At 37.5% G+C, this 63,324-nt stretch overlaps 1 protein-coding gene across 1 annotated transcript; it reads left to right on the forward strand.

Annotated features, from left to right (window-relative positions):
* The first annotated feature begins 2,532 nt into the window (after positions 1-2,532).
* Positions 2,533-46,601, forward strand: LOC132142370 (Krueppel-like factor 7). Its single transcript, XM_059552179.1, has 4 exons — positions 2,533-2,890; positions 33,848-34,454; positions 37,951-38,074; positions 43,434-46,601. The coding sequence occupies exons 1-4, from the start codon at positions 2,702-2,704 to the stop codon at positions 43,483-43,485; spliced, it is 972 nt and encodes a 323-aa protein (XP_059408162.1). The 5' UTR covers positions 2,533-2,701; the 3' UTR covers positions 43,486-46,601.
* The last annotated feature ends 16,723 nt before the right edge of the window (positions 46,602-63,324 follow it).

Below are 63,324 nucleotides of genomic sequence, written 5' to 3' on the forward strand. Positions count from 1 at the left end.
CAAATGGATAAATGTCATAGGGCGCTTCATCAATAGCAGGCCCTCCCCTCCCTGTTGAAATGCCATGTGTAAATCGTAGTTCCAGGGCCGACAGCCAGCCTCCCAGAGCAGAATAATGAGATTACAGCATTCGCTGCAACTGTGGACGCACAGGGGTGGGCTGGGGAGGCACACATAAACCTGGCTTACACAAAGAGAGCAAATCAGCTACATTTCACACACTCTGAAGGAAAAAGTAGGCTTTTACACGGAGACAGATTACAATTACCCCACTTTCTCACTTTCCAACTGTCTTTCACAGTCGGTCACTCTTCTAGTTACGTTATCTCTCCAGTCTCTCGCTCATATCAAACTGCCTCCAAACTACTCATTTCCACATATTTGCATAACATGCAGTTAACATGCACAGTTGATTTAGCAGACATGAATGTTTGCTCAGATAACAGGAGGGACAAATTTCTCACACTCTCTTGAAAATAATATCTCAAGGTAGAAATAAAAAATAAATTAAAAAGTCATCAAGCTCATCTTCTAAATCAAAATTTTTCAAAACACATCAAAAATGCAATTTACAGACAGTGATGAATACAACTCTTCAGTGATGATGAACGTCAGTTTCTCAGTTCATTTTAATATTTTTTTTTTATTGTGAAGACATGAAACTTTCTTGAGAAAGTAAAAAAGTATGATTAAAAAAATGAAGAAAAACATCATTAAAATGCTGAAATTCTAAAGTTACTTAGGCCAAAAATAACATTTCTGATTATTTGACATTTTTAGTGACATTTTCAGCTAGGTCAGTTTGCCAGATGTCAAAGGGTATAACCCCAAGACAACTTGATCAAATTCATGCTTAACAAATCTCCAAAGAACCATATGCTATCTTACATCCAAATGGGTCAGTCAAATCGACATAGGGAGAGTATATACTAAAACCTTAATATCGCACTTTTAATGGAACAATCCCCTTGTCCTCCAGCCTTCTGTTTTAATAGCACAGAGGAAAATCCCAGCATCTCAGACCATCTTGGATGAAAACTGTTGTAGAAGAGAGAAACACATTTGTTCTTTATCTCCTCTGTCTCCAGAGTGTTTTTTTTATTATTTTTTTTTAAGGTCAATCTTAGATTCACTGGTGAATTCATGAATTAATTCATACTTCATTCATTCCATCTGCAGTGCAGGTACCAGATGAAAGAAATAACACATGCTCACCAAGAGCCAAAGCATCATCTGGTGAAGAATATGAATAATTCAAATCAAATGAGCCATAACAACTAAAGCCTATTCCACGATTCTCCCCCCTCTTTTTTCCAGCTGAAGCAAAAGAGCGAACAGATTTGGTCAAGATTTTCCTTTCAGAGCCTCTCACAGTTTATAGGTTCCACTTATCTAATTACATGCATGACACAAGGTCAGGTGACTCGGAGTGAGATGGCTGAGAAGTACTTTTAGTTCAAAGAGGTACTCAAGCTTATGCCTCCTGATTTCCATGTAAATAACATGTAAGTTAAGTGGCACATAGCAAATCAAAAGTCAGGGTTGTGCATGATAGATAGACAGAGAACTATATAGCTATATATAGCTATATAACTAGCTAGACAGACAGACAGACAGAGAGAGAGAGAGAGAGAGAGAGAGAGAGATGGAAGGACGGATGAATGGACAGACAGACAGACAGATAGACATATAAGCCATATATCATTTACAAAAATAAATGATCATGACCTTTGCTAGTCTTTGAGGTATCTTGAAGAAACATATAATATGAATAAGTATGCATGAATATTATGTAGCATGTGGTTTTTACATTGAGGGATTTTCAAAAGCAAGTCATATTGAGCCGTTCAGCTGACTGAACTCTGCAGATGATTTTAACTTTTATCAGACATATATGTGTAGCCTACTTATGTCCGTTTTTGCGCTAAAACGGCATTTGAGATAATACATCAAATTAAACATGGATTGCAAAAACATTTGTACTATCACAGTACAGTGACAGCCGTTTTAACCGTGATATTGCGAGCACTGTTTATGTTTGTTTTAAACATTTAAAGTGTCATGTTTAAAAAAATAATAATAATAATAATATATATATATATATATATATACATATATACATATATACATATATATACATATATACATATATACATATATATATATATATATACATATATATATATATATATATATTTACCACTTAAGAGTGTTGAACAGACCTGAGGCACCACGTTGCCGCTCTCTGGAATCTCTTGCTTCGAATGAGACTCGAACGCTGATTCGTGTGTTATATAGAGGTCTAAAAATAGTTCGGCTATCAAAGGCCTGTATAATGTGAGTGACATGTCTAAGAACCAATCAGAGGTCCAAAACAGAATCTAACTCCTCCCGCTATCCGAGTTTAGCTCAGCCTTTCCGAATAGCCATCAAAGTTGCCCTCCCTTTTTTCCTTATATGGTTACGCACGAAGTTGATTGACAGATAAGCACGCCCCCTCGATTCGCGGGCATCCGCAGACGCTACGCTGACTCCACACTGGCTGACATAGTAACCTGTGAGCTACTGTGCTCCTGCTGCTCCTCTTCCAGAAACATTGTGAGGAAAGAAAACAAACCTGCATGAATGGATCCTTTATTTTTTAACATATTTTAGTGACCGTAAATGAACTGAAACGTCTCGGATTTCGCGACTGATCTGAATGTTTCAATCGCTCGCGGTGAAGCGAACACGGATTCCTCGCGCAGAGAATCAAAGTCTCTCAAACGCACCGTTTAGCTGCACAAACATGGATGTTCTGGCCAATTACAGTATTTTTCAAGAACTTCAACTTGTTCATGACACTGGCTACTTCTCTGCGATGCCGTCTCTGGAGGAAAACTGGCAGCAGGTGAATTGCTTTTATCTCTGTATTTGCAATTTGTCCAACTTTTTTTCGCGTGTCAGTGCGCTCGTGCGTGTTCACTCAACTTAGAAAGACGCGACAAACAATATTTATTGCGTTTTGCATAATTGCAACTCTGCATACTATTGCATATGTATTTTACAATACCATGTGTTTGAAATATGTTAATGTTTTCATGCTATACAGTTTACTTCTTGCGACCAAGTGCAATGTAGCTAAACATGCTGGGAAATTAAGATCTGAATAATACAAAGATAGACTCTTTGAATTATAGATCTACATCTGTCCTATCAGGTTTTTTTTCTTTCTTTCTTTCTTTTTGCAGTCCCCCCAGGATTGCACAGACTCCCGGCTCTACTGCATTATATATAAATACAGGCGCGTGATTAACTCATAATGTGTCTGGCAGTTGAACGTGCATGACATATGTACATAATGCACATCTTTACAACTGTGAAGGGTCTTACGTACATTCAACTCATTTTCATGGAGCCATCCGGCGTGTGGACAAAGCACACTGACACCTACATGGACGTTGGTTTAAGCACCGGCGTGCATTCATAACGATTTGAGATTTATGAAATCCATTTAGTGAAAAGAATGGGTTTGCACCGTCTATGCACATGTGAGTAATGACTGTGGTGTGTCGCGAGCGCATGGATGGAGGCATGCTTTGCGCAGAGTTGAGCTCTCCGCAGTGCTGAAGGCGCAATGTATGGTCCATCCATTGATGCCGGTGCATTGCCTTCTCAACGTGCATTGATTTTTAGATTGCTCAGCCAGTTTTATAAACTATGGGTTGTGATTTCACTGCCATGCATTCTTCTCTATATGAAAAGTGAATGCATGTGCATGCCATGGTGGGTGCTTTGGCACCATGGTTTATTGGTTGAATTATTTGGTCATTATGCCTCTAACCCTGAGTTTTGAGATGGTCATGCAGTATTGGTCATTTTGAAAATGGATATGCTTGTATGTAAGAGCGTATAAATTTAATATGATAATCCATATGCACATACATGTTATTAACTGAAATATATGTTCTTTTAAAAACCCACTTTTCAAGACAGTTAAGTGAACTGCAAATAATCTTAAGGCAATTACAAATTGTAGAATGGTATCCATTTACTGAAACTAAAATATGCACTCAAAAATTCCTAAAATGTTTAACCTAAAATCTTGATGTTGAAGAAGAAAAATACATAGATATCTCAACTGCAGTGTGTAGTGGTAATATGACTATAGGTGTGTGTATAAAAGCTGGAGAGGCAGTTTTTGGCTTTGCTATTGACTTTCAATGGTTTGTATGAATAAGAAATGCTTAAAGACTGACATTTGACCTCAACAGAGCTCCTATGCCCTTGGTGCTCTATATTGCTAAGTGATCCTAAAAACCAGACTACTTCTTTCAGAGCAGCAAATATTGCTCACAAACCGTGTAATCCCTAGTAAGTGGAAAGAAATTGGCCAGAACAGTTAGAGACCTTCTTCCAAGCTTTAATAGGCCTACAAGACTTCTTATTCTCTAGACGCTGCAGCTTTTCACCTGAGGTTAAGCTTCTGATTGTGTTTTTAGAATTGACTCTATGTGGATGGAGATGACATGTGAGACTGTGTGTAAAATCATCCTTTAGCTAAGCGAAATGTCAGTCAACATATTGACACGTTGCTCTCGAAGCAACCTCAGAGACCATTTCAGGTCATAAATATGATATTACAAGAAAAATCCCATTCATTTTGTTTTATGTTCGATTTGTCAAGCCAGGAGCTATTGAAAAGTGTTGAGGAGGGATTGTGTAGTCACAAGATTCAATATAGAGCAAAAGTTATTTTCCCGAAGCCACTCCATCAACCATCACATGCCCTATAGCCATGACAGAGGATATCCAAAAAAAATTTCACCTTGAAGAGAATGTCAGTGTGACTTACCTACTCCTGTGGAGAAGGGTATCTGCAATATTTGAACAGAGAATGGCGGCTGTTCCCATTGAAACCGAATGACCATTCTGGAACTCATGGGATACAGTGCCACATCAGACTATTCTGGAGTGCTTTTGTCTCGTAACATCTATTTTGGGATGTAGGGGAACTTGAAATGTCTTTTGTTCTCATCGCTTTCATTTCAACTGTCTGATATTTTGGGACTTGGTTTTAAAATGGTCTTGGTTTTGCTTGCAGCTGCAATAGCATGTTGTGGTGTGGTAAAAGAATGACTGCATACGATGTTTCCCCATTTAACCACAATAATAAGTATTAGGGGTGGATGAAATGACCAGAATCTTGTAGTACAATATTACTAATTTTATATCAATTATACTATCAGTTTTAAAGTAATATTTTCACTGTTTTAAGTCATCTTTGTTTCTCCACTGCTGATGTGCAATTTCACATGAGCAAGAATTAAATTGACCAATCATATCCTTCCTCTAGTTCAGTTTAATAATTAAGAATGTAATAATAAATAAATTTTAAACGTAATATTGAGTCTTTTTTTTTCACCGAAGGCAAATGTACAAAGCCACTGCAGAACCATTGCAACACATAGAAGTGCCGTTACTGAATGTTTCAGGGTTTCTGAACAAATAATCTGAGTGAATGATTCACTGACTCACTCAATGGATCAGTTATTTAAAGAATCATTTGAATTAATGTTTCAGTTACTCACGCATACAGTCACTTTTCACCTCATGCTGGCAAACTGGTGTAACCTGCAGAAATATTCAGAACAGAAACTGGCCATTAATGCAATTATTTATTTAATAAATTTTTATTTTATATATATATATATATATATATATATATATAAATTAGTATTTAATGAAATATTAAATTAATTAAATATTTAAGTATTTTGCAAATAGTATATTTTCTTTTATTTGAAAAGTGATGCCAATCAAAAGATAAGATTATAAATAACAAATGATAATTCTGAGATCAGTGCAAATACTTATAAAAAAATACACTTTGGCTGGCTCTGTATTTTCCTAATTGCATACTGTTAAGAAAAAAAATGTTAATGGGTGTAGATATTAAAAATAGTACTTTTCCCACAGCATGAGGTTTAAGTCATTTAATGGTGCTAGTTAATGATGCTTCCCAGCTGTTTTTACACGATATGTCTTATGGCAAGCAATGAACTTCTAATAAGCATTAGAAGTCTGACTGACAAGCAAAAAAGGAAAATTACACTTACAGCTCTCTGAAAGAACTTTACAAAGTTTAATTTATGTGGTAATACTACAATCACAATGAGGATGTTTGACCCTTTATTATAAGAGGTTCTTACATTTCCATGTCAGGATTGTAATCGATAAAAAAATGTTTTTGTACTTTTGGATCTTTTCGCACACTGATTCAACACAGATGTTTTTTTTTTCTCAGGCCAGGGCAAACTCTGTAACTAAAACTGTAATGACTCTCCAAAGAGCCTAATGCACTGTGCTATGGCAGCACATTGGGTGTTTCACAGTGTCAACTACTTACAGAAACGCTTCTCTAAAGTCATTACGTTGCTTTCTTGACTAAACACCCCAAGGAAAAGTTGGGAGAAAAGTCTAATAATAATCCATACCAGTTTAACCCATACCTCCCAATTACACTTAAAAAAATATATTTTTCAAAGTTGCAAATAATGGTTATTGTAGCATGTTTTACAAGAAAACATTTTAGTTTACTGTTACTAACAGTTTCTTAGTGAAAAATGTTTCTGCACCTAATTTTTTACTGTAGCCAAACCTGAATGCAAAGCCTCAAAGACAAACATCCAAAAACATACCATTTTCCTCGTTTCCCCTTTGAAATCTATCCTGTGTCACAGCCCCATGTCCCAAACTGCAGAATAGCTCCTGTAGCTGCATGCTTATGAGGATTGACAGGAGGCATTGAACAAAAGTGCCAAGCATGCATATTCCGTGCTGCAGTCTCTGCCACTCTGAAACCCTGGCTACCGAGAATCCAGAAAGAAAAATTGACAGAAAAGATGAAACCATACTTTCCATACTTTCCTATTCTTGGTTGCATCGGAATTTAGTTTTGCATGCCAAAAAACCATCTTCAACCCAAGGTCGGGCCAGTCCAGGCAGTGGTCACAAGCTCTCACATATCGGTCTCCTCGATTAGGCCTATGGATCCGAGCAGATTCCCATTATCATAGGCGTTGACTGCTGAAATGTGTGTAATGTAATTCTCTCAGCTCCACAGCTGCCCTCTTACAGTGTGCAAGTCAGCCTGCCGGAGAGAGCCAAATCCAGCCACATCACCGTGAAATCTTAAAGAGGTTTCCGGATCACATGGCTCTGTGGGCCACGTCTTCATGCTGGGTGACAGACCATATGGATCATTCAATAAAATACACAAATACAGAGTTCCTCCTCTTAAGAATAATTTATGGACTCGTTTAATAGATGTGGCTTGCTTTGAGAAGAAAATGATACTGGCTGTCCTCTGACTGACTTGTTTTCCATACTAAAATGTTACACAAAAGGGACTTTCAGAGTGCATCTACAGCCACCTAATGTTATTGAGACACCATTAGCCATCATAACCACTTATTCCAAACCAATATGCATCCATAAACGCGTCCATTCGCACCCTTTAGATATTCCATTCACACTTTTCGCTTGATTGCACGGCTCTGAGATTGAGTCCTCTACATTATCAGATGTGCTGGCTCCTATTAACTACATCACAGTACTCATTTATCATCGAAACCAGTGACAGATTTTTGGGATAACATGCCATGTAATGGAGCTGAAATGATCTGGTTGCTTGAGATATCATCAATGCTCTGATCCCATTGCTACTGACAAGCATCAGTAATTGAAAATGACAAAGCAACAGCACTCTCCATCGCATGAGTCAATTCTGGGAGTTATTGCAATATAGTTGTCATGCAGAGCGCATGTCTACTGCTTTAAGACAGTCGGCTCGAGTGAGAAATGGGCCTTACAAGAGGTGAAGCGTCTTTAAATATGCAGAGATATCATTAGTGCCTTAGCCGAGATGTCTCGCTGTACCTCCTGACAGGTTCACTTCTGCGGGTGGAATTCCGGTGTAAAAAACAGAGCCTGTTTCATCAGTAGTCTTGGCTCCTGCAAGCAGACATATGGTGCTTTCTCAAGATTACTTAAGAATGTGGTTTCATTCGGCTCTTGCATGATATGCTTGACAGCTTCTGATAAATCAGTAATTGTGCAGCAATCTCGTTTTAAATAATATTCGGTAGGCTGTTTTGCAAGCTTGTGACATCAATTTTGTTTTTAACCCTAGAATGCATGACCCCAAAAAACCTACAAGCATGCATAAAGGGTGTCAGCATGACCTGTATTGGATTCAGTGGTTTTCAGCACGGTAAATACATCCTGTTTTTATCTTTATTTTCAGGGTTATGAAACAATCTAAAAAATTGATTATCCACTAATGTTTTGAATGTTCAGATCCTGTGTAATTGTACAATTATTTATTAGTTAATAATTTTTTTTATAGATTTTGTATTATTATTATTTATAATTATTGAAATTTTTATTACAAACATGTAATTAACTTTTTTGTTGTTGTTTTGTTTTGTTTTGTTTTGTTTAAGTGTTAAGTATTAAGTATTACCAACATATGTGAAATATGTATTCAAAAGTTTGGGGTTGTTAACTTTTATTTATTTATTTATTATTATTTTATTTTATTTTATTTTTGCAAATTAATCTAACTTTTGTCTGTTGTAGTATATTTTACATTTGAATTAGTTACTGTGATGGTAATGCTGAATTTTCACCTTTCACATGATCCTTCAGAAATCATTCTTATATATTAATTGGATGAAGCATCAAGATACATTTCTTATCAATACTGGAAACAGTTATGCTGCTTATTTTTTTTACAATTTTACAAAATCATAAAATATTATTTTTATATTTTGTGGAAACCGTTATACATTTTATTTTTCCAGATTCTTTGATCAATCAAAAGTTCAAAAGAACAGTATTTACTTGAAATATAATTTTTTTGTAAAAATGTAGTCTTTAATGTCAGTTTTGATCAATTTAATGCATCCTTGCTGAATAACATTATTAATTTATTGAGAAAAAACAAATAAATAAAACGATCCAAAACTTTTAAAGGGTAGTATGCACATGCATGTATTTTTAATACTATTTTATTTTATTAAAATATACCAGAAACCACAACTTATCAGGTCAATTTTAGCCCCATTTATATATTCTATAGTTAATTGTTGGCTCTATCATTTAAAGGACAGGAAGTGTTGGACAATTAAATTGGGCTGGATTCAGAGTCGCATTGCATCACGACACGAGCGTTGTCCGGTAACCCAACGGCCACGGCTCCTTTACCACCAGTGACATTTGTGTCAGAGCATCTAATGTTTTTCCCCATTCTTTGTATCACAAACTCACATGCACTTACTTTGTTGTCGCATATGACACTTATCTTAACAATGACAACAGTCTTCCCACTGCCAAACTTAAGTGCAACTGTCAGGGTCACCCTGTAACAATACTCAAGCTGACCCCTAGCAATCCAATTAGACTCCTGCACTACAGCAGTGAGTAGGCAACCCACTCTAGGCACTGAGATCATTAATCTGACTGGGGCCAGATGATTGCCCATGATGGCTGCCACATTGAAGGGTGATGAAAAGGTTAGCGTTTGATGAAAGAGGAGACGGGAGATGGTGCACTCATTTGTAGAAGGCCTCTGGAGTAAGTGTCAGCACCCAGAGCTGCGAAGAGGAGTGAAGTGGAGCATCTTTATGTATGAGTCCCGAATCTAGCGCAGACCGGAGACACAGCACTGGCACTCAAGGCTTTGATTAACAGGCCGAGTAGAACTGAGCACTTTTTTCGCTCTTGCGAACAGCTTGACAGCGATTTTCACTTCATTTAAGATAGAATGTAAAACTTTTACAAGGCGGCGCAGGGCAGGGAATGATTGGACCGGCAATAAAGTGCATAAGAAATGCAAATGTCTCACCTTCATGTGAAAAGTTTCAGGACGATTGGTCTTTTCAAGTCAACGTGGAATCAAAATTCACACTAGTTACTTTAATATACACTTCTGTTCAAAAGTTTGGGGTCAGAATAGTTTCCTTCAGAAAAAAAATTATTGATCAAATGTGACCACTAAGACTTTAAAATTTTTACAATTTTCTATATGAAATTTTTATTTTATTTTGGACTTTCTATTCATCAAAGAATCTTGAAAAAAATGCATTGCTGTTTCCACAAAGGTATTAAGTGTGATGACTGGGTGAAGGAGGAGCTGGAAACAAGTGCGAGTTAAAAGGTTTAATGAATATGAAACAGACAAACAAGGGTACAACACGATGCTGAGAAGACGACAATCCAAGATGGCGGTGAGGAACCCGGATAGTGATGGTGAGAAGGCAGCAGGAGAGGATGGCACAGGAACTGCGGGGAATCGAGCCGAAGGTAAGTCGTGATGCTTTGTGGAAGTGCGGAGAGTGGATGAGGTTCCGGGGGAAGACACGGACATCCAACGCAAACAACACAGAAGCAAGAGACAGAGATCAGACATGAACAACGTTCTCACAATCACAAGACGTGAGACAAGCCAATATATAGGGAGTGTGTAATGAGTGACAGCTACTGCTGATGACAATTAACGGAGACGCCCACAAACTAATCAGTGCAGACGCGAAACACACAGACTTCACCACAAAGTGCAAAACCCAGAGATCAGTACCAACCCCCCCCCCCCCCCCCCCTCTAAGAACTCCTCTTGGAGTTCCCAGAAGGGCCTACCTGCTGATTGTAATCATCAATAAGGGAGTGATCCAATATGTCCCTAGCAGGTACCCAACTCTTCTCCTCCGGACCGTAACCTTCCCAGTCCACCAGGTACTGGAATCCTCGTCCCCTCCGTCTCGAGTCCAGAATAAGATTAACCGAATAAGTCGGTTCCCCATCTACGAGACGCGGCGGCGGGGGAACCGGAGTAGGCGGATTAATACGTGCATAAAACACGGGTTTAATTTTGGACACATGAAAGGTGGGGTGTATCTTCCTGTACGCTGGAGGTAGTTTGAGGCGGACTGTCACCGGACTAATGATCTTGGTGATAGTAAACGGGCCAATAAATTTAGGAGCTAATTTATTAGATACGGAACGCAGAAGAATGTTACTGGTAGAAAGCCACACCTTTTGACCCACGACGTAAACGGGAGGCTTTGACCGGTGGCGATCGGCCTTGGCCTTAGTGCGCTCCCTCATCCGGAGCAGAGTCTCGCGGGCTCTGGTCCAGGTGTGGTGGCACCTCTGGACAAATGCGTGAGCGGAGGGGACCGCGACTTCAGATTCCAGACTGGGGAAAACTGGTGGCTGGTAACCTAAACTGCACTGGAACGGAGAAAGGCCCGTAGCTGACACTGGTAACGAATTGTGAGCGTACTCCACCATAGAGAGTTGTTGACTCCAGGAAGAAGGATTCTTGAAGACCAAACATCGCAACGTCCTCTCTAAATCTTGGTTGGCTCGCTCAGACTGTCCGTTACTTTGGGGATGATAACCCGAAGACAAGCTAACTGACGCTCCTAGCAACTTACAAAACTCTTTCCAAAATTTGGATATAAATTGAGATCCCCTGTCAGAAACCACGTCTACCGGGAGGCCATGAAGCCGAAAGAAGTGATCTAGGACAGTGACCGCTGTTTCCTTGGCTGTCGGTAATTTGGGCAAGGGAATGAAATGTGCCGCCTTCGAGAACCGGTCGACTACGGTCAAAATGACCATCATGCCATTAGAGGGCGGGAGGGCGGTAACAAAATCTAGTGCGATGTGGGACCAGGGTCTTGAAGGGACAGACAGCGGTTGAAGGAGCCCATCAGGAGGTCGGTTAGATGACTTCCCACTGGTGCAAACTGAGCAAGCCAAAACAAAATCGCGGACGTCACGAGCCATACATGGCCACCAGAATCGTTGTTTAACCAACCCATTAGTTCGACTTATCCCTGGGTGACAAGCCAAGTTAGAGCAGTGACCCCCACTGGACGCCTTCGGACCTTAACCCCTCCGGCACAAATAAACGGTTCGGTGGACAACCGGGCGGAGGCGTTACCCCTTGTAAGGCCGTGTTGACCTTCGACTCGACCTCCCATACGAGTGCTGAGACCACTAATTTCTCAGGTAAAATACACTCGGGAGTCACCGGGCGGGCGGAGGGATCAAAAAGACGTGATAAAGAATCGGGTTTGACATTCTTTGAACCCGGGCGGTACGATAAAGTAAAATCAAAGCGACCGAAAAAAAGTGCCCACCGAGCCTGCCTGGAATGGAGTCTTTTGGCAGTTCTAATGTATTCTAAATTCTTATGATCGGTCCAAACAATGAAAGGTACCCCTGAGCCTTCCAGCCAGTGACGCCACTCCTCTAAAGCTAATTTGACTGCCAACAACTCTCTGTTACCAATGTCATAATTGCGTTCAGCAGTAGATAATTAATGGGAAAAAAACGCGCAAGGATCTACCTTATCGTCCGAGACAGCACGTTGGGACAACACTGCTCCTACCCCCACCTCTGACGCGTCGACCTCCACCACGAACTGCTGTGTGGGATCAGGGGCCACAAGGAAGGGAGCCGAAAAGAAGTGGCTTTTGAGGTTAGTGAACGCAGTCTCAGCTGCGTCCGACCACCTGAACGGAGTACTGGGAGAGGTCAAGGCTGTCAGAGGTGAGGCTAGTTGGCTGAAATTGCGAATGAAACGCTGATAGAAATTGGCGAACCCCAGAAACCGCTGTAGGGCCTTACGGGAATCTGGAGATGGCCAATCTATCACAGCCTTAACTTTGTAAGATCCATACGTATTCCCCCGGACGAGACGATATACCCTAGGAAGGGAACAGACTGTGCATGGAATACGCATTTCTCCGCCTTGACAAAAAGCCCATTCTCAAATAACCTCTGGAGCACTCGTCTGACGTGTTGAACGTGTTCCTGGAGAGATGAAGAAAAAATCAGTATGTCATCCAGGTAAACATATATAAACTGATCTACCATATCTCACAACACGTCATTAACGAGTGCTTGGAAAACCCCTGGCGAGTTGGAGAGCCCGAACGGCATCACCAAGTATTCAAAGTGCCCTCTGGGGGTATTAACCCTTTCGAGTCGATTAACGCGGATACGCGTTTTGAGTCATTTTCTCCTGATAACCCCGAAAAGACCTTAAATTACACTTTCAGTTTTAATCGTACAGATAAGAGCAATACATCAATCGAATCTGTAAAGGGTCTACTTTTTTTTGGATACAGACATAATAACAACAAAACTTTGTGCACTTATAAAATAAAGATAACAAACAAGGTGTGCTGTCTGCAGCCTTTGTCTGCGCTTATCTTCATTTACAAACAAGTCATTAAAATGAACTGTAACTCCGTGAATACTCAACGAAAATACATGGGGGAGATATCTATAGAAAGCTTGACATGTCTATATTTAAACTAAACAAGTGCCGCCGAAAACAGATATTCTGTGATAAAGTAATCCATATGAAAACAACGCGATGTCTGTTTTTCAAGTCTCCCTTCATTATATCTAATGTGACCACGCCCCCGCGCCGAACGCGCTATTCAGATTCAAACTGAAGCACGCGGCTTGAATACGCCCATACCAGAAGAAAAAGCAGTGAGACTGTTCTTCAAGTGTTTATTTTACTGTTTGCTTCGCGATGAGAGGAATAAGACATAATTCACCCCAAAAAGATGTCATGTGGTTGAGGATTTGAGAAATGGATTTCCTCAGAAAAAAAAGAATGCAGCACTTTATTCAGCAGAGATCATAAACATGAGTAAGTCTCTTTTTATTTATTTATATACTTGTACTAGTTTTCACATAACGTGTAAACATTTTACTAGTTAGACTTTTTCCAAATACTTTTTCCAAACTATAATTCCTGACTAAATGTATAGTAATCAAGTGAAACATTATGAAGTTTCAATAACAATATACAATACTATACCATTCAAAAGCTTGATGTAAATAATATAAATGTAACAAATAGATAACTGTCACAAATGTAAAAACATGCTTTTCTTTCAATTTATTCCCCCTAAAAACCCAGAAAAATATTCTCAGCTCTTTTCAACATTAATAATAATGATAATAATAACAATAAATGTTTTTTTTTGTAGAAAATAAGATTGTTAAAAGGATTCTGAAGGATTGTGTGACTGGAGTAAGGATGCCAAACAATTTGTTTGAAAGTCAGCTTTGATTGTTTCTAATAAACTGTTTAACTGCTCCCCCAAGTGGATATTAAATTATGTTGTGGGATAATGAAATATATTCTAAATAAACTACAAACATAAAATTATATAGATTTATTTTGTTCTTGCATTCTTTCTTGTAACTCCTCACTCACAGTGGCACAGATGACTGAATGGCTCATTATGCAGCTCATTATGCAGGCCTTTGTCTTCTCAGGTGTAAATCACAATGATATTCATGGTAGTTGACGCCTACTCGCATATGACTTTTACCAACAAAAAGTGTCTTAGAAAATTTAAATCAATATATTGTTCTCTGTGAGTGAGTAAACAAGATGATTTTCACATCATTTAGAAAGAAAAATTCTAGGCTACAAGCTCCAGTTCTCAAAAATCCCGGGAACCATTGTTCTCTATGTGTTTTATGGCCTTATTCAAGTGTTTTAACATTTTTAGTTTTTCACTAACCACGCATAATATTTTTTTTCTCAAAAACACAATCATGTACATACATGCATTTCTTATATTATTATAGCCCAGTTTGTGCTGATTACAGTGAGATTAGACTTTACCCATTTAGATATTTATAAGAAACTGAAAAAAGCACAAATGTCAGGGCATGACAAAACTTCTCCAGGCCCCAAAAATACCCTTAGACTCCAGAGGGTTAAAGGCAGTTTTCCATTCGTCCCCCTGATGCGGACCAAATGATAAGCATTACGTAAATCCAATTTTTTGAATACGGATGCTCCCTGTAACCTCTCGAAAGCTGAAGACATGAGTGGTGACGGATAAGTGTTCTTTATCGTAATGTTGTTCAGCTCTCGGTAATCAATACAAGGTCGCAGAGAACCATCCATCTTAACCACAAAAAAGAATCCCGCCCCCGCTGGAGAAGAGGAAGGACGGATGAACCCAGATGCTAAGGAATCAGAAATGTATTTCTCCATGGCCTCCCTCTCAAGAATAGAAAGGGAGTATAACTTCCCTTTAGGCGGAGACTTACCTGGCACTAAATCTATGGCACAGTCGTAGGGACGATGCGGAGGAAGAGAAGCAGCACGGGACTTACTGAACACCTCCTTCAGGTCCAGATACTCTGCGGGCACGTTTGGCAAAACCATGTTCTCCTTCTGAAAGACAGAAACAGGGACAACAGGACAAGCTGAAACCAGACAAGACTCATGACAACTTTCACTCCACAATGTGACTGTGTTGGAACCCCACTCCACTCGTGGATTATGTTTTATTAACCAGGGGTGACCTAACACAATGGGAGCTACAGGGGAGTCCATGAGGAAAAAGGATATGGTTTCACAATGATTGACAGAGGTGAGCAGAGTGATGGGTTCTGTGTAGTGTGTGATGTGAGGCAGTTCCTGGCCACTGAGTGCGGTGACATGAATGGGAAGAGACACAGGCAGGACAGGAATGTTCAGGTGACGTGAAAGGAGAGAGTCGATGAAATTACCTTCGGCTCCGGAGTCCAGAAGGGCGTGACAGTCGTGAGTGTGTTTCTCCCACCGCAGTTTCACCGGAAGGGGAGTTGATGATGTTGTTGAGGACTTACTAGGACTGGGCAGGTGAAGATGGTATGTCCTGAGCCTCCACAGTACAGGCATAGTCCTTGGGACCTCCGCCGTTCTCTCTTCCTCCGGGACAGCCGAGCTCTACCCACCTGCATGGGTTCGTGGTCGTCGACGGGACCGACCGCGTTCTCTCGACTTGAGCGCCCCCTGTCCGGAGAGATGGTATGGCGCTTAGGACTGGTCTGATGACCCAGGTTATTGATCCGGGCATTAACTCGTAAGGCTAAGTCAATAAGACCGTTGAGTGTGGGGGGCAGCTAGAGGAGGTAGATCTCCTTTTGAACACGGCTCGGCCAGCCCATGCAGGAATCGATCGCACTGCACCGCCTCGTTCCACTGGCTGCCAGGGTGCAGAACTGAATGGAGTAATCCGTGTCCGAAGAGGTTCCCTGATGTAAGTCTGAGAGCTGGTGAGCAGCTTCCCTGCCGGCCGCGTTCCCCCATAGGGCGGCCTTGCCCGACAGTAGAGTGAACATGAACGCCACTTTAGATTCCTCTGTGGCGAAGGTGCGGGGCTGCAAGGCAAAGTGCATGGAACATTTATTTAGAAAAGTTCTGCAGAAAGCTGGCTCACCGGAGTAGTTTTCTGGCGCCGGAAGTCGCGGCTCTGGCCGGAAGTGGTCCTGGGGGGTCTCCCGGGGGACGGGCGGTGCAGGCGGTGCAATGGGCGCAGTGGGAGAAGTGAGCTGATGGATCTGCTGGGTGAGCTCGGACACCTGTGCCACCAGCGCTTGGATAGCGTGTCCGGTGTTAGAGATGCTCTCCTGCTGCTGATCCATGCGTTTGACACTGTGGTGCATAAAGTCTGTTAGAGTGTTGGTGCTCTCTGCTTCCATGATGGTGAGAACGTTCTGTGACGACTGGGTGAAGGAGGAGCTGGAAACAAGTGCGAGTTAAACAGTTTAATGAATATGAAACAGACAAACAAGGGTACAACACGATGCTGGGAAGACGACAATCCAAGACGGCGGTGAGGCGGTGAGGAATCCGGATGGTGACGGTGAGAAGGCAGCAAGAGAGGATGGCACAGGAACTGTGGGGAATCGAGTCGTGATGCTTTGTTGAAGTGCGGAGAGTGGATGAGGTTCCGGGGGAAGACACGGACATCCAACGCAAACAACACAGAAGCAAGAGACAGAGATCAGACATGAAACAATGTTCTCACAAACACAAGATGTGAGACAAGCCAATATATAGGGAGTGACAGCTGTTGCTGATGACAATTAATGGAGACACCCACAAACTAATCAGTGCAGACGCGAAACACACAGACTTCACCCCAAAGTGCAAAACCCAGAGATCACGGTTTACCAACCGTGACATTAAGCAGCTCAACTGTTTTCACCATTGATAATAAGAAGAAATGTTTCTTGAGCTGCAATTTGGCATTTTGGAATGATCTCTAAAGGATAATGTGACACTGAAGATTGGAGTAATGCTGAAAAATCAACTTTGTCATCACGAGAATAAATTACATTCACAAATATATTGAAATAGAAAACACTAAATAGTAATAATATTTCACAATATTCCCATTTCTACTTCCCATCTACTTCCTATTCCCATTTTTTAATCAAATAAATACAGCCTTAATGAACATAAGATACTTCATTTTGAAACATGCACAATTTATCGGTGCAAGATATGCCAGTGTTTTGAACCTTAAAAATAACTAGAAACTTGGTATTTCAATTGGAAATTTGAAACATTACAGAATTAAAATGGTTGTATTATCAACAATAAAATTTTTAATCATACTGTTTGGCATTGACAGCGGGATTATTAAAGAAAAACTTTGCGAAGGAACCACATTTTGTAACAGCTAGTTTGTTTTGGTGTCGTTCTTCTCATCGGTCTCTGTATGCATGGAATCTCACAGACAGTGTCTCCTGTGATACCTCCAGAGAAAGTCTTCCAACAGACCTTGAGAAATACAATGAAGGACAATGTTTTCTCTGTAAATATCCCATCTCTTTTCTTCTAATTTTTTCATCTGAAGCCATCAATCACCACCGGCAACAATTCAACCTCAAAATGGGTCATGAAACTCAAAGCGACAAAAGGCATTGTTTATCAAGGTTTATGCAAGCTTCAGTCAGTCACTCCACTTATTGCTGCACAGAGGCAAGTTGAACACTATTCTACAAAGGAGAGAAATTCAGCTTTTTTTGTTCAACATGGACTGATTTTGGATCAGTTATGCATGAAAAACATGCATTGTGCAATTGTTACAATAACGAAACATTTGCACATTCACGTTTTGGGAAAGCATGTCTGAAAGCTCATATGCAAGCAGGATACATGCATGTGAGTGTCAGATGAGGGATTTCTCCACGAAATATCGCTGAGCTCAGCACTTCTACAGCCTCCATGTCTGTGGTTTGTGTGTGTGTGTGCATATGCGACTTACTCAGCCGTGGCATATATGCAAAGCCAGCTTTATTTCCATATACTCCAATTTACCGTTGTCTGAGTTCCACATGACCTGGCCTGGCTCCAGTATTGGCCTGTATTGTAACACCTGGATACAGCAAAACCCAGTCTCACCACCACCCCATTCCTTAAGCTGAAGCAGACAAATGCATTCTTCCTTTAGATTGCTTTCCAGTTGCTGCTTACTGGAGGAAGTGAAAGGAAGGCTGGCAAAGCACTGTCCGAGTTTGGATGTACATCAGTCAAGCTGAATTGGTTCATGTTAAGATTGCACAACATTGGCAGCATGTTGTACCTTAATTATATGCCCACAAAAAGAAACTCAAATAAGATTGAATGAGACATTGGTTATTAATATTTAAAGCTAAGCAAATCATTGATGTTTTTTAGCCTGTTTTCTGCTAGCTGGAAATTGTAAGTTTGATAACTTAGAAAAGGGATTTTCAACCTGTATGTACATAAAAAAAAAAAAAAATTCAATAGAATGAAATAATCCTGATTATCTCATGTTGACAGAATATAATGCAAAATGGCAAATAATATAAAATCTGTTAAAAGTAGTTGATCATTTTAGTAATGCTTGTCAATTTTTTGTATTTTATTTCCACTCTTCTTAAAAGAAGAAACATAGAGCTTCGGTTCTCCCAATTCTTCTTTAGAAGAGCATGCAGAAACTCACGAGTTCTTGTGGCATAAGGAGGTTTGTCTTTGTTTAGCATGGGAGAGCTATTTGGGTCGGAAGTTATTTTGGGATGCATTGCTAGAAATACCTGTGGGATTGAGTAATAGTTGAAATGAGACCATCTTTAAGTTAGTTTTTGTGTACTCATTTACATATGTGTCATGTTCATTTGAAATCAACCAACACTGTTGTCGTTATTCTTTTCATTTATTTCTGTGTAAGAACATACAGATTTAAAAGCATTAAAGAGTCAAAATATACAGTATTTCTCTAGCTCTCACGCACCACGTATTCATGCTCTTTGCTTAATGGTATTTAATCATCTACTTCTAATGAATCCAATTATGAATCAATTGAATCACAGCAGATGTGAAGCAAACTCAAGCAGGTTTGAAAAGATTGTCCTCCCATCTCAAATCCCAAGGTTTCGCTTTCACTCTTGGCTCAGACACTCATATTCATCCCTTGGAGGTTGAAACATTACACACGTGCTTCGAGAACAATAGGCTAGCATTGCCATCCGAAAGTGTGACTCACTGTGCTCCATTAGCTGGCATGTTAATCACATACAGCAACAGAGAAGGGTCAGCATGAGAAAACTGGTCCAAGAGTGGGAGTTCTTAGATGTCTGGACTCCATCTTGCATCTTATGTCTACTCTTAAGACAATGCAAAACTTAGCTATAAATTATTTGCGATAACTCAAAATGGCCACAGTAAGTAGGCTATAGCAGCTCTGCCATAATGGACTGAACTCAATGAACTCACCATGGAAAGGAAAGGTGGGGGCTGTCGCGCTTCCCTGAGATGGAGGGAATATGAAAAGCTCTGCACTTCCTTGAGGTTATATTTATTATATTTATTATACCGTTGTGTGTGTCGACGGTGAGAGGAGATGAGTTTAACTACAGCAACACTTCCACCCTGTAGGCAGTATGCCATTATACTGAGGAGAAAGGAGTTTGTTTGCGGTTGTAGTAAGGTGTGTATGAAGACGCTATCATAGAAGTATGGGAAACAGAACATGTTTTACTGTCAAGATGTCAGAAGATTTTTAAATGGATAGACTTATGATAATCAACCGATGTGAAAAATTAGCCAAACTATGTGGCCAATTTCACTAGAATTTATAAATCTGGATCACACTTTACAATGGATCCAGGGTTCCTTAAAAACAGTTTTCAAACTCTAGGGCCATAAAACGTTTTAATAGCATTGTGTAAGTCTTAAATGTTGTTTGCAGATATCTTTTATGTTAATGTAAAGGCTTTTCGTTACATTTTCAATGTTTTTTAATATTAATGTCATTAATTGCTGTGATGCCAAACTGAATTTTCAGCATCATTACTCCAGTCTTCAGCTTCACATGATCCTTCAGAAATCATTGTTATATGCTGATTTGATGCTCAAGTGAAATTCCTTATTGCCAATGTTAAAAACTGTAGTGCTGATTAATATTTTATGAAACATTTTTTTTTCCAGGATTCTTTGAAGAACAAATTTGAAGAGAAACATTTTTTTTTTCACATTTGAATTTAATGCATTTTTGCCCTGAATAAAATTATTAGTTCCTTTAAACAAATCTTAATAACTTAACTTAATAACTTTTCAACAGTACTGTACCTTTGCAGCATTGATGGACATATTTAAAGACAAAAAAAAAAAAAAAAACTGAGTCAGCCCTACCAAATATTTTAAAGATTAAAACTTCACTTTCGCAGTAGCTGCTAAAAAAAATTTTCTTCCTTTTTTATGTCAAAGTTTGTCTTATTTCTAAAATGGAATGAAAGTCTTAAAATGTGTTTTATGTATTATGTTTAATTCCTAAGCATGGAGATACCCTAGTATTAGGAATATGTTTAGGTCCCACAAGGCCAGCTATATATAGTCTATTATACGAAAATGGGTGTCATGTTCACATATGACATATACCCAAAAAATACTGTTGATTTTAATGAAAAAAGGCATGTGAATGTGTGGAATCACCTATTATTTAAAATGAGACTTCTCTGTTCATCTCTTCCAATATCATAATCCTCACAGACAGAGCAGCCTTCAGTTTTAGAAATAACGATCGTTTCTTGCTACTAGAGTTACTGACATATTTAAGACTCACATGCAAGCAAGCCACCAAAGAATTTTGTGCAATCACCACCATAAACCCCAAAAATCCCTCGCCTTATGGTCAGAAACTGGCCAAAACTAAAAGCTGCATCGGATGCGTCAGAGCAGCGCTGAGAATCTCCTCACACCAGGCCAGTTGCACTGTGTCGAATGTGCGCTGCATAACAACACAATGGCTCGCTGTAGAGGGATGTTCACTGCCAGCTTACCCAACCAGAGTCCTTTGATCCTGCTCTTTGTAATGCAAATCAAAAGGAGGAGAGAGTAGGACACCAGGGAGAATCTTCATGATGGTACCATGGTTCATGCTGATAGAGGGGGTGCAGTTGTCAACTCGTCACTCGAAATTTGGCCTACACAGTTCATCTAGATGCATTTGAGAATGTACTGACTCGTGCAGGTAAGATATGGACACAGTATCTCTAGTGTCCTAATGAATTTGTACAAAACTTTATTTATTGTTATGGGCATTTTGCTTTTATAGGACAGCGGAAGAAAGTGGTTGACCAGTATGGGTTTTAAATGCCTGATGCTAATGTTTAACGAGCAGGGTGGCCAGAAGCTATACAATGCTAATAAAACACAACTTGACAAATGACATAAAAAATCGCTCAAATCAAAAACTTTATTTAATTTTTTTTACACAATGTTTACTGCACACTGGAGGGAAAAATGGTGTAGGATTTACTTTGCAACTATTTTCAGACATTAATTGCTAGTAAATTTCACTAATAATTATAAAGTGCAAATAACGCATTAATTAAAAAGAAAATGTTGAATTAGAAAGTCTGAAATCGTATTTTCTATATTTGAATTATTTTTGTTGTATATATTTAAAAAAAATGTTACAGTGTTGAAAGTATGCAAAACATATTTAAACTTATTTGAGTAGTATTTTAATATATAATAATATATCATTTATTTAAATTAAATTATTTATTGAAATTAGAAAACATGAATTGGTTGTGAAATTGCATTTATTTTCCCAAAAAAACTATTCTGCAGAAGTAATAGCACAATCATTAATAGAACTTTAAGGAATCTGAATCATTATTCACAATTACCATTCCTAATAATCATAACCACCATGCAACATGTCAGAACACATTACAGAAAGCAGTTTAAGGTTTGGGTGGGGATGTGTTGTTTACATTGTCAAAGCTGAGACTTGTGATCATAGATCCACAGATCAAGTTGTCTGAAAAAACATTTCCCTTTAGCTCATTAAGGAATGTCGCCTAGTTTTTTTCACCCATTATCCTTATTTTTCTCCATGCTTTAATGCTTTTGTTTTTGTGGCTCTCATTATGAGGATTAGGCCCGCTGCCTCGTTCCACAACAGGTCGTCCCATCCTCAGGGCAGACAGATGCCCCTTGTATGGTAACAAGCTGTTAACCCTCAGTTAAAATAAGCAACACTCCTTCACTCCTCCGCTATCAATGGATTCATGCTGGGGCATAATACTCTAAGTGCTTTAATGAAAATTGGTGGATCTTGATAAGATTAGTTTGCATTGCCAGTCTGGGGCCCGTAAGGCAACCTGTAAACACCTAAACAACCAAATCCTGTTAAAGCTAGATAGAGGATCCCATACAGTGCTTTGGCATTGTCACTCGGATTATCTCTGGCACCACATCTTTTATTATCCTTCAAGAGGCATCGCTGCACGGTTCAAGCATTCAAATCAATGAAAAATATACTGGATTGACTTTTCAAGGCACATCACTAATGTTTATTCTTCCTTAAATCCTGATTTAGCCCTCGCACAATTTTTTTGGATTAATACGACGTGCTGATAGGAAAGCGCTGACTCCCTTTTAGCTTCCACCCAAATCATTGCGATGGAAAATGTCAACACTAATTCATATTCAAATGAACTCCATCTGACAATTAGAGAGACAAAGACCTTGGCGCATGCAACGAGTGTGGAGAGAACACTGGTGAAGTGCGAGCTGCAAAGCGCACAAAGGGCTATTGCGTGCCTGACATAGTATTGCTGATGAAGTGTCTGACTGGGGCTCTGTACCCATGCAGTGACCTTTAACCCGGGGTTTTTAACAAGCCACTATATTGGCTCTATGGCTCTATTGTGCAAAAATGCCTGAAACAATGCAAAGTCACTATCACTGACTTGGTATCAGAAGTCAACTGAGCCTGCAGTCAGTTATCAATAGCTCATCACACATAAATGACTCTGAGATTGTTCTCAGTAGTAAATCAGAAACATACAGCGTGAACAGTGTAGTCTGATTCATGAACAAGTGAGTCTTGTGTGCCAGTTCTTTTCCTTGAATTAGAAACATACAACACTAAGAGTGTACCTCTGATTCTAGGACAAACCAAAATCAGAACATCAGAATCAGCATCCTGATTCATTTACCGAACTGCAGGTTCTCATTATGTTCAGTTATGTAATTTTTTGCCTTTATTTGGTAATTATAATACAAACCTGTGTGTGTGTGTGTGTGTGTGTGTGTGTGTGTAGATATTTATAATACATTATAATTTTATTTAAATGTTTGTTTTATAATGCATTGTTATATTAAATATTAAATGATAAATGAAATATATTATTCAATAATTATAGCATAGTTAAATATTTGTAAGTATAAATTATTTATATATTACAGTACATTAAAAATTATATATTAAATAGTATTTATATTAAAGCAAATTGATGTATATATTTCTAAATGTTTAGACATTTTATTATTTAAATTGTTTATTTGTATGTATATGAGTGAGAATGTATGTACATGGGTGAGAATATTAATATTTTATTCCTTTTTGTATTGTATATTAAATTATTAAGTTAAATATTAAATGACAGGTAATATATTTTTTTTTACTTCTACATTTATGTTTATTCATTTATATGTTTATAGGGAGGACAGGGCACAAAACAAAATGCTGTTGGAGACCCTGGTTTAGCTTGGAATTCACATTATAAGAATTAATGGTCAAAGCACATTATTTTCAAGCGATTTCCATCTCCCACAGTAAAACTAGCTTCAAATGGTTTAGTGCTGATTGATCCACACACATCAGAGTGCTGGTTTATTGCTAATTACATTTGCCTTTCCCCCATAAGTGCGAGCATAAGATTAGAGTTACAGCTCAGGAGGGACAAGAACACTTGGAGTGCTTTATTTGCCTTTGGCTTGAAAAATATGCCAGGGCCTCTGTGCGAGAGTGTAATTTCTTAATTGGCGTTATGTCATATCTGTTATATTGCCAGCAACTGGTTTATCAGGCCCGAAATGCTTGCTACCCCACACCTTTAACGTCTTTAAACGAGCTGCGGCAAGCAGCGCCACTAAAACTTGGAAATGAAGATATTCTGTTTGCAGAGGTTACTTGATAAGCACAAACATAATTAAGTAATTATGCTCTTCTACCATTATATGCGACAGCGCCGAATGGCATGTTTGGAATAGGACAGGTCCATACAGTATATCAGCAAGGAGATGACAAACGTCCTCAGAGGAAACATTTACATCTTTAGTGGAGGCCTTTATTTTGTCCCTCACTGCATACGCTCCTATTAATTCTTATGTCAACAGGGTTTTTCAGGATCCATTTCACGAGTGCCAGCTTTGCCTTTATGGTTACTTAAAGGTGTCAGGAGGCATTAGCCTACAATCAGAAAAAATGGCCGCGCTCCGATAATGTGAGCATTCGTACACTTAAATCAATGTCGTTCCATTGAAAATGTCAGAAGGGGTGCTTAAAAACTGCTTTGGAGTCTGGGTAATAATTTAATATGTTTTGTGTTGTTAATTTTAGGTTTACAATGTCAAGCAAGACCAGAAACTTATGTAAATATACATATGCAGATGCTTGGCTAACACAGTGCCCAGTCTGAACTTAGCATGCATTTTTGCATAAGTGTGGTGGTAGCAAACTTCAATACTCAAGGAAGTTGTAGTCGTTTTTATTTTGTCCCCTTCATTAAATCAAATGATTTAAATATTTTACTTTCTTAGCAAGATTTACTTAAACTGATTTTATATATATATATATATATATATATATATATATATATATATATATATATATATATATATATATATATATATATATATACACATTTTCATCAGTACATACTATTTGTTTGTGTTTACATAAATAAAATTGTTATAATAATGTAAACACAAACAAATAGTATGTACTGATGAAAATGTGTGTGTGTATATATATATATATATATAATATATATTAAACATAGCAATGAATTTAAGTTTATTTTAGCCATAAATTTTTTCATGTTGTGTCCCGTTTTGACCTGTTTAATATTCAAAGGTTTAGTAACTTGGTCATGTAAACGCTTCTAACTCACTATAAAGTCTTTGTGCAGCTTTGAGACTAAAGTTATCTGGCTTTCGCATCTCTTCAGTTGTTTATGCCCGAGACTAGGTGTGAGTGTGTGTCCACGATCTTCCTGCAGATGAGATGTAGGTTATTTTTAGGTGCTGCCTGGCGAGGCTGTAAATGGGAGGCAGGGCGAGTTGTGAGGGCCACTGTTGAATGAGATCACACATGGCCCCATCATTCCCCCCGTCTTATCGATCGACGGCCTGAAGTGGGATTGTGTCTCAGGGTGCCGCCAGCTGGTCAGTCCCTTCCTGAATCAAAGCACTGGCAGGTGGTCATTTGTGGCCCCCCTCTCCGTTTAGCCCAAGTCTTACATTACAGATCAATGACTGATCAGAGAACAGGCTGGATGAGTTTCATTTCTATGCCCATTCGTCAGGAGCGTGTCATTGGAGTAACTAGATCATGGAGTAGGTGTATATCTAACAGTGCCTGATCTTTTAAAAAGCCTTTTGGAAGAGTTTATTTGTTCTGTCCGATGGCTAATCAACTTTCATGTGTTTTGTCAGATGTATATCAGACAGTTGGTATGGTCAGAATTGCAACAAATACTATTTACGTTACTCATTTAGCAATTTACAGTGAGGAATGATGTTCCTAATAAATATGTAACACAAATAAATACAAAAACACATTACCAATTAAAAGTTTGGAATCGTTAAGTATCAAAGTTCCCTAAAAAAATAGAGGGCAACTGTTTTTAACACTGATAATAATAAGAAATATTTCTTGAGCAGCAAATTGGCATATTCAAATTATTTCGTAAGGGTCATGTGGCACTGAAGACTGCAGTGATGATGCTGAATTTATTTTAAGTTGTAATAATATTTCATAATATTGTTGGGGAAAAAATGCAGTATTGGTGACACTGGTGTAACCGAGGAAACTGCATAAGTATTCATTTTTCACAAAAATGGTAAAATAGCCATATATTTTGGTTTGGAGAAAATTTGATTCCCCCACCACCCAAACAAAATGCTAGTTAATGTTAGCACATTCGAATAAAATTTAGTGACTGCTTTAGTTACCCAATTTAAAAAAATCTATAACTTTTGTACTTTTTTCGAAGATTTTTTCATATAGTTGATGTGTTCCCTCAAAAATAAAATAAAATACTGCTTTCATTATTTTTACTCAACTTGTTTTCTTTTGGTTTCTTTCAGTTAGCACAGGGCTTGTATTTTTTTTTTTGGAACTGATTGTAGGCCTCACTAATCTAAACTCATGTACCTCAGTTTTTGGGTGAATATTGCCAAAATGTTCCACAAATAACGCTTTATTCACTCAAAAACTGAGGTGCAGCTCAGATCTATGAGGCCTACGATCAATTAGTTAGAAAAAGAAATACAAATTTTTTTATATTTGAAAGAAACAAGGTGATAAAATGATTGAGTCCAGGATTTGTTGATAATATAGAATATCATTTTTAAAAGGCTGGTCGTGGAAACACCAAATTTGTTAAAAGATTTTCAGCACAGCACTAGGGATAATGCATTAAGGTGCACATGCTTTTAAATGGAGGACAGTGTGGAAACATCATGCGTCCCGAGCAGCAAACGGTTCTTCCATTCTCGAAATTGGAAACACAGGTATACCAGCCGCTGGGAACGATTATTTTCCACAAGCAGGTTTTGGACCTTTTGACAAATGCTCTAGGACAGAGATCAACAACCTGACCTGACAGATAACCCCCATTCCCATGTTTTCAGAGAGCTCGGTGCTTCTCTGCTATGCAATGGCCTTTAGCTGGGGACAGCTGATGCTAAATCATCTCCCAAAAATTAATAGAGCATTTCCCTGTCAACTCGCTTAACAGCTGTTTGCATTTGGTCTGGATGTCGGTGCTGCTTCTCTTCCACGGGCTCCTCATTCATTTTATAACCAGCTTGTTTTATTAGCTTTGTCTGCTGGAGGGAGGCAGTGCTTCGCTGTTAATTGGCGCACCGCATCACAGTATTCCCGCTGAGCGTCATGGTGTGAAGGGAAGATTGTATGGGGATATCTCCGACTTCTTTCTCAAATCAAATTACCATATATTAAACTTAATATAGTGGAAGCAATAGCCAGTTTTATATTGCGCTCACCCGTTGTTTTGTTTATGCCGAATATACGGCAGCATTGTGATGGGTTAGACAGCTAGAGGGCGTGCTGAGATGCAAGAGGAAGTGACATGTTTTCATAGGTGCACAGATGCAGAAAAGATAATTACACAGCGGGTTCGACTATGGAAGACAGACATGTCAACATCACTGCCATAACAACTGATCGCGAGCTAGGTTTGTCACTTTACAGATGATGGATCAGTGTCAAACCCGTGGCAAGGAACAGGTCACAAATCGGCATTGATGGACAGGCTTCCAAAAAAAAGAGCACCTATGTGAGTGACAGAGAAGGGCCTTGCATTTCTCACTCTCATAATTCTCAGCTGTGCTCGCTGCAGGGCATGTCTCAGATGACTCACTTTATCAGTTCAAACCTCACAGTGTTTGACAGTCGCTCCTTCTACAACGTAGTGCGAGATGCCGGCAGGGGGTCTTCACTTGCTCGGTTTCTGCACCCAGTGACATTAGATTCTGTTAGATATGTGCATGCTTTATAAGGTGGAAGACATGCAGCTGAAGTTGATGATGATTTATTTATTTGCATTTTGTTATATTTGTGTACCATAACTTACCTACAATCTTATAGATGAAGGTTCCAGAAGTGTGTTTTTGCAGCGCATTTTGGGTTCCTAAAACAACCTTTTAGTGAACAATTCTTAAAAGTAAAAATTTCTTAGTGTGAAGAACGTTGTAATCATCTGAAGTACAATTTTAGGTTTCCAAGAGAACCTTTTAGTAAACAATTCTTAAAAATTAAAAATGAAGGTTCTTTTTTGCCATTGATTCCATAAAAAACCTTCACACTAAAAAAAAAAAATAATAATAATAAATGTAAAAAAAAAAACAATTGTGTTCACTGAAAGGTTATTTGGAGAACCAAAAATGTTTCTTCAATGGCATCACTGCAAAACACTCCTTTGGAACCTTTATTTTTAAGACTGTAGTGTGTAGAACATTTTAATAATCTGAAGAACCATTGTAGGTTTCCAAAAGCACCTACCAGTGATCAGTTCTTAAAATAATCTCTTTTTGTTTTCTTAGCCTGAGGAACATTGTTTAATAATCTAAAGAACCTTTTTCCAATATAAAGAACATTTTGTCCATTGGAAAGGTTCCATGGATGTTGAAGGTTCTTTATGGAACCATATATTGCAATAAAGCAGTAGTGTATTGGCACAGCAGGTTTTCACTTTCAGTCAAATGTTGAAACCGCTGCATGACATGACAAATTACAGCCAGTTGAAAGAAATCTGGAACAAGATGTTGGACCAATGGGTTTCTTAGGACAAAAAGAAAAAAATGTCACATCTGATTAGTGTTAGATGATGTGTTTCATTTGTTTGTTGTATTTATGTGCTGATGCTTTTGTCATTAGTATAGCGATTGGCACTGGGGATGCTCATTTTGCTTAAATTCTCAGCCAAGTATGAAAAATCAATCAGCCAAGGGTAGAACGAGTTCTGTCTGCACTATTTTTAAATTGCCTGTCAATGTACATATGCATCAGAACATGTTTTACCGATGCATCACATCTTGTCATATTTATAAACATCTTGTGCCTTGAATTTAGCATTTTTAAGACAGCATGTCAAGTGGAAATGTAAAAAAAAAATTGCCCCAGAGCTGTGTGTGCTGTTTTTGAACTAAACACTATATGGGCCAATTCTAACCAATTGGAACACCAGATTAAAAATGAAAAGTTTGTGAGCTTTCAAAACGTATTCATGATCAATCATTGCTCAATCATGGCAGTGATTTTTACCTTGGTAAAGGGATGCTGACACTTGTGTTGTAGCTAAATCTCATCTATGTAAAAGATGTTTATAATAGGAGAAATATTGTATACTGTCATAGCATTAAATTTATTTAAATATTTCTCAAAAATAATTAAGTAATTTATTATGATTTGTATATATAGTAATAATAATACTCAATATTATTAGTACTTATTATAATCATATTTTTTATTAATGATAATATATTATGTATTATTTTGAAATCAACAACAACAACAATAATAAATAATTATAATAATTAAATTTAATAATGTTGCCGTTTACGATTACCAGTTTGTTTCTCAGGTTGTGTATATCTGCTATTGTACAACTGCTTGAATGTGTCTTATTGAATCTAGAAAAACTGATTTTTAGAAAGTTTATGTAACTCTAATGGTGTTTCATCTAATTGGATTTTGCTGATGAAAATCTGATCTGTTTATACTACAGTAATTCATACATATCAGCTTGCTTGGCTTGGCTTTCTGATTGCAATGAAATGCCTAGAAGACACAGAATGACCTTGACTTGGGACTTGAGGTTTGTTTTATGTCACAGTCTCTCGCAGATCATGAGTGACCCACACAGGAACTACAACATGAAATTCAAGCCATCTGTTATCCAACAGATTGACGCTCTGCCTTTTTAGTGCCTATTTTATTTCAAAACTGTGGTGTTGAGTTGCGATCAGTTTTGATTAAACAACCAAATTGTCGGAGATCTGGAGATCCACAAATCTGCCGTGTAGCTTTTATGGCATCGCTTTCGACTCGATTGGCATCCAAGTCTGCCACTAAATCACACAGCCCAAAGTGACCCAGACGGCACTGGTCGCATTGAATTTGCTGCCATTTTAGTAACAATATCCCCTGAATGTCACTTCCTCTGGGCCTGCGGGAGGAGGGGCGAGTAGAAGAGTGACGAGACGGAGAAAAGCAAAAGAGCGATAAGGAAAACCTGCTCTCCTCGACTCACAAACGCCTCACCTTCAAAATGTATCTGCCCCTTTTTCCCCAACACATGCACACGTCTGCCCTTTCTCAATGTGACTTGCTCACACGAACTCCTATGAACTTAGTCTTCCCGTGTTCCTGTCATACGTGAGACGGTTCAACAGCATGCAGGCATGACACCCAAGACAACTGCAGACCTATGGCACATTAGAAAATCAATCTCTCCCATGTCAGCGTGTGTCCAAAGGGCCCATACAGCACGCACCACTGCCGGCATGCTGAGTAGAGACTTTTAAATGTCATTGGTTGAGCTGGGAAACATGCAAAGAGATGCACGAGCCCATCAGAGCTTTCAGTGAATGGAGAGTATCTCTTTACTGCTTCATTTAAGTGACTAATTGCCCATCAGTTCAGGGCACAGCGAGAAACCGTATGTGTGTTTGTGAAAGAGAAAACATCCGATTTTTTTGAAATGTACAGAGCCCCTCTGGTCCCACTTTGTCAAAAAAAAAAAATTATAACTATCTTGTGGCCTAAAGATACTAACTCGTGGGCTCAAGATACTAACTCGTGCCCTCAGAATTATAAAGGATTATGGATATGCAGCCTACAAGATTTACTGTACATTACTGTTAACATTAACAGAATTGAATTGATTGTGATGAACCGTACTAGTAAATAAATAGAAGCAGAACTGCAGCAAACTATATTACACTGAATATTAAAACAGAATATTGCACAGAATGTGAAGTATTACATTGCACTACAGTACAGGGTCCAGTTTAATAACAAAGGGTCCATGTGTCACACACTTCACTATCTTGAGGCCACGAGTTACTTATCTTGAGGCCACGAGATAGTATCTTGAGGCCACGAGTTAGTATCTTGAGGCCACGAGTTACTTATCTTGAGGCCACGAGTTACTTATCTTGAGGCCACAAGTTACTTATCTTGAGGCCACGAGATAGTATCTTAAAGGCCACGAGTTAGTATCTCGAGGCCACGAGTTACTTATCTTGAGGCCACGAGATAGTATCTTAAAGGCCACGAGTTAGTATCTTGAGGCCACGAGATAGTATCTTAAAGGCCACGTGATAGTATCTTAAAGGCCTTAACTATAGCATTTTCAGTCATGTTTAGATATTCTGGGTGACGTCTCAGGTAATGTCAGTTTATGCTCTGTTTACTTGGCTTCTGAAACCTTCAAGTTCAGCGCAAACATTAAAATGCTTTTAACACTGAGAAAAAAAATGGCAGATGATCCTTTCATAAAATGACAAGCAAACAACATCGCCTAGCAACAGAAGCTACGCTGAACCGCTGTTGTGTTTGGAGCCAGAGATTCAAGCGAGACATTTATAGCTAGAGGCCAGTTCGTCTGAGATGATAGGTTACTGTTCTTTATCATTTTGTAAAAGGTTTGGGTCATGTTATGAAAAACATTTCAGACAATAAAAATGTAACTTTATTGCTTCTCAGATAACCGTGCAAAAAAAAAAAAAAGCACTTTAAAGGAGAAACATTATGCACTTTTGGAGCATTTTATTTTGTACAATATATATATATATACATATATATATATATATATATATATATATATATATATATATATATATATATAAAGTATTTTTTACAAACGATAGGCCTATTATTTGGATTTATGTAACTAACTCTAACTTTATTTCTATTTCTTTCTAGAATAAATTATAATAATTTTATATAAATAATTTTATATAAATGTATTCAGTTATTTACAAATTGTTATTTGGAATTATTATAATTATTATTATCATTATTATTATTATTGTAACTTATTTACAAATGCGCATTTTTCAGGCTCCCACTTTTATTTCCATAATTATATATATATATATATATATATATATATATATATATATATAAAGTATTTTTTACAAACGATAGGCCTATTATTTGGATTTATGTAACTAACTCTAACTTTATTTCTATTTCTTTCTAGAATAAATTATAATAATTTTATATAGATAATTTTATATAAATGTATTCAGTTATTTACAAATTGTTATTTGGAATTATTATTATTATTATCATTATTATTATTATTGTAACTTATTTACAAATGCGCATTTTTCAGGCTCCCACTTTTATTTCCATAATTATATATATATATATATATATATATATATATATATATATATATATATATATATAATATATATATATATAGTTTCCAGCTGTTTTTGCTAAGATACCTTTAAAATGTATACATAAATGTTATGTTCAATAGGCAATGATATGTAAATCAAATAAGTGTTGCTACATGTCATACAGTTATAAAAGTGCATGAGCTGATACAAGATTTACCCATTATCTTAAATGAGGTCATATCAGACATGCAAGAGTCATAATAGAGCTTTTTACAGATTTTTTTAAAATCGGATTACAGTTTAAAAATAGTGTACACTCGAAGAGGTTTTGTGTCGTTTAATTTCAAAAGAACATTTTTAATGTTCATTTATATGGCCCCTTGAAGTATTTTAATGGAGTTGCCATTAAATTATATTATGTTGACACTGCTGTTCTGCGCACAATTCTTTAGGATGAAATATAAAAGCCCGTCCAAAAAGGAGGAATACATGTCTGATGGTTCTTTCTCTCTCACAACCTCTCTCCCCTTCTGTCTGAAGAGCCAGTTTTGCTCCACATAAAGCGCTCTAACAAGTAATTCAGGCCAGGTCTGTTTCTTCAGCTCCGGAGAGCTCCAGTCTAGCCAGTGTAATCAATCACAGTGTAACCATCTATTCCTGAAGACCTGCTGAAGCAAATGATATGCAGTTGCAGTCTCAGTACCCAGTTAACGGCCCAGAAAGGGATTAGTCAGAAGAAGAAAAAAAAATCATATTGCACGCATCATCAATGAGGTAGATTAGCTTGGATGATTTTATCTTTCATTTGATTGCTTGAGTTGTTTAATCAGTACAAACAAAGCATAAATGTGATATTTAAGGTGATATTAAGAGAAGAAATGGATCCGGTGTCAAGTAACAACTGCATTTTTTATATATCTGCGTAACATCAAGATACAATGCTTTCAGCAGGTCATGTTACTAGGGCAAAAAAGCATGTGAAGTAAGTTTTATGACTATGATGAACAGATCTAATTCATGAAACAAGCGCAACAAGCCAATAAAGATTTAATGCAAATAATTTAAGAATGATTCATGTAGTAATGTTTTTTTTATAAAAAAAATTGATTGAATTGGTTCTTGCAACAATTTACACATGAACTGTTTTAAGAATGATTAACGTAAGAATTGTTTTACAAACAATTAAAGGTTTTATGAATAAATTATGCAATTTATGTGATAATTTTCAAAAATATTACTAACAAAGTTTTTAAGAATAAACTAAAAAAAAAAATGTTTAAACGTTGTAAATTAAGAAAGGTTTTACAAATACTGTACATATTTATTTATCATTAAACTGTAAAATTACAAATGTTTTGCATAAAGGTTTTTAAGAATAAATTATTACATTTATGTGTTACTTTACAAAAAAAAAAAACATTATGAAATCTTTACTTAGTTTTCTGAATAAATCGTACCATTTATGATATGTAGGTGTTTCTTGCTTGCACAAGAAAGACGAATCATTTGAAGTGTTCAGGTCAATAAAAATACATAAATCTTTTTCCACAGACATGTTTGGAATTGGAACGCTATCTGCAGACGGAGCCCAAATGGCTGTCCGACCTTTTCGATGAGGAACTGGATGGTCTTCTTACCCCGTCCTTCATAAAGGAAGATGCAGATGAAGACCTGTTAGACCCCCTCCTTCCCAGCCTCAACAACCCCCCCAGGCCTCCTCCTCCTCCTCACCTCACCCCACGTAAAGAAACCCTCTCCTCCACTTCGACCTCTCCAGACATCACCTTAGGGGTCAACGCAGCCCAGCTGAACGCTGTCACCTCCTTAACACCACCCTCATCTCCAGAACTGGGCCGTCACTTAGTCAAACCCATGCACACCCTCAGTGCCTCACCCGACGGGACCCTAACGCTCAAGCTAGTGGCCCGAAAGATGGGCTTGAGCTCTGCCAAGCTTGTGGCAGCCCACCCGGTGCCACTTTCTCCCCAGCATGGCAGCAGTGGTGCACAGAGTGATGGTGAACAGGGTGGCACCTGCACAATCGGGGCCGGTGAGATGGCAGAGAACAAGAAGAGGGTCCATCGCTGCCAGTTTAACGGGTGTCGGAAGGTCTACACCAAGAGTTCACATCTGAAGGCGCATCAGAGGACACACACAGGTAAGCATGCTTATTTTTAGAATCATTTACAGGGATTATTCTGCAGATTTTTGCATTTTTTTTCAGCGACCCTTCCTGCAGATTACAAAGTAACACTGGTACATGGCAAGTGACTGTCTATGAATCATTCACTTAACTGACTCATATAAAAACACTGATTTGTTCAGGAGCAAAACAATTAACTGGATTTATGAATGAGTCACTGAATCATTTATAGAACAGTTTTGTTCTAAAACACTGACTTTTGATTTAGATCAGGGACTTCATTATGAGTGAGTCACTGAAGTACTTGTACTGTAGAATTATTTTTTTATTTTAAAACACTGATTCATTCAGGAGCGAGACAAGTTACTGTATTTGAGTGAGCCATTGAATCATTCATTCAACCAAGGTTTTTTTTTTATGTCTGTGTATATATAGTATGGGTTGAATAAATGAGTCATGAATAAATGAGTAGAATAAATAAGTGAATCATATATAGAGTCAATGATTCACTCTACTGAAGGTCTACCGAAAATAGCACAGACCATAGACTTATTAAGGGAGGAAGCCAAAACATATCTTAGCATTGCGACCACTTGGCAACACCTGGCATCATTTTTTTGATGTAGTTCCTAATTTAATTAAGTGTTTAGTTTATTTGCAGTTTGAAACAACCACTTTACCTGCTCTTGCATTAATAATATGATTAAATTAGAAATATTCAGTCATTTCCTCCACATTTATCATACATTTTTATTATTTTGTGCATTCAATCAGTAATACACAATAAGTGACAAACTGATGTAATTAATGGTACTTCGTCGTCGCCATGGCAGCATGTCAGTCCAGTCCCTTCGGTGGCAAATATTTTCTCAAGGTTGCGACAGTACTTCCTCAGCAGATTCGAATGGCGCAGGAAATGGCCATAATTTTCTGTCTCTTCGATCTCAATCCAAAAGCACTCAGACGGCTGTCCCAAAGCTGTTCACGGAGTGAATAACTGCCTCATGATGGATGGACCGGCTGGAATGAGACATACTCGCCTGTATATTTCCCTACACCTGCTACGTGCCTGTTAACACACCAGGGCAGATCCACAAGTCTTGAAACCAGAACATGCCACATGTTAATGGCTCCCTTCTGATGTATTAGAAGTATTTTAGGCATACATATTATGATGCAAGGACTGATGGTCTGGAATGCACAAGAATACCAGGACGCCTTGTCAAGGTCCAAAAAGCAATAGTATTTGATATCATTTGTGTCCTTTTCAAGCTTTCTTGAGTCACACAATAGCTTTAAGTAACAATTCTCTGAAAATATTGCCCCCCCCCCCCCACCTTAGCACCTAAATCTAATTTGTGCATAGTCAAGCTTGACCAGTCACACCAGGTTTGATGTGAATGAGACACACAAAAGCCAAAAGTTAATAATATGGAAAATATGCTGGAACACAAATAATATTTGAGAGCTACATTGGAGGGGGACATTTTAAATAATGTGCCAATGGAAAGAAAAAAAAACCAATAGAAATATATAAAATCAGTACAAAAATATTATATTATATTATATGGAGAAAAAGTCACAATTTTAACTGTCCTGTTGCTTACTTGCCACAATAATGCGAATCATAATTCCATTTTGCGAAGTAAAACTGAACTTTTTGGACAAATTCTGTGATTTGTACAGAACTGAAGGCAGCGTGAATGGAAATGACATTGCCCTCTGGAGCGTTTTATGAATCGGTTTTGGGAAACAAGATAAGAGTGAATTTTCAGGGAGACACAGAGGGGTGAAGAGTGGAACATGGCGGCACTCGTTTCCACTTTGTCTCTCGCTCTGGATTCCATTATAATGAAGTCTGATTCGTAAAAAAACTTGGAAGAGAGGTGAAAGGCAGAAATAGGCTTTCTGCTTGGTGCTGCCATGAGCTCCACAGATCATAATGAGTCTTTCTGTCTCCAGCTTAACTGAGAAAATTTAATTAAGCGAGACTCTGGCACCTGTAAGGGTGCTCAGAGAGAGAAAAAGTGTGTGTGAGAGAGGAAAGGTTGTGTGTTGGGGGTGGGGAGTTGCCAGGCAACTGGTGTGTCTCTGAACGGGACTCTATAATTGGGAACGATTCTCAGGTCTCTGCGCTGGTATCAGCTTACATTGCTAGCCTCGTCCGTGCACTTTTATTCCCATGAGCATGTATGCATGCACTTGCACATATGCACCTATATCCACTTGTACATATATGTATCATGTAACATCCTGGTTGCCAGGCAACTGCATCCTCCCCTGCCAGTATGAGCCGTAATTGGCTGGTGGCACAGAGGGACAGACGATGCCAGATCGAGCCGGCTCCACTGCTGCCTCCTACGTTACGCTCCTGCCCGGTTGCTAGGCGACAAACTGGAGCATCCATGCCTCCCTGACTTATAATTGGCTGGTGCTGTGGTCATAGCGAGCACAGGTCTAAACGTGTCCTGCCTAATGTGGCTAGCTTGTGAATGTGTGTGAAAGGGAATGCAATTTAGCATAAATCCTGAGCTAAATATAACTTGTTGTTGTTTTTACAGCTCAGAATGAAATTGTGGCCGTCATGGAAAGTTTTCGATGCTAGACAAGAAGACAACATGAAAGTAATTCACAGTCCATTTTATTTGCATAGTGGGATCTGAGTAAATTTATGTTTTAAAAATAAATAAATTTATTTTATAAATAAACAAAAAATAATGTTTTAAAAATAACCCCCAAAAATAAATAAATAAAAGTAAAAATGAAAGTTGTTTTCATTGGTTTGTTTTCTAGATTGTTTTTTTTTTTTTTCTTTAATGGAAAAATAAACTTTTTTGCCATAGACTGATATGTAAATAGGATCAATGTTGATTTAATGTTTCTGGTAATGTTGATTTAATGACTACGAGTTGAATTTAGGAGCCGTTTTTGCATGAAAATCTGACTTATTTTATTGTCAAGCTATTTATGTGAAGCCACAGTCTTGTTTCAGAAGATTTGTTGATGTGGCAACAGAGGAGACAGGGACAGCTGGTTGACAGTAAATATGAGGTTCCTCCCCATTAACCATCATTACTACTCCAATTATCACCTCTCCCAGAGATCCAAATAAACTCTGCCTGCCCCCCATTTCATACGTTACATTCAGCAGCGCTAATGAAGAAGTGATGAGACCCCATACGAAACACAGCTCTCCTGCAAGGCAGCTCCAATCCACAACGAAAACATAGAACATCAAAAATGTGAATGCAGCCTCTCACATCTGCTAAACACACTGGAGATCATATTGGAAGCCCATCGAGTGCGAGTTCATTTGGTCCAACAGCTGTGAGCCCTAATGACGATCATGTATTTCATAAACTCCAACTGTGTCAACACTCTTCTGATAGGCTAATCGTCTTAAAACAAATTAATTAGACGGCTGGCTGGACCGAGCCGTTGATTTCAAGGCCCCATGAGGAAACATTTTTTTAATCAGGTGTGTGCATGTCTGTTTGTGTGTCCGTACCAGGGGAGAAGCCATACAAGTGCTCATGGGAAGGCTGTGAATGGCGGTTTGCAAGAAGCGACGAATTGACAAGGCACTACCGAAAACATACCGGCGCTAAGCCTTTCAAGTGCAATCACTGCGACAGGTGAGACTCAAAACTCCAGATAATAATGTATGTGACACCTATACAAATGCTAGCTGACATGTCACATTGTTACACTTCATTTTATAACTTCATATTAATAAACATCATATTATAACAAATAAAATAATGTGAATTTATTTTCTGTTTTCAACCTTTTTCATTCTTGTATAATTGTTATACATGCAATATGAATGAGACTGCATGTAATATTAATTTCTGAAATGCAAGACAATTTATGGTGACCAGCAACTAGACAGTTTCCCAGTATATATTAAAAGTGACCCATATCCAATATCTGCATTTACACTATACACTTGGCAAAACGACCCGAGGTAGACGTACTGACTGAAAATGAAACTGACACCATTTGCAATGGATGCAGATTAAATGATAATACAAGATTTTGCTTGAACAAAGGCTCAAAATAAATAAAACCTTAGAATAACTCACTTGGTTAAGACTCCGTTCTCCATTGTGCCATTGAAAAGAGTCATGTGATCGCACGTTGATATCATTGATATCATTTTGATGTCATTTGCTGCCGCCTTCGCTTTTTCAATGTCGTACGACTCACATTGACAGGGCAATATCCACTCTGTCCGCTTACATTGCAGATGCAAATATATGTAACTGTTTATATCAGATTTATTTTCACATATTAAAGAGGCCTGTAACCAATCTGAGAATATCATAATCCATGATATATATATATGTGTGTGTGTGTATGTGTGTGTGTGTGTGTGTGTGTGTGTGTGTCTGTGATCCTGGACCAAAAAAATAAAACACGCTTTTGACCAAGAGGTAACAAATATAGATTAAAAAACAGTGGTCCTAAAACTGATCCCCGAGGAACCCCACGATACCTTGTAATGTTCAGACAAGGTATTATTAATAGATACTACAAATTTGACCCTGGACCACAAAACCTTAAGTCTTAAGTATAATTTTTTTTGTAATTTAGATTTATACAACATCTGATAGCTGAGTAAATAAACTTCACATTTATGTATGTTTTTTTTAGAATCTGACAATATTTGCCCGAGATACAACTATTTGCAAATCTGAAATCGTAGGGTCCAAAAAAATCTAAATCGCCTTTGAAGTTGTCCAAATGAATTCTTAGCAATGCATATTACTAATCAAAAATTAAGTTTTGATATATTTACAGTAGGAAATTTACAAATTATCTTTATGGAACATGATCTTTACTCAATATCCTAATGATTTTTGGCATAAAAGAAAAATCTATAATTTTGACCCATACAATGTTTTTTGGCTATTGCTAAAAATATACCCCAGTGACTTAAGCCTGGTTTTGTGGTCCAGGGTCACAAATGTTCACTAAGGTATGATTAAAAACAATTTCAAAACCATTCCAAGTTCTAGATAGATCAACAATCACTTAATCTATTTATGAGAATCTGGTAATCTATTGTATCAAACGCAGCACTCAAATCAAGAAGCACTATTTCAGGATCTACTATGTATAAATAATACTATGCAATAGTTTAGGAATTATTATGTATAAATAATGATTATATATTAAAAAATAAAGTTTGTCTACTGGCCAGTTCAAATTAAATGATTCACTAGAATGAATTGGCATAAGAAATAAAGAAAATATTTTAGGATATTTTAGCTTCCTCAACACTAATGTGAGTAAATTTAACAGTGGAAAAATGGGGCAGATAATTCTACTTGTCACTCACCATGTTCAGTCTGAAAGCTTATTTACAAGATCTGGTGAATACAGAGAAACCATTGTCTGAATAGCAGATGTTTTTAATCATTAAGCTACATTTAGCGGCACAGGTGAACCATCTTAGATGTAGATTTGAAAATGAAAATATTTCAGACTATTCATCACTTTTTTAGAATTGTGATGAATAAGCACACACAGGGCACCTGTGTTAGATTTAGCTATGAAAAATAACATTTAAGATATAAATCAGTTAACAAAAATTGCTGACCAAGAATTCCCAAAATCCCTACAAGGTAAATGAGGCTTAGTAAAAATTAAATGAGGCTTATTTAGTATTTAGTATAGGCCAAAATAGTATTACGATATACTGTACACTGCTGTGCAAAAGTATTTGCCCATTATTTGTATTTTCACCAACAAAAATGGTTTTAAGTCAGTTATTTCTGTCTTTTGCTGTAGAGTGTCAGTAGGAAATATCAGTTTACATTTCTAAACATTTCTTTTGCCATTAATTGAAATAATGCAGGGAGATTTTTTTATGCACAAGGAGTCTGACAGCAGCCAGTGCTCCACACAGAGATCTGATCTCACCATCATCCAGTCTGTCTGGGATTAAATGGAGAAACAGAAAAATTGAGATAGACTAAATCCAGAAGAACTGTGTCAAAGACGCTTCAAGAACACTATCTGCAAGACTACCTGAAAAACTAAGTGGATCTAGGATAAAATTTAGAACAAAAGCTGTTTTAAACGCAAAGTTTGTTTACACCAAATGTTGATTTGACTTAGTTAATATAAGTTAATCGATAAATAAAATCTATTTATGACATTATTTTTGAAAGCATCCTCACTTTACAGAATATTTACACAAGCACCTAAAACTTTTCACAGTATTGTAGCTTTGTATGAAGGTTTCTTGAAACATCTTGGAGACGTTCCAACAGTTCTTCTGGATTTAGTCTCACTTTTTTTTTCTTCATATCATTTCAGACGGACTGGATGATGGTGGGATCAGATTTCTGAGTGGAGCACACTGACAAACAAAAATCTAACTGAATTACAACAATTAATGGCAAAATGTCTGGAAATGTAAAATGATATTTCCTATTGACACAGCAAATAGAAATAACTATCTTAAAACTTTTTTTTTTTTGGTGAAAATACTATTGGCCTAAGACTTTTGGACAGTTCTGTATGTGTGTGTGTGTGTGTGCGTGTGTGTGTGTGTGTGTGCGTGTGTGCGTGTGTGTGTGTGTATATATATATATATATGTATATACAGTACAGACCAAAAGTTTGGAAACATTACTATTTTTAATGCTCATCAAGCCTGCATTTATTTGATCAAAAATACAGAAAAAACAGTAATATTGTGAAATATTATTACAACTTAAAATAATAGTTTTCTATTTGAATATAGAAAAAAAATATTCCTGTGATGCAAAGCTGAATTTTCAGCATAATTACTCCAGCCTTCAGTGTCACATGTAACATCCAGTCTATCACATGATCATTTAGAAATCATTCTAATATTCTGATTTATTATGAGTGTTGGAAACAGTTCTGCTGTCTAATATATTTGATGAATAAAAGGTTAAAAAGAACTGCATTTATTCAAAATAAAAAAAAATTCTAATAATATAAATTCTAATAATATATTTTCTTTACTATCACTTTTTATCAATTTAACACATCCTTGCTGAATAAAATTATTGATTTTATTTTAAAAAAAGAAATAAAATAAAAAATTACTGACCCCAAATTACTGACCAGTAGTGTATATTGTTATTACAAAATATTTATATTTTAAAAACAAAGCTTCTTTTTTTTTTTTTTTACTTTTTATTAATCAAAGTATACTAAAAAAGTATCACATGTTCTGAAAAAATATTAAGCAGCAGATCTGTTTCCAACTTTGATAAAGAATCATCATATTAGAATGATTTCTAAAGGATCATGCGATAATGATCCTAAAAATTCAGCTTTGCATTACAGAAATAAATGATAATTTAAAGTATAATAAATTTAAAAACAATTATTTTAAATTGTAATAATATATCACAATATTAATTTTTTGATCAAATAAATGCAGGTTTGATGAGCAGAAGAAACTTCTTTCAAAAAAATTTAAAATAGTAATGTTTCCAAACTTTTGGTCTGTACTGTGTATATATATAAATAGTAGAAGTGCAACTAAATAGAATGCGCTGTTTAAACATTTGTGTAATGTTTACATTTTTATTTTTAACATAGTATTTTTTATTTATTGTAAATATATCATTATATTTATTAATTTCAATATAGTATTTTTTTTTCATTAAAATATGATGTAAGTTGGTTCTCAAAAAAAAAAATTGGTGAAGTCAACAAATCAGAATTGGGCATCAAGACCTGCAGTGTGAATGTGGCCATTAAGACATTAATACATTTAAAAGATTTGGGAGATTCCACAAAAAAGCTGTAATTAATTTAAATGCATGCTGGTACACTCTAAATGCTCCAACATTATTTACATGGAAGGACTTTTAATTTCATAAAAGAAACATAATAAAATACAAAATGAATGCATTTCCATTTGGGTACAAAGCTAAGCACGTAGAGCTGTGCTTTCTTTCAGAATATTTTCAATTTGGGTGCAGTGCCTGCGAGACTGTTGCCTCCTGGTATTGACCAAGAGCTTCCACCTCTGAAGTGAATCTTAATTTGTCTTTGCTTTGATGTATAAATAGGTCCTTCATGCTTGTTAGACTTGCGCATCTCACTTTGAGCTCAGCTCCACCCTCTCTTGTCATCCTGGCTGCTCATACACCTTGGGGAATTCATTCTGTCTTTGTCAAGGGAGCCCGGATTACCATTACAATTATAAAGTTGACGGGAACAGTGGAAAGCAGCATGCGGATGGGGCTCCCCGTCTTGTCTGAACAGTAAATACAGTAGACCGAGACGCTAGACCTGTAGCCGTGGCCCTCAGGCCCATTCTTAATCTGGCCCGACCGTGTCCGGACCCCCTGTCAGGACAGCGGGGTGGGGGTGTTGAAGAGGGTGGAGGTACACCAGCTGGTTTGGTGCCTCCTGGCAGTGTCTTGATCTGCCATCTGTGACCTTGCTAAAAACACACCCTGTGATTTCCCAATTCGTGTTCCTCCCCTTGCCGTTCCAGGACAGGTGAGTATTAGGATGAAAGCATATGTTTTAGGGATGGGTCAAGATGCTCCAATAATCAAACATTAGGAATATTCAATATTAATACAAATTTCCCACAAAATCCTACTTTGCTTCTTATTGATTATAAGTAAGGTAGTTGTTGTAGTAGTAGTTATGTTTGGTTATAGACAAATCCATAGCAGAAACTGCTGCTGCATTCTATTTATGACATATTGACACAAGTTTCAATTGATTTTCAATGGTCACTTTGTCGCGTCTAGTGTAGACAGACTTTAGCTGTTGGTGTAGACACAGTGTAAAAAGCAACTAATCAATAGCGAATAGTGTTCCCTTATATAAAGTGTTACTAAAGTTATTTAACAGACAGAATTTAAAAAGTTAAAAGCTATTATAATAAATTCTTTAAAATTAAAATAAATTCTTAGATTAAAAAAGATGGAGATTTCAGATCACACAGGTTTCCTAATCAGTTATCTTTTTCTTTCCCTTTAGGTGTTTCTCTCGATCTGATCACTTGGCACTGCACATGAAGAGACACATCTGAGGAGGAAGAGGAGGACGTGGCAAAATGGCGAGGTGGAGAAAGAGACAGAGAGAAAGTAGAGGGAGAAAAAAAGAGAGGGATTATGGGAAGGAGTCGGATACCACTCAGGCCATTCGCTCATCCCACCAGAGAGAGGCCCCCGTGAGGGAACAGGTCTTGAGGTTTGGTCAGCCAAGTGTGAGGACGTAAATTTGGAGGTCTACAGATCTGAGAAGGTGGTACGACATCGTATGTCACTGAAAGACAACGTGCTTCAGTAGGTATTTGCCTAATACTTAAAAAATCAATGACTCAATTTAGTTACTACTATTATTGTGTTCCAGTGTCTCCAAGATCCATTTAAAGCTTTCGTCAATTTTACATAGAGTACATCTTACACAGATTGTCACAGACGGACACGCTACAATTGAACTTTGTTTTGATTTACTGCACTGTGTAGGACGTGTCCCGAATGCATCTCCTTGAGAAATTTTGGAGAATATCATAGCGGTAGGACGCCAATCCAAAGAGGATTTAATTTTTTTCATTTTGAGTAAGGATTGCCTTTCTGCTTTGATCCCACCAATGCACAGCCAAGATCTAAAGTGGAATGTCCATCCGGAGAAATCTGGATTTCAAAGGCAAAAGGCAACCAAGTGGAATCACCCATTGCTCAAATGTGAATCTTAATAGGGGCAGTGGAGGAAACACTCTCACCTTCTTCGTAGATGGACAAATATCTCTCTTTGAAATCCCTCCCTGCCAACCAACTGCTGCGCAGCGACACTTTGTGACTTTTTATAAAGGAAAAAAAAATAATAATTAAGGAAGATATCTTTTTGAATGATGAATAGTGTTATATAATTCAGAAGACTTCTTTTTTGCTTTTCTCCTGTGGATGTGTACAAATTTGAAAAAAAATAAAGAAATAAAAATGGACCAAAAAAAAAAAAAAACCTGCCATATGCACAAGCTAAGAGTAGTGGATTCTACACTGGCACAGAACGCATCTAAGGTGGACTTAATTTCTATAGAAACGCAAACTTTTAGTGGCAAAAAAAAAAAAAAAGAGCAACGTTGTTGCACAGGTTTTGAGCATTCCTCAACATTATTTATGACCCATGAAATGTTTTCCCATAAACTTGGGTTCTTTCAGAATTTCTAGGACTAGCATGAAACGAGAAAAGTACCATGGTTTATTTGCGGACTTCACTACAGAACAGTGACTTCAATCATTCAAGGCAGAGATTTGCGATCACAAAGTTTAGATTTGGTAAATGCATCACAGAATGTCCTGAAAACTCTCCGGACAGACATTTCCCATCAATTATTTTAGTTTGCACGGATGAAAGCATCATAAAAAAGGTGTGTGTTGTGTTTTGCTGGTCCTATAAGTGACATATACATGTTTAGACTTTAAGAAGTTTTTTTTTTTTTTTACTTACACATATCTACCTTGTGTTCCTGGTAAAAAATGGCTGTACAGTGTGGAAATTGTATAGTAGAAGTGAGGTTTAAATTATAACGTACAATCAAGTGTGGGATAGAAAGTGTTCCTGAATGTAAGGTTGTTTGATTGTGGATGGCCCTGCACTTATGCAATCATTCAGACCACTGAAAGGCGTGATCTGCTCCAGATAGATCCCACTGTGGCTCATGCATAAAGATCTACAGAAATGCTTGCTGATGAAGGAAGAGCTCACATAAAATTTAAAATCTGTCATTTTACTCATTTTACTCTGTTTACTCACCTTTGTGTCATTCTGAACGTGTACGACTTTCTTTACTTAGTGTAACACAAAGATGTTTTAAAGAATGCTCTTTTTCCTACAGTGAAAAACAGGAATAGGCTGTCAGATTCAAAATAAAATGACATGGGAGCACCATAAAAATAGTCTAAGTGACTATATTTCAAGACTTCTGTGTCTAAAAAACAGAAAAAAATTTTACTTACTTTGTGCAATAGGTCTTGAATATCTTTTTCACTTCCACATTTTCAAACTTGCAACAAACAATTACAAGACGTGCAAAATAATGGATTTTGGGACTTCAAAAGTGATGAAATGTATCTTTCAAGCATAGTTATAATGCATAACATTTCAGATTTTTTAATTTAAGTTGTTTTGACTACTTTTGCAGCTGGTCTTTTCAGAGCTCCACTTGTTCCTCTTCACTTTCGTAATATTTGTTAAATATTATAAACGTTCTGCTAAAAGAAAGTCATACAGATTTAGACTCAACATAAGGGTGAGTAAAAAATGAAAGTTTGCACTTTTGTGTGAACTATGCCTTTTTCCCAACATCCTGTTTTGTGTGCGTTGTGGTGGAAACCACATTGTATGATTGAACTCAGAGGCCCAGAACTTAAAAATTTATAAAATGTATTTGATTTATTTTTAATCATTGCATACTGTATATAAACATCATAATGCTGATACTGATGCTTTGACTTATTCAAAGTGTGAGATCAGATGCAAAATCAAAGTCAATGATGATTTTAACCATATCTTAAGATTTAAAATACCATTTGATTCATATCACCCAACAATTGGTGCTGGACAAGGATATTCATGTCTTGTTCAAACCGTCTGTCAGTGCCTTGTCCTTCTCACTCACTTGTCTAACATGGACCAACGGGAGGCACGTCTGACAGAATGGTGGTCTGGGTAATGAAAAAGGAATTGGGCTCTCCCAGCAGCGGCTAGCCCCTCAATGGGGTGGAACGGAGTAGGACCACACTGGAGGCCGCATGCTACACTTATGCTGACCAGGAGATCTTATCGCAACTGCCCGACACAGTCAATTTCACTGTGTAGCCGGGTGTCAGCTTACCTCCCTCCCTGGCCACATTAGTCTATGAAGAATAACAAAGACACAAGGTCACCTGAATCCAGAACAGAGCCGTGCGCATCTGATTTTTCTCAAGAGACCATCATACTGGCCGCTTTTCCATTTAAAATCTAGTGCGTGAAACATGCTTTTCATAGAAGACTGCAACCTGAAATGTTACAAAAATTGTAGCAAGCATGATCTTGGGGTATGCAGACTAGGAATTAAAGCATCATTTTATTCCATATTTTTTGGCAACACAATCCAATATTTACACGAATGAAACCTCTCAACACCTATAAGAAGATCGGTCCTGTTAATTACGATGCAAGATTGTTTCAATTCAACAAAGGGTTGAAATAGATGCAAATAATGGCATCAGGTGTTTATTTTAGATTCTGTGGCAAGAAGGGTAAAACACATATAATTAATAATAAAATATATTATCACAGAACCTGTCAAAAACATGTTTCACATTTCACCTCAAAGATTAAAAGAAAGATTTGGATTAAGTAAGACTTCTTTCTGCATAGTGACATCATTACCTAATTCTCATTTAAATAGATATATGTGACACGGACCACAAAACCAGTCTTAAGTTGCCGGTGTATATTTTTAGCAACAGCCAAAAAAAAAAAACACATTACGGGTCAGAATTATCGATTTTTCTTTTATGCCAAAAATCATTAGGATATTAAGATCATGTTCCATGAAGATATTTTGTAAATTTCCTACGGTATATATATCAAAACTTAATTTTTGATTAGTAATATGCATTGTTAAGAATTCATTTGGACAACTTCAAAGGTGATTTTCTCAGTATTTCGATTTTTTTTGCACCCTCAGATTCCAGATATGCAAATAGTTGTAACCTGACCAAATATTGTGAGATCCTAATAAATCATACATCAATAGAAAGCTTATTTATTCAGCTTTCAGACGCTGTATAAATCTCAATTTTGAAAATTTGACCCTTAAGACTGGTTTTGTTGTCCAAGGTCACATCAGCCTGATTTGGTGTGTGTGTGTGTATGTGTGTGTGTACTGTGTACTGTACAGTCTATTGTACTGCAGTTTGTTCATGAGAAGTTGGGGAAATTGTCAGTCATGACAATATTGTCACAAAGCAAAATCATTTGAATAGTTTTCTTAACAGGCAATTCTTGTTGAAATATGACCTAGGCATTTTTGATCAGGTTTTGTGAGGATTTACTATTTACTTAAATGCTCATGGGATAGAAAGAGTGTTCACACTGTAAATCGTTTGCTAAAATTCTCATAGAGCTTGACAAATTTTTGCATTCTATGAATAAGGATATATGATCTTCACGTGTAGTTTTCCTTGTGGAATTTTTGACCATTTGTTAACTTTAAGTGCCCCTTTTTCCTAAAATCCTTCTTTAACATCCTCCAGCCGGACCAATTAGGGATGTTATCTTGGCAAAAACTAGCTAATGAGTTTGTCTTAATGGTCCTGAGAAACCCCACAGAGAAGCTTGTCTGTTTTTATTTTTTATGGCTTGCTTTAAGTGCACTGTCTTTAGTTTTTCTCAAGTGTTTATAAACCTTATATGTTACCCACATTTAAATCACACAGACAACTAACTGACCTTTTTGCTGTGGGATAATGCAATTATTTGTAATGCACACTTGCAGGTATGTTTTTACATTCTACAATGGAAAATGTTACATCCTGAAGATCTAACATGAGCTGAGACACTACTAAACATGCAGGGATCACTAAATTAGGAGTCTGAATGCATTTCATATCTCGTGATACTATGATTAGTCCGTTTTAGAGGTCTGTACATTGTTTTTGGATTGACGCATTAGTCTGTACATTCACATTAGCAGCTGGTCTCCATTTGCTCTCTAGACATCTGAAGCATTGTTTTCTTTGTACCCTTCCATTGCTCAAAACGCTGTGCTAAAAGCTTACAAATGGATGGTATGACGCTGATAAACAGAGTAATTTCCAATGTTTGTTGCACTTGTAGTGTAGTTTTCCGGTTAAAAGCTTTTTTCCACACTTCCTGCTGTAAATAAAATCTGTTCCAATCCCTCTGCTTTATGCAGGCGTTTCATGCTTTCCACTTTGCTCCTATATTTATGCCGATTTTTATTTTCATTATAATTTCTGTTGTTTGTTTTGTTTTATTTGTTGTAAAAAGTGTTTGCATATATTATTTGTATTATATGATGTTAGTATGACAATGTTCTTTATTAAGAAAAAAGGAAAAGAGTTTATTTTTGTTACTGGTTTGTTTCATAATTCTTTTTTAAATTGGTATTGTAATATATCTATGCAAGAACTGTTAAGTCAAGCATTTTTATTTAAGAATGTCATTATGTGTAATAAATGGTAGAATCTTATTGATATTGTAGTTTCCCTGTTATTTTTAAGCCTTTTTAGATGTGCCGAAGTTGAAGTCTGAATCTCTTGAAAAATTCTACATAATTTCATAACAGAATGCATGGTATTTATGCATTCTGTTATGAAATTGTATTTTACAATTGTGTAATTGAAATTTACACAAATCATATTATATAATAATATTATATATATATATATATATATATATATATATATATATATATATATATATTATTATTATTGAAACATAATTATTAACCAAACAAACATATTGAAATAATTTCCTAAATAATTTCCCAGATTACAATGCATTTCCAAGTGAAAACTGTTTTTTAACCAAGAGAGAGAAAAAAAGTATAGATCCAACTTTTGATTAAATACAACAATAATCCACTATATTATTTTTTTCATAGATATTTTGATATTTTACTTTTTTATGGTCACATTCGGTTTCAAATTAACTAACATAAGCAAACTCTAAATACACTATTCACAGTAAAATATAAATAATTATAAATGGATGTTGGGGGGGCGAGAAACATTCTTAGTTGAAATCATTTGCCAAATAAATTTTTCAGATTGCTGTACATCAGCAGAGACAAAGTAAAGCAAAAATCTTCAGAGTTACTTGCACAGTCTCTTAAAACATCCCTTCTACTCTTATTAATAGCTTTCTTGTAGCTATTTGATTCTTAATTACATCCCGAAGAGGCTCATGAATATATATATGTATCTTTCTCTCTATCTCTCCATCTCTTTCTGTCTCCATCTTTCTCTGTAGTGTAATCTCTTCATCCCTCTCTCTCTGTATATTCCCTCGCTCACTGTGTTGCAAATTTGGAGCATGGATAACCAAGTTGATGACTTCTCTTCCATTTATTAAGCCTTTGCCTGTGACAAACAGATAAAAGGGTAATTCAATAACTAATGGATAATTAGGGTGCAATTATGTACAAGAAAATGGCCTTCCACAGTGTATTAATTCTGCTAATGTATTTGGTATGGGTTATTCCCAAAAGGTTCCTCATCTATAACTAATGTACATAATTGAAACGGGCACCCTCATCTTAAGATTCATTCACTTGTATCTGTCTGACTTATTGCCTATCATTTTACAATTATACTGACATGATGGTTCATGTCTAGAGTGCTTTGGGGACTGGGAATCCGTTAGCAAAAGAGAAAAATCTCTGGATATGACTCTCCTTTCACCTGAAGGGTGAATCACACAAAGACTGTCTAGATCATGTGCAGGTCATATTTCACCCAAAAATCTAGAAATTAGATTTTGCTTTGTGAAAATGAAGGAAATTACAGCATTTGTTTCAGTAAGCACATTTTTAAACCGCAGTTCTCATTACCCTACTACAAAACAATCTCATTACTATAATGAATGCACTGGGGATGTTGGCGCAGTGGATAAGACACATGCCTTTGGTGTGAGAGACCCGGGTTTGAATCCACTGTGAGACACCAATGTGTTCCTGAGCAAGACACTTAACCCCTAGTTGCTCCAGAGGCGTGTGACCTCTGACATGTATAACAATTGTAAGTTGCTTTGGATAAGAGCGTCTGTAAAATGTAAAGAGCCGATTTAAATGGTGAAGTGTTTGTGAAAAATAAATCTTGATGCTATTAATTAATATATAACATTTTAAAATAGACAACAAATCTTAATCTCATCCATCTTGATATTAAAGCCGAAATACATTGTTCTGTTTGAGTATGAAATATATTTATGTATATACACAGCAAACTTGAATAAAAATCTTCTGTTCTTTTTTTTTTTTTTCCAAATAGCAGCAGGTTGAATGCAAAAGATTTACTCAGCATTGCCTTGGCTTAGTCAGCTCTTGGCCTCAGAACCAGGATCAACGCATGTATATGAATGGAAGCACTCGTTTTCTGCTTTTGGCTTGGATTCTGCCTATTTGCTTAAAACAAAGACAGTCCCGGGAGAAATATTTCTTAGAGGCAGGGGGAGAGAGGGTTGAAGGATGTGTAAAGGGAAAAAATGACAGATGAGAGCAGCTCTGGGGGCTTTACTGCCTGGAAACAGGGGGGCTGGAGGGATGTTCTGATCAAAGACAGTGACTGGAGAGATACTGTAATACCACACAACCCAGCAGTAGAGTTTGCTTTAATTGTACTCTGAAGACATTTGCTTTGAGGACAGTTGTAAATATTGTAGACAGTTACTACAGATCGTTTGTAGACTGCTTGTAAACTACAGCGTGAACAACCTGAAAACATTACTGTTTTCAATATTACAATAATGAGAATTAAAATCTTCAAGGGATTTCCCCTGCTCGGGGAATAGTGAGCAATGAACACTGTAGGGACCATGTCAGTCGGAACACAGTTCATGCAAAGGGCTCTCTTCTATCGAGCTGGTTATCTGCATCAGGCATGTTAAATAAAAGAGACATACAAAATTGTGGTTTGTGAGGACTGGAACTGAGAACCACTGGTTTTTAAACGAATCCATAGGAGTGCAAAGGATATGCACCTTTTTTTATGAGTCTGAAGAGTAAGCTACAGTATTTTTACAGTGCGGACACTGCCAAGATATTCTTACTGAATGTTCAATAGCTGGGTGAATAAAAACCTGGATGAGAAGGGGTGGAGTTTTATAACAAAAACACCCCACACTGACTGCATAGACTAAACACACTGCCCTTCAACCCCAAGGTCTTCTGATCCCACTCTGTGATTCAGTGCAGTCCTGAACAAACATATAAGGCACAATACCTCCCACTGTCTTCATGAACTGCCCTAGACTGTCGCTTCCCCTTGATCCTGCTTTAAAATTCATCAAGATCAAATGTCAGCGCAAAGACAAGCACAGAGAAATACACATTGCCCTATATCTGCACTGACCTGTTCTCCGATTTCACATCTCATCATATCAGACATATACAGTGATGACATACTGCTTTTCTAGCACAGAGGAAATCCGACCTCATGATGAAACAAGCGTCTCCGATTCTGAATCCACTATGTGTTCACACAGGACCAGACTAAGAAGACTGTGACAATAATGTAAACAAACAAATTTAAATAAACTTTGCCAATTCGTCAGAAACTCATAAGGTGGCGGTATATGGTTCCATCTTCCAAGTGCATGCAGGTGTTTCCTTCACACAACAACAAACACTACATGAGCCGTGATATCCGAATCCCCTGTTGAAAAAAATAAATAAATAAATAAAACTTCTAAAGCCAACCTAGGTGGCTGGTTTTAGCTGGTCATCCAGCCTGGTCATAACTGGTCAGCAGGCTGGTTTTAGAAGGGTTTCGGCCACTACTTTAGCTAGTCAGGCTGGGAAACCAGACAGGGGACTTATGTGAGGATCCTGTTTGTAGACTTCAGCTCGGCCTTTAACACGATCATCCCAAACCTCCTCCTGCCCAAACTAACTCAGCTCTACATGCCCACCTCTGTCTGTCAGTGGATCAACAGCTTCCTGACAGACAGACAGCAGCTAGTGAGGCTGGGAAAATACAAATCCAGCACCCGTACAATCAGCACCGGAGCTCCCCAGGGCTGCATTCTCTCCCCACTGCTCTTCTCCCTGTACACTAATGATTGCACATCTAAGGACCCCTCTGTCAAGCTCCTGAAGTTTGCAGATGACACAACATTCTTCGGCCTCATTCAGGACGAATGAGTCTGCTTACAGACAGGAGGTTAAAGAGCTGGCTGTCTGGTGCACTCTCAAAATCCTGGAGCTTAACACACTGAAAACAGTGGAGATGATCGTGGACTTCAGGAGAAACCCCCTGCTCTCCCCCCACTCACCATCATGAACCGCACTGTGACTGCAGTGGAGTCATTCAGGTTCCTGGGCACCACTATCTCTCAGGACCTGAAGTGGGACATTCACATTGACTCCATTGTGAATAAGGCCCAGCAGAGGTTGTACTTCCTTCGCCAGCTGAGGAAGTTTAACCTGTCACAGGATCTGCTGAAACAGTTCTACTCCACCATCATCGAATCCATCCTCTGCACTTCAGTAACTGTCTGGTTCAGCTCAGCTTCTAAATCGGACCTCAGAAGACTACAGAGGGTAGTCCGGACTGCTGAGCGAATCATCGGTACAACCCTCCCTTCTATTCAAGAACTGTACTTATCCAGAGTGAGTAATAGGGCTGGCAAAATCACTCTGGACCCCTCACATCCAGCACACTCCCTCTTTGAACTGTTGCCATCTGGTCGACGCTACAGAGCACTGAGCACCAGAACGACCAGACACAGGAATAGTTTCTTCCCTCAGGCAATCGATCTAATGAACATTTGATAATAACTGTGGAACACACTACACTTTATATTTATATACACATACACTTATTTATCTAGCACACATACTTAGTGTACACTTAAAAATTTGCACATAATATACCTGTACATGCATAACTGATTTTTGTAATATACCTGCCATACAATTGTCAATTTGTATATTGTCATTCCTTACCTACTTATTTGTATTTTTTATTCTTTTATTATGTGTTTTATGTTCTGTCACTGTCATTCTGTTGTACTGCAGAGCTTCTATCACAAAAACAAATTCCTCGTATGTGTAAACATACCTGGCAATAAAGCTCATTCTGATTCTGATTCTGATTCTGATTCTGAAACCAGCGACCAGTGATTTGACCGGACCATTTTTTTTTCAACAGGGGAATCGGACATGACTGCTCATGTGGTGTTTGTTGTTGTGTGAAGGATTTATTTAGTTAGTTAGTTTCAAAGACATTTTCATTTTTATTGGCACAAAAGTAATTCCATAATACGGCAAAATGTTTTCTTTAAGTTGTCCTCTTTCATTGATAAATCCTTCATATTAATCAATCTTTTAATCTTTTAATCACACTGAAGTGAATCAGAGTTTCAATGCATGTGATTGGCTGTTTGTTACTAATGTCACACTTTCATGTGCAAATGTTTCATAAATTCAGGATCAACACAACACAAGTTGATGATCAGTGTCATGGTACCAGCAAAACTAATCTTGTAACCCTGAGTTTGTTCAGCCACCATCATGGTACAAGCCTGTGGATGTGAATCTAATTATTGTTATAGTTATCTTAATTCGAAACGGGCCTATAGTCATTTGAATCAGATACTCAATGAATTGTGTTCAGCAGAAGTTCACAACTGATTCGCAGTGATCCAGAATCAATACAAGAGACCTTTTTGTTATCTTTGTTGCTCATACGACAGTGTGTATTAAAAATACATATTCACAGAATTTCAGAGTCAGAGTCCGAAGGCAGAGTCTGATGCAGACCTCGAAATAAATTGAGATAGCAAAATTTATCACAAGGTGTCTTTAACAGTTGTCATATATTATAGGTTTTATATTCTTTATTATGAAGTGCTAAGGGTCTCTAAAATGTTCTTTTCCGGTTGGTTTCTTTCCTAAACTGTAGTGCTGTCTTCAAAAGGATTTGAGTTAGGCAAATCTGTCATCCAGTCCTCATCTCTTGCATCATTTCATATTTGGAAAGCTGCAAGAAAGGTGATGTCAGATGAAATAGCGGCATCCATCAAACAGTAGAGTGAAGTCTCTCTCTCATGTAAAATCCTGACGTGTTTGACCTTCACTTTTGCTGGTTGTGTTTGCTGCACGCTGACAGCATATAATCAGTGGAGCGTTTGTGTCCCTGTAGTGGTATGAGAACAGTCAATGTTTAATTTATACCAACAGCCTGAATAACGTTGGCACTAGTAGCTTTGTGCCAAAGCTCTCACTCCGTCTCTTTTTTTGTCAGATTGCTGTTTTCTAATGGGGTCTGACAGTCCGTATCAAGTCTGTTTAAACTTTAATTCATCCAGGCACCAAGACAAAGGGGTGGATTCTAGCCTAATTGAATTAGTCCTCTAACTGAGAATCTCAGTGTGATTGAATTAAATGGAAGCCTTTTCTTCAAATGCATCGCATTTTTCAGGTGTCAACTACTTGTTCAACCAACTGTATGTTTTTAAAATTCGACTATTTGGTTTCCCTTTCATTCTTTGAAAAAAAAAATTGCGATAATTGACAATTATAAGCATAAAATTCTGAGAAACTTCACTACCTTCTTAAAAACATTGGAACGCTCTGAGATTTAGCTTCTGCACCTTGGTAATATCAAAACATGCTCCTTTGGATGTCGCCAGTCTGACGCTAAGGGTGCGTTTTCAAAGCAGGAGAAGAATCTGAAAACTTCACTACCTTCTTAAAAACATCGGATCGCTCTGAGATTTAGCTGCTGCATCTTGGTAATACCAAAACAAGCTCCTCTGAATGTTGTCAGTGTGGTGCTAAGGGTGTGTTTTCAAAGTGGGAGAAAAATCTGGAAGCTTCAGAGCTCTTAATGCAGCGGGACAGGCTTTACAATCCTTATTGGCGGAGAAACAGCAGAATCATTGAGAGCTGTCAGGTATCTGGCAGGCAACTGGCAGCGGTTACGGGACATTGTCGTCACATTTGGCAGTGTTTACAAGTCTGCCAAGTTAGAAATAGAGTTCAGCATCTCTGCTTATCTTGCTCCTTACTATAGCTTTATTACAAACAAGCCTGGCGTAGTTGAGAGGATTTACTACGGTACTCTGCTTTAGACTTAAATTCACCACCCTCAACAAATTCATCACTCACTCATTCAATCCAGTTAAATTCGATCACACAAAATGTTGTTTTATTAATGAGCACTTTGACTATAACAAAAACATTAAATCAGTGTGCCAAGCCAAAGTTTCTTTTTACAGTGTATCCATAATTTTACTATGGTATATTTGTAGTCATAACACTGTAGGCACAAATAACACCATTCACATTACCACAAAAACAGCATTTGGCTTCAAATTAATCCACAATAAATATTCAAATAAACCAACAAATAAATAAATACTTTTTGGCATTAATCACATGAAAATATTAAAATATGTGCGTTTATATATTTATTTATTTTTATGAAAAAAGGAGCTGAGATAGAGGACAAATGAGAGTGTGAGCATTTTAAGACTCTCCTTTAGCAAATCATTGACTGCTTCCTGTTTGAGGTGATTGATCTTAAAGGGCAAGCATCACAACTGTCTGTCTTAAAGGAGCAGAGCCTATCAACACATTTGCAATTACTATATGGACATTAGTTTCCACCTCAGAGTGAACTTTGAAAAAAAAAGTTTAAAACAAGAAATGAAGTGGCATTGTTAGATCTGAAGTAACATTTTCCGATATTGTTTTACTAGAAGGTGGAAGATTGAGGCTGGGTCTTCCATTCCACTGTTTAGTTGAAAACTGGTGTTTTGAACATGAGTATTGAAAAGAGGAAAAAATACATTCTGACAATGATTTTGACTACTAGCTGGTTGATGAATTTCTTTCTTTAAACTCTGAATAGTCCTTGAAGGAGACACCAGAAAGTCACGAGAGTCAGTGGTGAGCCACTTAGACATTTCATTACTAATTTATTCTTTAGTGTTGTCCTGCAAATCAAAAAGCCCCAAAATATTTCCCAGTTATTGGAAATGTGTCAAGCTGACCTGTTGTAACTAACACTTAATCATCATGGCTGGATTCAGAAAAAGCTCCTCATTAGTCAACACCTGTCTCCAGAGATCCAAACCCGCTGCTTCTGCTCATGAGAGACACACTTCACACAGAGCTTTTTATTCAAATCAGCCTTCATTTGGCTAAATCAAATATGCATTACTTATCACCCAACGGGGCTTTTATCATAGTGCCACAATTTTAAATTCCCCGAACTTCTCTAAACCTGCACAGAATTTAGTTTTGCTTGATTAGCACTGGCTAACATAAAGATTTTCATGTGTATCTATGTATCTTATATATCTAATAGCAGAGGTGGAAAGTAACGAATTACATTTACTCGCGTTACTGTAATTGAGTAGCTTTTTTGTGTACTAATACTTTTTAAAGTAATTTTTTAAATCTGTAATTTTACTTTTACTTAAGTATATTTTGTTTAAAGTATTGTACTTCGCTACATTTTAAAACACATTAATTACTGAGTAAAAAAAAAAAAAAAAAAAAAAAATCGCTCCCTGGAAACTACGTCAGTAAATAATGGGCAGGAGGGCAAACTGGCGCTAAAATCACAAGAAAGATGCAGACGGACAAAACAGGGATTTAGTGGTGCAGACACCGCTGAAAACGAAACCCCGTCATATTCTGAAGTTGAACTCGAAGGAAATGAAGTGAACCCCTGGCCATATGTATGCTCTATTATGCAGTGTAAGCTGTACTTGCTTAGGAAGACCAAACTAGCAGCTTATAAAATCTCGACAAGACATCAACCCTTCGCAAGAATGTAGAGGTAAGCTAAATAATTGCATCGTTGCATTGGTGGTTAAAATGAAGCTTTGACATTTTAGCAAGAGGTTTTGCACAAATTAGCCAAAAAGACAGTGGTGAGGAGTGTGCTATATATATCATCTATTATACGATAATATCATATTTTTTGTTTTAATGATGTGCGCGCTTATAGTGCGTTCTTTCACTGTGTGATTCAGTCTCCTAAAATGCATTTAGAATCATAGGCGCCGATACCGTGGAGCACCCACGGAAAATACCGAGCACCCACGGAAAATGAGCACCCACGTGTGCCAGTGCCAGACTGCCAGTAGGCTACATTTATTTAAAATTAAACATTGCAGTTGGCGCTATGAAGCGTCTGCCACACTGTGATTGGTTATGTTGTTGTCAGTGACAGTGACATAACCAGTCGCATGCATGTTCCATATCCTATCCACCAATCACAGCGTTTCTGAAAACGTCCCATCCCCCACTATACAGTGCCGTGCGAGTATGTAATCATTTACTGCTTTCCGTAATCACTAATCATTAATCAGACTAAAATGGACAGATTTGTTATAAAAAAACCAAACCTATTAATATTGATATATCGACATTATTTTACTGGATCTAGTGGCTTTGGCTTTTTGTGAATAAACGTCCAGTATTTTTTCTCTTTCAAAGTTTTGTCTGTCATGTTCTTCCACCTCATTTCATACCCAGCAGTACGTTAATATGTAAATGTTACGGTACATTCCCTAGACTCCTTAAAGTTCGTAACAGGGTTTAAATGGGAACATTTTTCTGCTCAAGTATAGGCCTATATACGGTTTAAAAGAGGAAAAACTAATGGACACAAAAGTAGCCTACTTTTGGACAGAATACAAGTTCTTTGTTAAATACATAAAATAAAAAAATATTTTTTTAGCCTATATGAATAATGGATTCGAAACCTCAAAGAAAAGCCATGCCACTATCAAAAGAAACCTCGAAACATAAATGAGGTAGACATTCCCAGAAACTCATTATTTTAGTCGCAACAATCGGTTAATGGAAACGCTGTCCTTTCGCAATAGTCTTTTAATCAATATTTACAAAACATTAATTTCCCAAGAAGCTGAACGCATTAGCGGTTACATGTCAGTTAAACTTTTCATCTCCAATCCTGTTTGTATTTTTGAGAAGTGACGCTGTTGTGTTTGTTTGTATCGGCCGCTGTCCATTAGCCTAAGGTTCTGAAATGCAATATTTTTTTAATAGCCTAGTCTATTTTTTTATTTTTTAAATGGCTTGCGCCCTTGAGCACCCACGGAGAAAAACATAAATCGGCGCCTATGTTTAGAATGATCACAAAATTGAAGATATAGGGGCAGAAAATTCCCATATTTATATAATTTCGTACATTAAATCAAAATCACACAAAGAATGCCGTCTTTTCCTCCAAAAATCATCATGAATATATACATACATACATACATTTTTTTTAAATAATTAATTTCTTATCATTTCAAATGAGTATTCAACATTTTATGTCTTGTATATCAAAACATTATTCATGCATTTGTAACTGCAGGTTAAATGCATTCTTGTCCTGCACTAGTGTAATACATCTAAATGCCACTTCCAATGAATCTTCTGCATTTCCTCTGCATTAAAAGATGAGTTTGTTGATACTGATTTGCCTGGTAACAGCCCAAATGTTTTATTATTCTAAATAACTGATTCCTTTAATTAAAAACAACTAGTTTGAGATTAATAGACCTATCCCAAGGGTGTCAAACTCAGTTCCTGGAGGGCCGTAGCCCTGCAGAGTTTAGTTCTAACCCTGCTCCAGCACACATATCATGTAGTTTTCAAATAAACCTAAATGATTAGATTAGCTGGATCAGGTGTGTTTAATTAGGGTTATATCTAAACTGTGCAGGACTGTGGCCCTCCAGGAACTGAGTTTGATACCCTTGGCCTGTCCCATTTTTGACTCCCTCCCACTGTTAAAATGTAACTAAGTAATTTTTACTCTGAGTAAATTTTAAATGAGCTACTTTTTACTTTTACTTGAGTTGATTTTTAGACTGGTACTTTTACTTGTACTTAAGTAAAATTTCATTAATGTAATGGTACTTTTACTTGAGTAGAATATTTTTGTACTCTTTCCACCTCTGTCTAATAGCCGGCAGCCATATCACCCTGGAGCCCAAGACCGGTTTCCCACTGAAGCTAAGCAGGGCTGAGCCTGGTCAGTACCTGGATGGGAGACCTCCTGTGAAAACTAGGTTGCTGCTGGAAGAGGTGCTAGTGAGGCCAGCAGGGGGTGCTCACCCTGTGGTCTGTGTGGGTTCTAGCGCCCCAGTGTAGTGATGGGGACACTATACTGTCAACAAGCACCGTCCTTCGGATGAGACGTTAAACCGAGGTCCTGACTCTCTGTGGTCATTAAAAATCCCAGGAAGTCTTTTGAAAAGAGTAGAGGTGTGACCTCGGCATCCTGGCTAAATTCGCCCATTGGCCTCTGACCATCATGGCCTCCTAACAATCCCCATATCTACTGATTGGCTTCATCACTCTGTCTCCTCTCCACCAGTAAGCTGGTGTGTGGTGGGCGTTCTGGCGCACTATGGCTGCCGTCGCATCATCCAGGTGGATGCTGCACACTGGTGGTGGATGAGGAGAGAACCCTGACAATGTAAGCGCTTTGAGTGCCTAGAAAAGCGCTATATAAATGTAATGTATTATTATTATTAATAATTATAGTCTAAATATATATGTTTATTATACTTGTATGGCTAACTGACGATTAAAGAATTGTAGTGGTCTCATCTTGTGTGCTTTCTTACCCACGCACAGCCTCATAAATACTAAAACATTTGTTTCACCTATTTATACAATACAATAAGCAAACTTAACATTCCTCATCATAACCATTCATAAATACTAGAGTTTGTATAATAATAACAAAATGTGTAAATACTCAAATACTTGCGTGAACCCTTCCATTGCAGAGCCTTTAAAAACTCTTTCAACGGCTCTGCTCCATTGTTAGTTCTGACTGGTGACCCGGTGCGCAATAACAATTGGGTGATTTTCCCTTTTCACTTCCTGTGAAGTCATGTATTCATGTTCCCTTATTCCCTATGCCGTTCACAATACCCTTTTCGGACTGAACATGTTCACTCCCTTCGGATTGGAATCTCACTCAAGATTGCGGAATACCCAGCTCTGAAGTCCACTTCACAGTCCACTTACAGTCGAATGGAACACACCTAAACTAAATCTACTCAGAACTCCTAAAACACAATACAGCCACCACCCATGACCCACAGGAACAAACTAAATCCACCCATAACCCTAGTAACCATATAGCAACACCCTAGAAGCCACCCAGAACCCTCTGCAACCATATAGTAACACACTAAAAACTACTCAAAACACACTAGAAGCCATATGATAATGCCTTAGCAACCACTCAGAACAAATAGCTACAACACACTGTAGTAACAGACCAAATCCACCCAGCAACCACTCGTTGAGGCCAGGATTTTAATATTGCCTAAAATATCCAGGTTTTGGCTGTTTGCACTGTGCAGGTCGATCGTTGTGTGATATTCATGAGAGTGCAGAGCAGACGGCTCCTTATGATTTCGAATTGCTCTCACACTTACTTTGGTGTCTTTTTTTATCAGTGCGCAGCGGCGTTTCAATTCAAACGAACGGACAAACATCTTCGCATATTTGCATCGCTTTGATCGTTCCCTGTTCACCTTCTCCTACGCAGCCCCATGATTGGTCGATTATGTACAATACTGTACCTACATGTTATTGGTCAAACCGCTTTGGATGTTTTTGGCCCAGGACCTAGCAACTACCCAGAACACACAGCAACCACATTACTACTACACTCAAAAAAATCACTATATAGCATATACCATATAGCAACACCCTAGCAACCACCCATCCTATAAACACAGAACAAAATAATAATAAAAAAAAAACACCCAGAACCTTTAGCAACCATATAGGAACACATTTAAAATCACTCAGACAACCCTAGCAACCGATTGTTGCATTTAGTTTTCTATGAGCAAGATCATTCACAATAAAATAGTTACTATGATTATTATTAATAATAACTTGTGCAGCTATTTTTTTCCTCATGCCATAGTACAGCTCATAGAAATGCATATATATATATATATATATATATATATATATATATATATATATACATACAGCACATAAACACTAAATATAAAAGCATTCTTTTGTCATTCTTTTGTCTGGTGTCCCACTAGAGGAAGTGCAGTTTTTTACTGTCTTTCTCTCAGGCCATGCATAATTCAAGATAGCCTTTCCATTCCACTTCCTCCTGCCATGCCTATAAAAATAGACCCGTGGAGGTCCATGCCATTCCTGCTTTGTTATTATATCATGCATACTTCTGTCCTCCACAATGTAGCCAATCGCATCAGAGCTATATGTCAACTTCACAACAGATGTGTTTCGTAAATGTGTGATGATAAGGTGTCTGGTGAGCTGTGGCTGCTAAATTGTTAGACGGAGAAATTGATGTCCGTCTGTTTCCATGGTTCACGTTTAGTCTGTATTTTGCAGAGAGACATTAATCCATGTCAAGATAAAGCTTGATTGAACAGATACAGTATGTAGGCTAAGCAATACAACATCTATTTGGGAAGGAGCTTTCAAGGCTTTTATTTTCACCGTTATGAAAAGTGATTTTGGCAAGCTGAATGTTTCGGGATCTTTTCTCTTCTAGAGCAACATATTAAATAAACATAGTTAATGGTCACAAGCAGGAACTACTCTTAAAAGTGAAAGGAACAAAGAAATTAGGAATATTATTAAAGATAAACCATATCTATGAACGTAACCCTAAAATCTGATTAGTTAAAAAAATATATATGTTATTCTTGGACTAACAAAATGTTGATACAAAACCATGTTCTACTTGGCAAAAGTGTCCAAAAACACAGTAGACAACTCTCTATAAAAAAAGTACTGTGATTTTATCATGGTACAGTGATACATTTGCATTTCAAATACTATGGTACTGAAATGATCTTTATACAATGGTATATGTCCAAATCACCATGGTTATAGCCTACTTTTTGTAGAGCAAAATGATTCGCAGTGAATCTTTCAGAGGCACTATCATGGTCTAAAAACACCCTGATCTGGTAACTCCTATTACTTTCCTGCCGAGACCTATACTTGTGAGTTTTTGTAGTCCCTCAAGGTCAATAACTCAATATGTGTTTGTGTGTGTGTGTGTGTGTGTGTGTGTGTGTGTGTGTGTGTGTGTGTGTGTGTGTGTGTGTGTGTGTTTGTGTGTGTGTGTGTGTGTGTGTGTGTGTGCGTGTGTGTGTGTGCGTGTGTATGTGTGTGTGTGTGTGTGTGTGTGTGTGTGTGCATCTACATGTGCACATTTGTGAGATATTAGAGTGCATGGAGTGACAAGTCAAAATTGTCAATCACTGTGATTCTGTGAACGCTCATTTAATGCTTCAATGCGAGAGATTGCATTTACTGTATTTTGTGGAAAAACAAGTAACCTTCCTGATTTATTATTATATATTGGATGAGTTTATCACGTCTCATGGGATCCTACACACCAGCTGTTACAGCTCAGGGTCACCCCCACTCACTTTACACACACACACACACACACACACACACACTCACACACAAATAGAGCATGGTCCATGTCACACTAAAAGCACAAGGGTTTATGGTTAGTGTCAGCAAAGCACTACTGAACAGATAAAACAGCTGAAATAGGTTTCTAAGGGCCCCTGAAAATACTGCCTCATTGAACAGAGGAGGTGGGCCTGGCGTTCACACAGCCAGCAATCAAGGACTGTGTGATTGTACAGCGAGAACGCTTCTAGCACCCACATCAGCACACTCTTTCATGTAGCAAAGACAAGCTTCTCTCCCAGTGGTGGATGTGCACTCTTTACAGTGGAAAGTGCTAATTAACATCTATTTTCATTCATCTTGTTGACTGGCATATTGTTAGACTGACTGAAATCTTACATCATTGTGCATTTCTGTGTAGTGGCTAATAAAGTGGCTTTGAGTTCTCTCTCAGTGAGATTCAGAGGTTAATAAACATTTCAGATGGACATTTAAAAGTCTGTAAAAAAAAAAAAAATTGGCAGGAGACCCTCTGAAAGGAAACCATATGGGTGGTCTGCCATCTGCTGTTCACAAATGGCCATGCATGCATTATATTGAGAGATATAGTATGAATTTTTTATTTTTATTATTTATATTTTAGACTGAAACAATACGTTTCATTATGCACTGCATAAATGTATAGCATGGCTACTGTAAATAGTA

Source organism: Carassius carassius, chromosome 6, assembly GCF_963082965.1.
Source record: "Carassius carassius chromosome 6, fCarCar2.1, whole genome shotgun sequence".
In the NCBI taxonomy this organism is placed as follows: domain Eukaryota; kingdom Metazoa; phylum Chordata; class Actinopteri; order Cypriniformes; family Cyprinidae; genus Carassius; species Carassius carassius.

Bases quoted from the DNA above. Each gene is read 5' to 3' on its own strand.
- LOC132142370 (XM_059552179.1), top strand. From the start codon at position 2,702: ATGTTTCAATCGCTCGCGGTGAAGCGAACACGGATTCCTCGCGCAGAG. The intron at 34,455-37,950 runs GTAAGCATGCTT...TGTCCGTACCAG, and splicing joins GCATCAGAGGACACACACAG to GGGAGAAGCCATACAAGTGC. The intron at 38,075-43,433 runs GTGAGACTCAAA...CTTTCCCTTTAG, and splicing joins AAGTGCAATCACTGCGACAG to GTGTTTCTCTCGATCTGATC.